The sequence below is a fragment of the Budorcas taxicolor genome, chromosome 2, assembly GCF_023091745.1.
Source record: "Budorcas taxicolor isolate Tak-1 chromosome 2, Takin1.1, whole genome shotgun sequence".
Taxonomy (NCBI): Eukaryota; Metazoa; Chordata; class Mammalia; order Artiodactyla; family Bovidae; genus Budorcas; species Budorcas taxicolor.
The window spans coordinates 148,473,402-148,545,490 of NC_068911.1; the positions used below are offsets into that span (position 1 = coordinate 148,473,402).

General features: G+C 42.1%; 1 protein-coding gene and 1 pseudogene across 1 annotated transcript in view; both read right to left on the reverse strand.

Annotated features, from left to right (window-relative positions):
- Positions 1-25,188: 25,188 nt before the first annotated feature.
- Positions 25,189-25,543, reverse strand: LOC128043595 (40S ribosomal protein S20-like; annotated as a pseudogene).
- Positions 25,544-70,233: 44,690 nt separating this feature from the next.
- The window catches only part of MREG (melanoregulin), a 67,884-nt gene continuing 66,028 nt past the window's right edge, over positions 70,234-72,089 (reverse strand). The window contains exons 4-5 of the mRNA XM_052636003.1: positions 71,722-71,885; positions 70,234-70,472 (exon numbers count right to left, since the gene is read on the reverse strand). Coding sequence (XP_052491963.1) covers positions 70,338-70,472; positions 71,722-71,885 — 299 coding nt within the window. The 3' untranslated portion in view covers positions 70,234-70,337. The remainder of the gene's footprint in view (positions 70,473-71,721; positions 71,886-72,089) is intronic.

A 72,089-nucleotide genomic window follows, 5' to 3' on the forward strand; every position in this document is an offset into this window, starting at 1 on the left:
ACTCACCTCAGGCCTCCCACATCCCTTCTCCCCACATATGTGATGGCAGACAACCTCCAGGATGGTTCCAACTGAAGCTTCAGAGGGCGACAGAGTCAGTCAGTCACCAACTGCCTGGCAGGCCACATAGCAAAATGGAGCAAGGATTCAAGGACCCAGCTATGATCCCCCATCCTGGAACTCCCAGAAAGTCTTAGAGAAGAGAAGCCCGTGAACATAGAAAGAAAAAGAGCCCTTTGAATGGGGCACTGAGCTGAAGGTGGTTGCATTTTTCCTCAGACTGCCAAGACCTGGAACACCTGGCTCCACAACATGTGGAATTACAAAACAGCAGAGGGTCTGTAATTGGGATGGGACCCAAACAACCAGGAAACAGAATAAATAAATGAGGTAAGGAAAACAGGGGGGTGGGGACTCAGGGAAGAAGTAGTGAGGCTTAAACTAAGGCAAGAAAAGTATGTAAGAATAGTTCATGAGGTTGACCAGGGCAAGCAGATTCCAGGAAGAGAAAACAGCTTCTGCAAAGGCCCAGAAGAACATGACCATGGTTGGGTTTGAAGGAGGGAAGGTGAGCAAGTATAGCTGAAGCAGTGAAGGCAGAACAGCTGGCTGGTTGAGGGCGGGGGATGCTGAAGTCATTTAATAAAACCTGGGGTTTTCTGTGAGACACAGGGAGGCGTGACTAGGTTTAGGTAGCAACTCAGCCTCTCGAGATTTGCATTTGGGAAAGACTGCAGTGGCAGCTTGGTGGAGGAAAGACTGCAAGAGGACGAGGTTGGAGTCAGGGAGACTGCTCAACCATCCAGGGCAGAGAGGAAGGTGATCTTTGCCAAGGTAGTGACTGCAGGGTTGGGAAAGGGGGCTGTTGAAAACTTTCTCCAAGAAAGAGGAACCAGAATGACATCTTACCTTGGTATCATCCTTGTTGGTTTCTGAACTCACACCCAGCTCATTAATCCTCACATAAACACACTCAGGTAAGAATCAGCAATAGAGTTTTACTTCTCTAAAAAGAAATGAAACCCTCCTACACTATGGGTGGGAATGTAAATTGGTAAAACCACTGTGGAAAACTGTATAAAGGTTCCTTGAAAAACTAAAATTATCATATGACCCAGCAATCCCACTCCTAGGCATGCATGCCTGCATATTCAGTTGCTTCAGTCATGTCCAACTCTTTGCAACCCTGTGGACTGTAGCCTGCCAGGCTCCTCCGTCCATGGGATTCTCCAGGCAAGAATACTGGAGTGGGTTGTTATGCCCTCCTCCAAGGGATCTTGCTGACCCAGAAATTGAACCTGCATCTCTTACGTTTCCTGCATTGGCAGGCAGGTTCTTTACCACCTCCTAGGCATATACCCTGTGAAAATCGTAAATTGAAAATATACCCGCACCCCAATCTTCATTGCAGCACTATTTACAATAGCCAGGATTTGGAAGCAACCTTAATGTCCATCAACAGAGGAATGGATAAAGAAGATGTGGTACATATATACAACAGAATATTGCTCAGTCATAAAAAAAGAACAAAATAATGCCATCTGCAACAACATGGATAGACCTAGAGATTGTATACTGAATGAAGTCAGAAAGACAAGCATAGTATGATATCACTTACATGTAGAATCTAAAAGATAGGATGCAGATGAACTTATTTATAAAACAAATAGAATCATGGTTATAAAAAACAACTTATGGTTAACAGGGGATAAAGTGGAGGAGGGACAAACTGAGAGGCTGGGGTTGACATATACACACTACTATATGTAACATAGGTAACTAACAAGAACCTGCTGTAAATCACAGGGAACTCTGCTCAATACTCTATAATGGTCTTTATGGGGAATCTAAAAATGATTGGATATATATAAAGCTGATTCACTTTGCTGTACCCCTGAAACTAATACAACATTGTAAATCAACTATACTGAAATCAATTTTTAATAAAAAAATAAAATATAATCAAAAGAAATGGACCCCAGTTGATTGTTTCAGGTAGGAAGTCACCTCCCAGGAAGATGGCACGTGATCAGGCCAGGCCTCTCTCCTCTGTATGACAACGCCTGCAACTAATGAGTTTATGTTTTTGAAGCTGCCAACCGTACTTGGAGAAAATGTATGTGATTTGAGAGAAAGCCCACTGGCAAGGAGACCAAGTTAAGGAAGAGAAATTCTCAAGGAAAAAAACAGTTCTTTCTCTTGTTCAGAAAGCATGACCGCTCTGAGAAACATTTTTAGAAAAATTAAGCAACTAAAGAATTGTATGAGAAGTATTTATCTTGAGAATTTTCCTCAACTTTTTAAAACATTACTTTATTTTTTCTTTTCTACATTTCAATAGCTAGGGCTTATTTTTACCTAAATATTTGATCTGAAGAATTATATGTATATCTTTTTGCCCCAAGAACATCTGCTAAATGTATGAAAGGTGAATTATTCTCTTAGACTCTGTAAGGGGAAAATCTCCATAACTATATCTCTTTGGAACTAGCAATATTAAAATAGCTGAATAAATAAATGGTGTATCTACCTCAACTGTGCATGCTTTGTAATGAAATAGTTCTGTTTCACCAGTTAAATGACTGTCTTACTCAGAAAACATCCAGAGACAATGTGCCGAAGAGGAGTAAACAATATAGATTTTTATCCCAAACAAATGATCTTTAAGAACAAAAACCCTACGCCCTTGGCAGTGACCAAAAAGGAAAAATGTAGGGGTATTTCCTTCAAAGGAGACCTTCAGGTGACTGCTCAAATATAGTTAGCATGGCTCGTTTAATCCTTAAGTGTTATCCAGCTAGAATGTTTCCTTATCTGTAGTTTGATATCCTCAAACATAAAACTTATTAGCAGAAGAAAAGCAGAGGACCTAGATAATGGTTGATAAATGGTATCTGTAAGCAGCTGGTTGCTGTCAAAACTAGAACTGAATATAAGACAAGTTATTTCCCAAGAAATGACCACGTTCTTTCATCTTGCCACTGTGAAACTGACAATCACAATATACCAAACAATTCTTAATACCCCAGGAAAATCTGTTCTTCCTCTAGTCTTTCCCACTTTCATAAAAGTCAATTTGAGCAGCCTGCTGCTCATTTCTGCAAGCATTCCTTCATCTTCCTATTTCATCTATTACCAGATCTCCAAGCCAATCTCAAACCACTTGAATTACCCTAGTTCATTGCACCATGTCATTGTACCAACTGCAGAGCTGCAAGAACCTCCCTGCTGGTACCCTACCTCTTCTCTCCCCTTCTCTATCTTTCCCCAGCAGAGCAGCTAAAAAGATCTTTACATGCAAATCAGAAATGACAAGTCCCTCTGAACTTCCCTTTGCTTCTGAAATGAAACCTGGTAGCACGTCCTAGGCTAAGGCATGCATGGAATCTGGCCTCAGCTCTTCTCCAGCTTCACCTCACACCTTTCTCCACTTTATGAATTACTCTCCAGAGACACCATCTTTGATTCCAGAAAGTTAGCTTGTGATGTTCCCTTTGTCTGAAATGTTCTGGTGCCTGGTCTTCATCTGGCTAACTCCGACTTCTTACAGATCTCAACTAAAATATCCAGTTTTTCCCGACCCATCAACCTAAATTATTTTCAATTATGGTATTCTTTCTCAATGCACTTACATACTTAGCACAGCAATCTGAACCTACCATCTTCATTGTGTGTTTACTTCACTGTGCGTGTTTGATGTCAATGTCTTCCATTACACCATAAGCTCCATGAAGGTATGTCTCTCTAGTTCACCTCTGTTTCCCTACCACAGAGCCTAATACATAACAGGTGTCCAAAAGCTATTTGTTAAACATTGGATGAATAAATGAGCAGAAACCAAGGCTTAGTGATATTTTTGCTCTTCAGAGAGTTTTCACTTAAAAGGTATTCCTATTTATTTCCTTTTTAAATTTTTTATTTTGATTTCATTGAAGTATAGTCGATTTGCAAACGTTAGTTCCAGATGTATAGCAAAGTGATTCAGCTATGCATATTCATTTCATTCTTTTAAGATTAGCAGAATATACAGAAATATATAGTTGAGTTAAACAGGCTTGTGTTCAAATACTGCTCATACCAATTAACTGCTGTATAACTTGGGGAAGTTTCTTCCCTCTCTGCATCTTGGATTTTTAAACTGTATAACCGGGATAATATATCCCATGTAACAGTGAAATAGAGCAGGACCATATGGTCCTGGACCCCCGTGTCCTCTGCCTGCCTTTTGTTTGTGGAAAACTTTAGACAAATAAGTTTAATCAGGGAAGCGAGAAAATGCAGAAACAAAGAAAACAATCAAAAGAGACCAAATAATAATAATATAGTCGTTAAGAATGGTCAAAGACCTTTAGTTCCTCCTCAAAAACTATCATACCCTGTGAGCTCTTTTGCAGAAAATGAAACCCCCACCAGGTGGGAAAAGTTAACTACACGATGACCAGACTTAAGCTGCCACCGAGAACTGGCCTCAAGAAAGGGAAGCAAACTGATCTTGGAGCTGAAGATTGTGCTGTAATTAGTCACTCAAGCCTGTCCGACTCTTTGTGACACATGGACTGTAGCCCACCAGGCACCTTGTCCATGGGGATTCTCGAGGCAGGAATACTGGAGTGGGTTGCCATGCTCTCTTCCAGGGGATCTTCCCAACCCAGGGGTCAAAACCAGGTCTCCTGCATTACAGGTGGATTCTTTATCATCTGAGCCACCAAGAAAGCCAGGAACTGAAGATTAACTGTATTTAAATCAATCAGGATGACATAGGTCAGACCACTGATAACCAATTTCAAAATGACTATCAGAGCCACCTGTGCTATTTCTACATGTAGCCTATCCGTCTCACCTCCTGGGTGCCGGCATCCAAAATAAAGCAAACTTTCCTTTCCACCAACCTGGCCTCTTTGTTAGCTTTTGAGTGGCAAGGATCCAGACCCCACTTTCAGTTACAATAGTAGGTTGAAGATGCTTTCTATTTTTTCTTGCAATTTTATTGTATGTTTCAATTTTTTTAATCAGAAAAGAACAATAAGTATTATTGTAGAAAATGGCTGTTTTCACAAAGTTATTGTGAAAATTACTGTTTCCTACTAACTTATGAATCAGTTAGTATATTAATTATCTAGTGCTAAGTAACAACCCAGCAATCTCAAAAATGACAGAAAGATCTCTGTTCCTTTCCAAGGCAAACCATTCAATATCACAGTAATCCAAGTCTATGCCCCAAGCAGTAACACTGAAGAAGCTGAAGTTGAATGGTTCTATGAAGACCTACAAGACCTTTTAGAACTAATATCAAAAAAAAGGTGTCATTTTCATTACAGGGGACTGGAATGCAAAAGTAGGAAGTCAAGAAACACCTGGAGTAACAGGCAAATTTGGCCTTGGAATGTGGAATGAAGCAGGGCAAAGACTAATAGAATATTGCCAAGAAAATGCACTGGTCATAGCAAACACCCTCTTCCAACAACACAGGAGAAGACTCTACACATGGACATCACCAGATGGTCAACACCGAAATCAGATTGATTCTATTCTTTGCAGCCAAAGATGGAGAAGCTCTATACAGTCAACAAAAACAAGACCAGGAGCTGACTGTGGCTCAGATCATGAACTCCTTATGACCAAATTCAGACTTAAATTGAAGAAAGTAGGGAAAACCACTAGACCATTCAGGTATGACCTAAATCAAATCCCTTATGATTATACAGTGGAAGTGAGAAATAGATTGAAGGGCCTAGATCTGATAGATAGAGTGCCTGATGGACTATGGAATGAGGTCTGTGACATTGTACAGGAGACAGGGACCAAGACCATCCCCATGGAAAAGAAATGCAAAAAAGCAAAATGGCTGTCTGAGGAGGCCTTACAAATAGCTGTGAAAAGAAGAGAAGCGAAAAGCCAAGGAGAAAAGGAAAGATATAAGCATCTGAATGCAGAGTTCCAAAGAATAGCAAGAAGAGATAAGAAAGCCTTCCTTAGCGATCAATGCAAAGAAATAAAGGAAAACAACAGAATGGGAAAGACTAGAGATCTCTTCAAGAAAATTAGAGATACCAAGGGAACATTTCATGCAAAGATGGGCTCGATAAAGGACAGAAATAGTATGGATCTAACAGAAGTAGAAGATATTAAGAAGAGGTGGCAAGAATACACAGAAGAACTGTACAAAAAAGATCTTCATGACCCAGATAATCAAGATGGTGTGATCACTCACCTAGAGCCAGACATCCTGGAATGTGAGGTCAAGTGGGCCTCAGAAAGCATCACTACAAACAAAGCTAGTGGAGGTGATGGAATTCCAGTGGAGCTATTTCAAATCCTGAAAGATGATGCTGTGAAAGTGCTGCACTCAATATGCCAGCAAATTTGGAAAACTCACCAGTGGACACAGGTCTGGAAAAGGTCAGTTTTCATTCCAATCCCAAAGAAAGGCAATGCCAAAGAATGCTCAAACTACCACACAATTGCACTCATCTCACACGCTAGTAAAGTAATGCTCAAAATTCTCCAAGCCAGGCTTCAGCAGTACATGAATCGTGAAGTTCCAGATGTTCAAGCTGGTTTCAGAAAAGGCAGAGGAACCAGAGATCAAATTGCCAACATCCACTGGATCATGGCAAAAGCAAGAGAGTTCCAGAAAAACATCTATTTCTGCTTTATTGACTATGCCAAAGCCTTTGACTGTGTGGATCACAATAAACTGCGGAAAATTCTGAGAGAGATGGGAATACCAGACCACATGACCTGCCTCTTGAGAAACCTATATGCAGGTCAGGAAGCAACAGTTAGAACTGGACATGGAACAACAGACTGGTTCCAAATAGGAAAAGGAGTACGTCAGGCTGTATATTGTCACTTGCTTATTTAACTTATATGCAGAGTACATCATGAGAAACGCTGAGCTGGAAGAAGCACAAGCTGGGATCAAGATTGCCGGGAGAAATATCAATAACCTCAGATATGTAGATGACACCACCCTTATGGCAGAAAGTGAAGAGGAACTAAAAAGCCTCTTGATGAAAGTGAAAATGGAGAGTGGAAAAGTTGGCTGAAAGCTCAACATTCAGAAAACGAAGATCATGGCATCTGGTCCCATCACTTCACAGGAAATAGATGGGAAACCAGTGGAAACTGTCAGATTTTATTTTGGGGGGCTCCAAAATCACTGCAGACAGTGACTGCAGCCATGAAATTAAAAGACCCTTACTCCTTGGAGGAAAAGTTATGACCAACCTAGATGGCATATTGAAAAGCAGAGACATTACTTTGCCAACAAAGGTCCGTCTAGTCAAGGCTATGGTTTTTCCTGTGGTCATGGATGGATGTGAGAGTTGGACTGTGAAGAAGGCTGAGTGCAGAAGAATTGGTGCTTTTGAGCTGTGGTGTTGGAGAAGACTCTTGAGAGTCCCTTGGACTGCAAGGAGATCCAACCAGTCCATTCTGAAGGAGATCAACCCTGGGATTTCTTTGGAAGGAATGATGCTAAAGCTGAAACTCCAGTACTTTGGCCACCTCATGTGAAGAGCTGACTCATTGGAAAAGATTCTGATGCTGGGAGGGATTGGGGGCAGGAGGAGAAGGGGATGACAGAGGATGAGATGGCTGGATTGCATCACTGACTCGATGGACGTGAGTCTGACTGAACTCCAGCAGTTGGTGATGGACAGGGAGGCCTGGCGTGCTGCGGTTCATGGGGTCACAAAGAGTCGGACACGACTGAGCAACTGAACTGAACTGAATTGATTGGAATACATTCTTAAATAAATGTTGTTATGTTATACATCGTATTAATATGCATTTCTCACTTTATTTATTTTTTGACTTACTATTTGCTATCTATTTTTTATTTATTTTAAACTAGAGAAATGATGTTAGACAAAAAGCAAATTCAAGCAATTTTTATACCCGAGTTCAAAATAGATCATAAAGTAGGGGAGACAACTCGCCAACATCAGCAATGATTTAGCCCAGGAACTGCTAACAAATGCACAGTGCTTCAAGAAGTTTTGCAAAACAGATGAGAGCCTTGAAGATGAGGAGCTCAGTGCCCGGCCTTTGGAAGTCGTCAACGACCAATTGATAGGATCATCGAAGCTGATCCTCTTACATCTACACGAGAAGTTGCGAAGAACTCAATGTCAACCATTTTAAGGTCATTCAGCATTTGAAGCAAATTGGAAAGGTGAAAAAGCTCAGTAAGTGGGTGCCTCACGAGCAGACCAAATCTGTTATTCTATGCAACAACAAACCATTTTGCAGTTGGATTGTGATGTGCAACGAAAAATGGATTTTATATGACAATTAGTGAAGACCAGTTCAGTGGCTGGACCAAGGAGAAGCGTCAAAGCACTTCCCAAAGCCAAACTTGCACCAAAAAAGGTCGTAGTCAGTGGTAATCTGCTGTCTATCCAATCCACTACAGCTTTCTGATTCCTGGCAAAATCATTATACCTGAGAAGTATGCTCAGCAAATCGATGACATGCACAGAAAATTGCAATGCCTGCAGCCAGCATCAGTCAACAGAAAGGGCCCAATTCTTCTCCACAACAAATCCCAACCACACATCACACAGCCAACACTTTAAAATTTGAATGAATTGGGCTACAGATGCCATATTCATGCGAGTGCCTACTTCATGCACCCAGATACTTCTCCAAGCATCTCGACAACTTTTTGCAGGGAAAATGCTTCCACAAGTGGCAGGAGGCAGAATATGCTTTCCAAAATTTGTCAAATCCTGAAACATGTATTTTTATGCTACAAAAAGAAACAAACTTATTTCTCATTGGCAAAAATGTGTTAATTGTAATGGTTTATATTTTGATTAATAAAGATATAGTTGAGCCTAGTTATAATGATTTTAAAATCACAGTCTGAAACCACAATTACTTTTTCACCAACCTAAATATTTAATTATGACAGATTCATGTTGCTGTACAGCAGAAACCAACACAACATTGTAAAGCAATTTTCCTCCAATTGTAATTTTTTTTTTTAATTATTGGAAGGAACTCAACTGTTCATCAATAAGAAACTAGTTAAACAAGCCAGAGTCCATTCAGAAAATAATGTTTATTTAGTTCGAAAGGAACAAAGTATATCTTTGTATATAGCTATGAAATGACCTCCAGGATATTTTATTAAGTGAAAACATCAAGATATAGAAAAGTGTGCTTAGATGAAAGCATCTATATATAGATAGATGAAACTATAAAAATATATAATTATATATAATAATATTTAAATCTATTAAGAAGGTGAGTATACATTTATACATATAAATATCTGTGATAATATTTTTAAATAATCAGTTATCTATGGGGGAGGGAAGACTTGGGGTGAAGGTGGTAGGAATGGAAGCTAGATTTATTTGAACATTTGTAGATTTGACTTTGAAACCACAAATGTTTTGCTTAATTATAAAACAAAATTTAAATTTAGAAAGCAATCCCTGAAACTTTTTAACACGAAATGGGAAAATGAGCCTGACTCTGTGTCCAGTAGGTGGCACGTCACAGTGAGGAGCCCTTTTGAGTGTCATCAGGCAGAGGAATCCCCTGAGGGTGCGTGGGAGCCAGCCAGCCCGGTTCTCACAAGCTGCGCACATCTCTCCCCAGATCTGCATTCAGTGGCATCAAACAGCCACCATGGATGTATTTGCACCACATGCTACGCTGTACTTAGTCACTCAGTCATGTCCAACTGTGTGCCCCACGGACTGTACCCACCAGTCTCCTCTGTCCATGGAATTTTCCAGGAAACAATGCTGGAGTGGGTTGCCATTTCCTACTCCAGGGAATATCCCCAACCCAGGGACTGAACCCGCATCTCTTGAGCCTTCGACGTTGGCAGGCAGATTCTTTATCACTGCTGCCACCTGGGAAGCTCTCTTTGCACATGGAAGTCAGCAAATGCTATAAATCAGGCTTTTGCTTATTTTGATTTTGTTGTCTTGTTTCTTTGTCTTCAGAATATGGTTACTGAACATTTACCAGCATATCACTGAATTCAACTGTACCTACAAAAACAATTACAAAATAAACTCACCACAGATTAGTTTCACTAATCATAGTGTTTGTAGTAGTGTTGGTATTTTATTCTGAGATTGTCCTGTGTGTAGTACAGGATAAACAAATAAGTGATTATGTTGCTATTGTTAAGAACTGGGATTTTGGAGAGTGAGAGAAAGAAGACACAAATATAAGAGATTAAGTGAAAAACCATTAGTACTGAATTTCAGTTGAAATATCAGTGTGGACACATAATGAATTTTATTTTTATCTAACATCATCATTGGAGTGGAATCAGCAAAATCCAAACTGTGGAAACTCTAGGACAAACCACAATTTCTTCAACAAAAATGATAAGATAACAACAAAATCACAAGAACAATAAAAAGAAATGGAGGAGGGTATCTGTTGATTAAAAGAGATATTTAGCCAATCTCATGGTAGGAACTTTTTTAGATCCTGATTCATTACAAAAAAAAGAAAGAAAGAAAGAAAGAAAAGAGAATGCATTCCTAGGATATTAATTAAGGAAACATAAATATTGACTGAATACAGATGTTATTAAGGAATTTATCTTCTGTGTGATTACTGTGCATTATTTTGTGTGTTATGATTATGTTTTAAGAGCATAGTCTTCGTCTTTTAGAAATACATTCTAAAGTATTTACATATGAAGTTGCATTACTGCATGCCTAGGATTTGCTTCAGAATAATCAGGGGTAGGAATAACGAGAAGAGTTATAGAAAAGCAAGGTTGATCATAAACTGACACTTGCTGAGTTTAGTAACAGATAACAGAACGTTAACATATTAATTGTCTGATTTTGTATTTGTTGGAAATATTGCTTCAAGTGCTTTCAGAAATACTAAGTTCCTATACTCCTAGGTCTCCTAGACTTTGTCTTTCCCCAGTTTCTTTAAAAATATAAGCATACTTTTATTGAGATAAGTTTCTGTGGGTGTGTTTTTACTGTCATCATCTACTAAAAATTCTTTACTAAGTGCCTCATATGTGGGTCTCAATTTAACAAAATTCACATATCACCAAACATAGATGTAAAACCATGTTGAATTTGGAAAAACAATTCAACTCAACAGAGTCCATTTATAGACCAAAAGACCTTGACAGCTGTTAATGAAATGCTTAATTAGGAACCACAAACACTTTCCAAACAATAAGCAATCAGAACTTCTTACAAAGTCACACACTTTTAAGGGTTATTGCTGCTGTATAACATTACATAGGCCCACAGAGAAAGATTCTTAAAAACATCTGGAATCCAAGAACATCTGCTACAGGTGAGCAAACAGAGGCTCCATAAAGCCACAGAACAGACAAAACAAGCTGATTGACCTGAGGGGCACTTTTATGAATAGCCCTTTAGTAAGAGGCATAGACAACACTTGTACCCACGGTGCACTTCTCAAGAAAATGAAACCACACAGAAGTACAAAGAGGCATCAGCCAAAACCATCTCCATTTGCTTTTGGTATGAAATAACCTTTCCCAGTTCAGACAGACAGCAAATATTTAACAAGGAAAGAAGAGGAGCAGGTGCAGAATTTGGGCCATCACTAAGGATTCCTTGCACCATTTTAGTCATTTAGTGGGACATTTAGGTCAATGACCTTCACACACAGATAGTGCTTTTGATGATTATAAAAAGTAGAAGGTATTTGGAGAAGAGATCCATCCCCGGCCCCTGGCCCCAGAGTTCCATCCAAATACAAAATCCACTCTCCATGGTAAGTCAGTGGTGAGAAACCTCGGCCATCAGCCAAGATAAGTAATTCAAGTAAACCTTCAAAGTGACCTGAGGCAGACTTAGGTGAGAATCCACAAGGTATTGACTTTTGGAACTCCTGACTGGTGTTCTGCAAGCTTCAAGTCACGAAAGGAGCAGTTTTCTGGGTGGCTTCAAGCCAGTGTCCCTGCAGATATGTTTAGTGGGCATCAGAACCACCTTGAGGTGATGCTGAATACAGACCCTGTAAATCAGAATGGCAAGCATGGCTAAGGAACCTCCATTTTAACAAGCCCTCTGAGTGGCTTTTCATGACCATTAAAATTTGAGAACCATTATATTAGACCAGGTTTGATCAGTGAATGTTATTCCAGAGAGCAAAATGCCCAAGAGCAGAAGCAAAGTTTCATCACTTTTTCTTTATGAAAGTGATTTTTAATCACATATCTCAGAGCCATAAAATTTGGAGGGAGGGTGGGAGTAAGGTTTGGGGGTTATTCAGGGACAGAGATTCTCCCTGATTCTCTGTCCTGTAGATAGACTTCTTGTCATTCTGCTCTTTGAGTCATCCAGGTTAAGAGTTCATTTTCATTGCAGGACATTCTGACCAACCATTTGTATTAATTTTCTATGGTAGAGAGTATATTCAAACAAGTATTCAAATATCCAAGAGGGCTTTCATGTTGTTTAGTATGGACAGACTTGAACCCTAGCTCAGATTAGTGAGAACTAGCAAGAATCTAGAGCAGGACACGAGTTCCACTCCTCAGCTGTGTGGCTTTAGATGGGTCACCTAACCTTTCTGAGTACGTTCTTTATGTTTAAATTGAGAACAAGGGAAATGTTTACCAAGATGTTATGAGGATTAAGTGAGCACTGTGTGGAAAGCCTTTTGAAATTTACTGAACATCAATTGGGATTTCCCAGGTAGCGCTGGTGATAAATAACCTGCCTTCCAATGCAGGAAGCATAAAAGACACAAATTCAATCCCTAGGTTGGGAAGATCCCCTGCAGGAGGGCATGGCAACCCCCTCCAGTATACTTTCCTGGAGAATCCCTTGGACAGAGGAGCCTGATGGCCTACAATTCATAGGGTTGCACAGAGTCAGACACAACTGAAGCAACTTAACATGCACACACAAATATCAATTGAGCATAAACTGTTATAATTATCCATTCATCTGACAGGATTCAGCCATGTAACTAATACAAATCATCTCCTACCTGCAGACTCTGCTGGTAGATACTGGGCTATTGTCATTCAAATAAATCAATTGTAGTACCTACATGACTGTGATAGGCAGGGAGGGATCCTCCCTCCAAAGGGGGATTTTGGAAAGGAAAATAGAAAGAATTATTGAGCTGGGAGAGGGACAAATTGAATGTTACATTTGCTCAGTACATCCCATGGGAAGGACAGTCAATACAGAATAATCAGCCCCCCAAAATTACTTATCCTCTGGATGCAGAATCCTGTGGAAAACTCTGGGTCAAGATCTCTACTTGTAGAGACCGTAGGGATCCAACTTTTAACTCAGCAAGTGACCAGAAGAAGAGAGGGTATTTTTCTCCTTAGCTCAGGGATTTAAAAGAAGGCACTCTCTCCTCGTCAGTTCTCAATCAGCAGGCTTTTCTTGACTTTTCAAAAACTGCCTTGTACAGTTGACCCTTAAACAGTGCAGGAGTTGCTGCTCCTTCTCAAAGTCAAAAGTCTGAACTTACAGTCATCTCTACACTTGCTTCCTCCATATCTCCTGTCTGCATCAGTGGCTTCAAACAACCTGAGAATTGTACATACTGTGGCACATATTTGTGGGGGAAAATCCATGTATAAGTGGACCCAAGCAATCCAAACCCTTGTTCTTCAAATGTCAACTCTATTTCAATCAGGAACCCATCTGTGTCGCTGATGCGACTTTCCTCCAGGTCTCCATTGGAAAGTGGATATCACTGAGCAGGGTAGACTCAGACAGGTCTCCTTGGTTCACTACAGTGCCTGGACCTCCCGTTTCCCCAAATCCTTTCCCACCTCTCCTTCTCCCACTTCTCAAAGTCCTATATTCTGAGTTTCTGTGTGCAAAGAGCAAAAACTGATAAATCGCTAATATGATTTTGATTTCGTTTACTGTGTTACTCCTCTTAGCTCTGTGTATGATTTAAAAGGGGAAATCAAAATAATGTATAGATCTTCCTTGACTTACAATGGGTTCATGTCAGATAAATCCTTCATAAGTGGAAAAGATCGTAAATTGAAAGCACCTTCAATACACCTAACCTACCAAACCTCCTAGCTTAGCCTAGCCTAGCTTAAACATGCTCAGAACAATTACACTTGCCTACAGTTGGACAGAATCATTGAACAAAAAGCCAACTTTATAATAAGGTGCTGAATATCTCATGTAATTTATTGAATACTGTACTTAAAGTAAAAACCAGAATGCCTGAATGGATGCAGGATGGTTGTAAGTGTATTGGTTGCTTACCCTGATGATCACGGGGCTGACTGGGAGCTGAGTGGTAGCTGCAGCAGGTACCCTGCTCAGCATCACAAGGTGGTACCACATTGGTGGTACCACATAGCCAAGGTAGCTAACCCTGGAAAATGTCAAAATTCAAAATTTGAAGTCTGGTCTCTACCGAATGAGTCATGCTTTTACACCACTATAAAATAGAAAACGTCAAACTATCATAAGTCAAGGACCATCTGTATTCCCCATAATGGGATTTAAGGAGGGGATGTCCAGGGATGGGGGAAGGTGAGAGATGGTCCCCAATCACATGAGTTAGTATTCTCAGACCCAGAACTCGGAGGCATGCTGTTCCGGTCTCACTCCATGGCCGTGCATGGCGCTCAGTATCCCTGCCATTCTATCCAGCCAGGCACGGCTCTGTCACAGTTGACCTCTGGTCATTTCTTCTTTCAGAAAGAGCCCACTCTCACCATCTACTCTGGAGCCTTCCCATCTCTGCCCCGTCCCCTAACTGTTTTCTGATGAAGAATTCACTTTTGGCTTCCTAAAATTACTAACAGTGACATAAATACTTTTGGCTTGGTGCAGGGAAGGGAAGCACTGAAAACATAAGTCCTTACTCAGGGACTATGGCCAAATTTTCCTACTCCCTAAGAATTTCTCTAATTCCCATATCTTTTTTAAGACTTGACTCAAATCTCATCTTCTCATGGGGTCTACCCAGAGCAATCTTACTGAAAACCACACCTGTTCCTCACGCCTTGCCCACACTCCCAATTTCTCTTTCCTTTCTGCCATAACATTTACCAATATTCAAAACACAGCAAAATCTACTTGCACATTTTGTATATTGTTCACCTCTTTCTTTTCCCAATGGCTGTAAGCTTTATGTGGTTTAGTCACTAAGTTGTGTTCAATTCTTGTAGACCCAATGGCAAGTAGCCTACCAGGCCCACGGGATTTCCCGGGAAAGAATACTGGAGTGGGTTGCCATTTCCTGCTTCAGGGGATCTTCCCAACCCAGGGATCGAACCCAGGTCTCCTACATTGCAGGCAGTCTCCTGCATTTCAGGTGGATTCTTTCCTGACTGAGCCACCAGGGAAGCCCATAGCTTTATGAAAGCAGGAATACTTCTTTTGTTCATCAGTGTATGCCAAGTATGCCTGACACACAGGAGTCCCTCAATAAATGCTTGCAATTAATACTAATAATCTAATAATACACATGTGTGCTCAGTTGTGTCCAACTCTTTGCAACCCCATGGACTATAGCCAACCAGGCTCTCTGCTGATAGGATTTTTCAGGCAAGAATGCTGGGGTGGGTTGCCATTTCCTCTTCCAGGGAATCTTCCAAACTCAGGGATCAAACCCATATCTCCAGCGTCTCCTGCATCATCAGGACGATTCTTTATCACTGAATTACAGTTGACCTGTGAAAAGCACAGGTTTGAACTGTGCGGGTTTACATATACACAGATTTTATTTAATAGTAAATACTATAGTACTACACCATCTATGGTGTATGGATGTGAGAGTTGGACTATAAAGAAAGCTGAGTGCCAAAGAATTGATGCTTTTGAACTGTGGTGTTGGAGAAGACTCTTGAGAGTCCCTTGGACTGCAAGGAGACCCAACCAGACCACCCTAAAGCAGATCAGTCCTGGGTGTTCTTTGGAAGGAGTGATGTTGAGCTGAAACTCCAATACTTTGGCCACCTGATGCGAAGAGCTGATTCATTGGAAAAGACCCTGATCCTGGGAAAGATTGAGGGCAGGAGGAGAGGGGGACGACAGAGGATGAGATGGTTGGATGGCATCACCAACTCAATGGACATGGGTTTGGGTAGACTTCGGGAGTTGTTGATGGACAGGGAGGCCCGGCGTGCTGCAGTTCATGGGATCACAAAGAGTGAGACATGACTGAGGAACTGAACTGAACTGAACGCCATCTATGGCTGGATGAATCTATAGATATGAAACCTTGGATATGGAGTGGTGACTACAGATTATACACGGATCTTTGACTGTGTGTAGTGTTGATGACCCAACCTTGGTGTTGTTTAAGTGTCAACTGTAATGATAAAATTTAGGTTGCTAATAATAATAACGGTTTTATGTTATTGATGGGGCTTCCTTGGTAGCTCAGACTGTAAAGAATCTGCCTGCAATGCAGGAGTCCTGGGTTTGATCCTTGAGTTGGGAAGATCCTCTGAAGAATGGATTGGCTTCCCACTACACTATTCTTGCCTGGAGAATTCCATGGAGAGAGAAGCCTAGCACAGTCCATGGGGTCCCAGTGGATAATAAGTAATCTTAAAAGCACAGCTATAAACTGGAGAGCTGAAGGGGCAGGGAGGACCACCCTGTGCTGGGCACTGCACAGATTTTCTTGTTATTGTTTAGTCTGACTAAAGTTGTGTCTGACTCTTTGCGGCTTCCTTGTCTTTCATTGTCTTCGGGAGTTTGCTCAAACTCATGTCCATTCAGTCAGTGATGCCATCCAAGCATCTCATCCTTAGTCACCCCTTTCACCTCCTGCCTTCAGTCTTTCCCAGCCTCAGGGTCTTTTCCAATGAGTTGGTTCTTCCATCATGTGGCCAAAGTATTGGAGCTTTAGCTTCAGCATCAGTGTTTTCAATAAACATTGAGGGTTGATTTCTTTTAGGACTGCATGGATATCCATGTTTACTAATACAGAGCTCCCCATCCCCACAGAATTTCTAAAACAAAGACCTTTAACTGACAAGACATAACCTAACATCAGTCTTTTTTTTTTTTTTTTTTTTAACAGTCAGTCTTAAAGTTTGGTCTGAGTGGTAGCAAACTAACATACCTCCTCCCTAACCCCCTGGAAATCTCTACAGGAATAAAGACATACTTCCCCAGTATGCTCCCCTCCACCACTGCACTCTCAGTTCATTAAGAAAACCTTCAAGGTGTTCAGAAACTCAAGCAGTTCTTGGTCAGGAAGCCCTGGGGAGCTGCTGTCTGCTCACCGAGGGCCCTGCAGCAGTCCTGGATGCCACTGGCAAGTCCATCACCACCTGCCATAACGTAAATAAATCCACTGTGGTCTGGACGATTAAAACTGCATTAAAAACAATATATATGGGCAAATGGAGCCCATGAGACTAGAGCAGGGTTGCTGGAAAATTCATTGGCTCAGAACAAGGGACTGGGTTTGGCCGTTACATCTTACCAGGCCTTCGTCAGCCCCAATCATTCAAATCCTACTTGTCTCCTAAAATCTAAAACGGCAACCTCAGCACTTAGGATCGTCCCTCCTTCTGAGATAGAAGGCAGCCTCTCCTGAAAAAAACTCTGGAAGAGCACACACTCAATCGTCAACAACAGTCGCCCCTGAGACAAGAGCTCCCAGGAGAAGCTTAGGGGCTGACTTTTTTATTTTTAACTTTTTATTTTGTACTGGGGAAGGGATAGGCTTCCCACTCCAGTATTCTGACCTTGAGAATTCCAGGGACTGTATAGTCCATGGGGACGCAACGAGTTGGACATGGCTGAGCACCTTTCCCTTTCACTTTCTTTTCATAGCCGATTAACAAACAATGTTGTAATAGTTTCAAGTGAACAGCTAAGACACTCAGCCATTCATATACATGGATCCATTGTCCCCCAAAACCCATTCCCATCCAGGCTGCCACATAACACTGAACAGAGTTCTCTGTGCTGTAGAGTAGGTCCATGTTGGTTATCCATTTTCAATACAGCAGTGTGTACCTGTCTATTCCAAACCCCCTAACTAGCCCTTCCCCCTCCCCCAACCATAAGCTTGTTCTCAAGTCTGTGAGTCTATTTCTGTTTTGTAAGTTCATTTGTATCATTTCTTTTTAGGTTCCATGTATAAGGGATGTCATATAATATTCCACAGAAGGATCGCTTTTAAACTCATGTATTTCTGAATTTTACAAAGGTGTCAAAATAAGTAAATATTAGGGTGGAGGCAGCAGCAGTGAGTATGAGGATTAATGGAGCAAGTCTGTATTACTTCTGTAATTTAAAAAAAATCAATCGCAAGTCTCTTTTTTTAGGAGTTCTATATGGGAGGATAAAAGTGGACAGAGGTGCCATGACTGTATGGAAATTCTCAGTGAGAGGCGGCTCCAGCCTGCTCCGGTGGGTAGCATGGAAAATACAAATCTCATCCACTGGGGGACCCTGGGGCCGTGTCATCCCAGGAACCAGCGTCTCACCTCTCAGATGGAGCTGCACACCTGGGATTCTCCTGTGTGTCTTTAGCCTCAACGAACCCTGTCCCCATCCACTCTTCAAACAATTCTACCCCAGAAGGCAGCCTGCTGTGTCCTCTGCCAGTCGGCCTGCCCAGGAGCGGGGCGACTCCCAGTCTATCTCAAATGATCCTTTGTTTGCAGGACACCCAGATCTGCTGAACACACTGGTTTAAGTCCTCAAGTCTTGTTCCAACGGGATATAGCAAAGCAATTTATGAGAAGTCGCGTCTGGAGGCAACAGGAAAATGTGGGTCATAGAAGCAGGCTCCTCCAGGGGCTGGCTGTGGCATGGAACTAGACGTCTGCCCTGGGGGCAGGCGGGGGACAGGGCCGGGCTACCTGGGCTCCACAGAACCACAGCAGCCCCATTCACAAAGCCACACCCCACGGCCCAGACCCTCCGTGCTGAGGGCACCTTTTCCAAAGTGTGGCAACTCAGACATGTAACCAGAAGGAGTCTGCATTTCCCTGTGGTCAGTGTCTGTGACTGAGAAGGAGGCGAGGCTGGCATTGCACAATGACTTCCAGAACTGGCGGCGACTATGAAGTGGAGTCAACGGGGGATTTCAAACTGGGCTCCACAGAGGCCCAGGGGTCAGAGCAGATATCTCAGGGGACAAGGGTGAAGCCGAGGGGTGCTCTGGGCTGCCTGGTTTGGCTTCATCAAGAGCCGATCACTATTTTACCTGTTTTCTATCTGACTGCTCCCCTGTAAATGCCAGCCTGCCTTGTGGTCCAGCCTCAGCATGGAGTCATGTTCAGAGAAACAACTGTCCATCAAAATATATATATAATCCAAAGCAATCCAAAATCTCTACTCAGCCTCTAAAGAAAAGGCCAAAGGGGCAAATACATTCTTAACGAACACCAAGATGCGTTTAAAATCCATTATTCCTTATCTCTGCCATATTCAATATCCTCACCATCCTCAACATAGATACCAGCTGCTTTCTGAAATCTTACTGTCTTTCCTAGTCCTAAAGGCAGGCCGAAACCTTTCCACGACACGCAGCCTGCGTGGTTCACCCACGTCTCCCCTCGCTCGTGCAGCTCAGTTCACCACTCCGCATCTCAGCTTAGCCTCCAGCTCCACTGGCTGGCACTTGGGGTTTTTCCCCTCTTGCCCTATACAGGAAAGCCCAGACACTAGTGCAATAAGTATGAATCCTTCTTCCTTAAAAGGCAGGGGAAATGGAGACAGACTATGAATTACAATACAGTGTGTTTTTTTGTTGGTTTTTTTTTTTTTTTCCTTTTTTGTTTCTAGGCCCCACAGAAAAATTCATTTTTAAAAGGATGCCACTGATCTTGTCCATTCTACATGGAGCCTCTGGGACAAAACTCTAACAGGTAAGCACTCTCCTGTATACATTCAGTGACAAGGAGCTTATTACTTCACAAAGCAATATGCATAATTTGGGGCGAGTTTTTATTTATGGAAGGCCTTCCTTAGCCAGATTTTTGGCAGGGTTTGAGGTCTGGCCAAAGGTCTTTCTGCTTCAAAATATTTCTCCCCGTCAACCAGCAGAAATGTCACCAGTCTAAAGTTCCCGCACTGACTTCCCAAAGACTGGGTAAATATAAATATATTCCCTAAAACAGGTAAAACCTTCAGTCGCTGACACCAACCTCATTCTCTGAACTCAGCTCTCAATTTAGCTAACCAGGCAAGCAGCCATGCCCTGAGGCATTATGTGAAGCGTGAAGAAGGAAAAGATTCCAAAGTGTGAGGTGGCCAGGAGGCTAAGCCCAGAGAGAACACACAGCACAGTGGAGGAGGGCCTGGAGCAGTGAGAAAGGATTGATCAGAGATAGGCCATGTGGGAGACCCCAGCCCGAGCCCCAGCCCCCAGAGCAAAGGCCTGACCCAACAGAGACGACCACCCAAGAAGCCTTGAGCTCTCATTATCAGGAGACACTACAGATCCAGGTGTACTTTTTTATTCTTTAATTTTTTATACAATTTTGAGAGGTTATTTTCTAGCTATAGCTATTATATTGTGTATATTCCTCACGTTGTACAATATATCTCTGAGCCTATTTTACATGCCATAGTTTGTACCTGCCCTTCCCCAAACCCTTTATTGCCCCCCACCACCACCACTGGTAACTACCAGTTGGTTCTCCATATCTGAGTCTACTTCATTTTGTTATATTCACTAGTTTGTTGTATTTTCTTAGACTCCGTATGTAAATGGTATCATATCGTATGTGCCTTTCTCTGTCTGACTTATTTCACTAAGGTTAATACCCTCCATTGTGCTGCAAGAGGCAATGTTTCATTTCTTTTTAGGACTGTGCAGTATTCCATTGTGTAATACGTACCACATCTTCCTTATTCACTCATGTGTTGACTGATACTTAGGGTGCTCCCATATCTCGGTAATTGTAAATCACACTGCTGTGAACACTGGGGTGTGTGGATCTTTCGGAATTGATGTTTTGGGTGGTTTTTTTTTTTTTTTGGCTGGAGTATATACCCAGGAGTGGAATTACTGGGTCATGTGGTAGCTCTGGACTTCCCAGGTGGCACTAGTGGTAAAGAACCCACTTGCTAACGCAGGAGATGTAGAGGTCCAGGCTCGATCCCTGGGTCGGGAAGGTCCCCTGGAGGAGGGCATGGCAGTCCACTCCAGTGTACTAACCTGGATAATCCCACGGACAGAGGAGCCTGGCGGGCCACAGTGCACGGGGTCACGAAGAGCTGGACACGGCTGGAGCGACTTAGCGCACACACATGCATGATAGTTTTAGCGTCACTTTTTCGAGAAACCTCCGTCATGGGTTCCACAATGGCTGCACCAGGTGCACTTTCGAGTGAAGGACTTCCTGAGGGCACGTCCTCAGCAAATGCTTCAGCTAACGCACCAACTCTTCTCTCTTCTCCTCTAACAACCCCACCTGCCGCCTCCTCACCTGCTTCCAAACACCGCCCCATCCTGTCATCCCTGGTCTGTCTCCCGCCCCCACCTGCTGCACCTCCTGGTGGGCTCCAGGGCCTTGTCCTGACCCAGGCAGACTACGTCCATGCCCAGCACTCTGGCTCTCCTGACGCTTTCCCCTCGACCAGCCTTCATCCCCTCCCACCGGTCTCTAATTGTCCCTCATCACTAGACCTCTTGTCCCCAGCCTCCGACAAACTTTAGCTCCTGAGTAGCTTGCCCACGGATACCTTCTCTGCCGAACATCACTAAACCCCACTGCTGCGTCCTTTCATCCCAGGGTTCCCTAAATGTGTTCACTGAGTGAGTAAGTGAATTATGAATAAAAGAGAAAAAATATGAGAATAAATGAGTGCATGAATAAATGAATGAATCGTTGAGTGCTTTACAAAATCGCGCAGGGGATGCTGTAAAAACTACCAAATAGAGGTTCCCTTGAGTGACACGTGTTCAACAGTGGCAACAGCAACAACAGAAAATGTCTAATGAGGTTAATGCCCATTATGTAGCCATCCCTGGAGCCTTGTCTGACTCAGGAACTATAGACATTCACTATTTTTGTCCAGTTGGCATCCATTCTCTTTCTTCTGATTTTCCTCGGGGATGGACAGTCAAGGCAAGGGCTTCTCTGTGGCACCATGACCAAGAGATGAGCTGATGGTCCAGTTTGACTGTCCAGGTTCTCCCCACTTGCACTGAGTGACCCAAGATTGGAAATATTTGGAGCAAATTCCTGTAGAAGTCTGTACCCTGTAGAGACTGGCCAGTTGTTTAAAAGACCAGGTGGCATCACGTGCCCTGGAACAAACAAGGATCTACCACTTATTATCCATGTGTCTTTGGTTTAGAGTTACTTAACTCCTCACCGCCTCAGTTTCCTCTTCTGTATAAAAGCAATATGCAATGCCCATAGAGGTCTACTTAGGTGAAAATATAGATTCAAACTCACAAGACAGCCATAGGCTCTATACTTAGCATCGGTTTACTCAGAACCATGTCAGATGTTTTTCTTCAGCCCAGAAGCCCTGACAATAATCCACATAGAGAGTTTCAAGTACAAGGAGCCAATAGCTACTCCAGGCAGGAATTTCGCTGGCTTAAAAATATTATGACCTCCCCTTTGGAAGCTAGTATTTCCTGTAACAATTCCTTAGGCATAGCTTACAAGTCTCCACAGAGAGACATGCCAGTTGTGAGAATTCAGAGAAACTCAAAACGAGAGCTTCCTAACAGGTACACACAGTTCTCCCAGTCTGGGGGCCATTTACCAATCAGGGGTCATTTTTACCTGAAGTGATGCTGCCTGGCATTAGGTTTGACACAAATCATTGTATCTGGTCTTCAGAGTGGCAGTTAAGCAAAGGTCAGATTGTCACATTGTGCGGGAATTTGGTTTTCTGAAAACTTTAACCCAAACAATAATAACAGTACCCACCTTACAGCATTGTGGGGAGGGTCAGATGAATTAGTACATGTCTGGGGCTTAATAAGGGCTGGAACATAATAAGCTCTCAAAAAAAAAAATGCTTCTATTACTGTAGATTTGGGTACCTGCTTGAGATTCTCTCTTTTCCAAAACATGATTATTCCATTTTTTTTCTTCTTTTAGACAGCAGTAATCCTTCCAGTAAGCTAACATTTTGCCTCAGTTGATCAGCGTAACTTTCTACTGTGATCAACTCTGGTTACCCCAGAGGAACCAGACGAAAATGAGCCTGTCTAAACCAGGTGGTCTAATATGATCTGACTCTCAGGCCCTCTCCTGAGTGCCAGATTTCTAAAATGACCACATGAGGGACTTCCCTGGTCATCCCGTAGCTACAACTCCACGCTCCCAATGCAGGGGGGCCAATTTCTATTCCTGGTCAGGGAAGTAGATCCCGCATCCCGCAACTAAGAGTTTACACGGCGCAGCTAAAGATCCTGCATGTGACAACAAAGATCGAAGATCCTGCATGTCACAACCAAGAGCCAGTGCAGCCGTGTGTGTGTGTGTGTGTGTGTGTGTGTGTGTGTGTATGCAGTTTGAAAAAATAAAAAAGACCACATGAGAGCCTGAAGCATCCAATGTCCTGCTGGTCCAAAGAGACACAGAACCAGAGCATAAGGTGCCTTTGTCATCAAGGATGAGAAAGGTAGAAGCGCCTTACTGGGCTTCCCTCCCTCTGAGGTTTCAGGACACTGTGTTTCTTAGTGACTTGGAGGCAGGATGTTATCAGAGAGCACAAGTCTCAAGAGAGGGTCCCTCTGGGCGGGTGAGTTGTTGGAGCAGCTCACTAAGGAGCAGGAAGTGAAAACTTGGGTAAGGGAGCCCAAGATGCTCCCCCTGGTGTCCTTTGGGCAAAGCAAAAACCTCAGTCCAGGGAGAAGTCCGTCACAGTAAACCTGTCCCTAGAGGAGACACAACACAAACACCAGGTCCATTTCTTTCTCCAGCCACTCAGAGGACAGGAATGGACGAGTCAACAGACCTGTGACCCCTGTATTCACTAAGTAACCGAAGCAGCGTGACTCACTTGAAGGCATTCCTTCGGTCTCCTTTTTGCAGTCACAGTGTCTGGGTTTGGAACTGATAATTCCTCCCCTGGCCCCAGCATCCCCACGTCCCTTGCCTTTGACACCCGGTGTCAGGCCTGGCTTCCATCTTCCTGCCTCTGACCCTCTGACTCAATCAAACAGGGCGAGAAACCACTGTAGCTTTCCTGCGCTGGTCAGGTTGGTGACAGTAAATGTATTTCTCATTGAAGCAAGTTTTCATGCCTGCTCCCTGAGTCTAAGGAACATTGCCTGAGAAGATGACCTATTTAGAAAAGGTGAGAGGACAAAACGATGTAGAAAACTAGCCTGTGTCTTAATACAGGCTGAGTCTCCATCACCATCTTTCCCTTCAGAAAGTCAACCAGAGGCAGCCCACCTGTGCAGCCCACCTGTTGGGCTCAAACTTCTTTATTGTCACACTGTCCTTCCTGGTAGAGACTGGTGCTTCACAAGGGCCACACGTTTTCGTCACACAGTTGTCTTTCAGTGTCCACAGAGGATTGGTTTCTAGACTCCTGGGCATGTACCAAAATCCATGGATGCTCAAGTTTCGTATATAAAATGGCATAGTGTTCGCATATAATCTCCACTACACTTTAAATCAGCTCTAGATTACTTATAATACCTAACACAATATAAATGTTATTTAAATAGTTCTAGAAAATACAATGTAAATGCTATGTAAACAGTTGCAAATACACAGCAAATTCAAGTTTTGCTTTTGGCAACTTTCTGGAATTTTTTCCCAGGTATTTATATATATGGGTCACTTTGGCCTAGATGGTAAAGAATTTGCCTGCAGCACTGGAGACCCAGGCTCCATCCCTGGGTCAAGAAAATCCCCTGGAAAAGGGAATGGCAACCAACTCCAGTATCTGAAGAATCCAACGGACAGAGGAGCCTGATGGGCTACAGTCAGTCCACGGGGTCAAAAAGAGTCAGACATGACTGAGTGACTAGCACTTTGACTTTCACATTTAGTAAACACAATGTATTTACTGTATTTGTATTTATTTAACATGTAATAAACACAATGCAAATGCTAAGTAAACAGTTGCAAGTACACAACAAATTTGAGTTTTACTTTGGGGAACTTTCTGGAATGTTTTCCAAGTTCCCCAAAGTAAAACTCAAATTTGTTGTGTGCTTACAACTGTTTACTTAGCATTTGCATTGTATATATATATTTTTTTTATTTTAACGGCTGATTCTCAACTTATTAAAAAGGTTGATTTAGGCATCAGCAATTGTGACTTCCACCTCCTCTTGGCTCAGTACTGATGGAAGTGATCTGCTTGACAATCTCAGCAGGACTGTGCAGGCCCATGAGACACTTGTGGATCCTCACCTGGAATCGATCCCAAGTCTTAGAACCTTCACCACACGGAGTTTTCCCTGTAGTTATTCTCAGTCTTGGTAGGCATGGGAACAGGTCCTTTCACTTGGAGATTCCTTTCCTTTGCGCCTCTGATCAGGTCAGCACATACCTTCTCCAGAGATCTCACATTGCAGCTGGTGATGGTGATCTAATCTGGTGAATGGCCACCTCTGGCTTCACGGGAGTCTTGCTCTTGTCTTTAAAGGCCATGAATGCTGTGGTTTCCTGACCAACTTGTTCCTCCACAAGAGCGAACAGCGGTGAGTCAGGAGCAGGGGCGGGTGGCCCAGCATTCCGCTGCAGCGGAAACCATGTTTTCCTCAAAGAGCTCCCAGATACTTTTGATCTGATTTGGTTGAATCTGTGGATACAGAACCCCCAGATACAGATTGCTATCTGTTCTGTTCAGTTCAGTTCAGTTCAGTTGCTCAGTCGTGTCCGACTCTTTGTGACCCCATGAATCTGTTCTATTATTTACCCATTAATATTGTATTCCAAAATTATCATCTACCCTTTTAAAACATAAATTCTTCCTTACCTTCTCCAAATTAAAAGATTCATGCAGTCATGAGTTTAATGTACTATTTTTATTATTTCCCTAACTAACACTTGAAGAATTCTCACTGTATATCAGGTCCCTCTCTAAATACTTTATCAATATTAGCTTATTGAATCTTCACAACAACCCTATGAGTTAGAAGCTACTATTATTCCCATTTTACAGATGAGGAATTTGAGGCTTAGACTGATGAGCAGGAAATCACAGGAGTTAGTAGAATTGGGATTGGAGTCCAGGTAGAAGGGCTCTAGAACTTGAGTTTCACCTGAGTTTAAGTTAACTCCTATGCAATTCTGCTATATTCTTTTTTAACACAAAAATTTTAACCTATTAAAAAGTTTCCATTTTAATTCATATACTGTCTCAAATCATCTCATAGACCACTCAGTTTTACATCGACACTTGGAGAAATACCAGCTGAGTGTAAAAGAATTCTGGATTCAGAGATGACTTGATTTCAATTCCCTTTCCGCTCCTTACTTGCTTTGTGGCCCTGAGCAAACTTTCTGACCAGTGTAAGCCTCAGTATGCCCCCATGGGGACCTTAGATAGGAATTCCTACTTATCTCACTGGTGGTTGTAGAGACTGGAGAAATCATGCCACTGCAAACGCTTTGGGAAACACTATGGCCGCAAGTCAACATCATCCCCTCTAATGACGAAGGAATGTTTAAAATTAAGGAAATGGTGCCCCTACTTTTTCACTACAAGCAGCCCCTGCCGGTTGAAAAATCTTTCGAATAAAAAAGTAGATCCTTACGTTTCCTTTGTGCGGCAGAGCCTATTGCTGCTGCTGCCAATCCAAAATAAATTACTTCATGAAGTAAGGTCTGTTTATATTATTCCACTACCTGATGACTTCCTGTGTATAACATTCAAATACGAGCATCTCAGCCAAAGGTCCATAAAGCCACTTCCCCCACACTTTACACTTCACCATGCTAAACATCTGCTTTTCTTGGCCACCTGAGTTGATGAGTTTCACTCTGCACCATGGTGAGGTCCAGGTGTCAGGCGAGGACCCAGACATTTTCTTCCCTCATTGCCTCAAGCGGGGTCTGGTTTATAGTCCCATTTCCCCCACAAGAGCTGGTGATGAGGGAGACACTGCAGCTGGGCGTCATTACCCTCAATCAACGGCCGTGACATTTTTTTGAAGGTAGCAGGCAGGGCTGAAGAAGGTTGCATTCTCACATTTTCAGCCAGGTTGGAGCTGTGGCCATCTGGAAAGACGGATATGAGCATAAACTTCGGTGAGGGAACTTCAGTTTTTCCTTCTTTGGGAGTTCCTACAACTTAAAAATTCCTGGTATCCTCATCCTGGGCGGAATGTGTTTCCTAGATGCAACCTGCAAGAGTAGACAGGGGTCTCATCTCTGTTCCTTCTGCTCCTTCTCATGATCCATACGAAGTGAGATAAGGAAGGTGATGCTCATGGGGTGTTATGATATCTTGGCAGGAACGGTTATATGCGATGAATCAATGAAACCTGACATTACGGATGCCTTTGGGGGGTCCAGGGGGGTCTCCTACCTGATTACAACAACCCTTCAGTATCAAAGGATTTGAGTCCTGTGTCCATTCTCACTATGGGGAGCATGTCTCTGTATAACAGAGAGCTTCACCTGATAACTGATCACCGTGAATGAGAGGCAAGATACACACAGAGGAAACATCTCCTAAATTCCACCTGGCTTGTCCCTGTGCCTCCATCTGCCAAACCGGAGCCTCCCAACATGCAAAAGCAGCAATTCTCTTACTGAAACAATCTGGCTTGTACCAGAGCTTATTTAAAAAATGATTCAAAATATGTTGCAGCTTTACCAACACACTGATATCCCAGGCACAGCCCTTCACAGCATTTTATTTAATAACACAGGGACCTTCATGGTTTGATAACATCTCAAAGGATGGTGGTACAAATGGAAAATGGACCAAGAGTGCAAGCTTACATTCTCTCCTAAAAGAGATTCGTGTACAGGATTTGAGTCCTGTGTCCATTCTCACTACGGGGAGCACGTCTCTGTGTAACAGAGAGCTTCACCTGATGACTGATCACTGCCTGTCTGATGCAGCTCTGTCCTGCATACAGTCAGGTCCTGCAGAGAATTGTCCTCAACCTCCTCCATTGCCAGGAGAACAGATCATTTTTTTTAATGGTCCTGGTTGACTATTAATAACTCTTCATTTAGCTGCATGGGATTTCTTCTTCAATTGTTCCTTTATTGCTGAGATAAATTAAAACTGGATTTTTGAAATTGGCTTCAAAAATGTGACCTGTCCAGGAAGTTCCCCAGTGGTGTCCAGTGGCTAAAACCCCATGATCCCAGTACAGGGGTCCCAGATTCAATCCCTGGTTAGCAAACTAGATCCCACATGCTACAACTAAGATCTGGCACAGCCAAATAAATTTTTTTAAAAAACAAGTCTGTCTTTATATAGATACAGTGGAATACTACTCAGCCATTAAAAAGAATGAAATAATGCAGCAACATGGATGCAGCTAGAGATTGTCATACTAAGTGAAGCAAACCAGAAAGAGAAAGACAAATACCTTATGACATAGCACTTACATGAATCTAAAACATGACACAGGTTAACCTAGTATCTATGAAACAAAAACAGACCCACAGACATAGAGAATAGGCTTGTGGTTACTAAGAGGGAGGGAAGAGGGGAAGTGGGAGAGGGATGGGCGGGGAGTTTGGGGCCAGGAAATGCAAACTATTTTTTGCATACAGAATGGATATACAACAAGGTCCTACTGTATAGCACAGGGAACTATATCCAATCTCCTGCGATAAATCATAATGGAAAAGAATATTTTACAGAAGAATGTGTATAACTGAGTCACTTTGCTGCAGAGCAGAAATTAACTTTGCAAATCAACTATACTTCAATTAAAAAATCTTTTTAAAATGTAAACTATCCTTCATATCACCCAATATCACTCATTTTTTCACTCCCCCCACACACCCCCTTTTGGCTACTGTGGTTTATATTCCTAGAGAGCATCCTGTCCCTAAAACCTTCAGGCTTTAGATTCAATCCACCTTTATTTACAAGGGATTCTGCTTCAGGTGCTGTGTTGGATGTCTCCCTCATTTGATCCCCAAAGTTTTAAGATAAGCAGAATGTCCCCATTGCACAAGCAGGAGAACCCAGGCAGGCGGGGGAAACGGACCTTGCAGTGGTTGAGCCAGGACATACTTCCAGCTCTTCTCCAAGTCCCACACTCTGTGTTAAATAGAGAACTTCAGCTCCTCTTCCCTCTGCTCTGAGCTACTTCAACCAGCATCACGAGGTACTTACTCTCTTCTCTGTAGGAAGGGTTCTCTCTCTTTTCCATCCATGCTTAGAAGTTCAACCTCGCCGGGCTCCTCCAGGACCTGTCTTCCCTGTAGCTCATGTTTCCTCCTTTCCACTGACTCCTTCATCTCCTTTTCTATTGCAGTCAGATTCCTAAAAAAACCACATTGTTCGATTCTTACCTGCTGCTCACTCCCTGAAAATTGCCCACCAGAAAGACAGTTTCACTTCACTGCTGGTCTTTTCCTTTATTTTTACCATGTTCTGATTCCTTCCAGATTTCAGCCAGACAAGCATATGCTGATCTGTGTGCCAAGAGGCGATATATCCAGATATACACTCTTATCCACAAATTATTTAAAGCAGCTTACTAAATATTTTTTCAGGTCTTTTGTTTCCCTTTTAATTGTTAAACTATTCAAGCTACCTCGAAGTAAGAATTAGGTCCTCTTGCTTCCAGTAGTGAGCACAGGACATGCAGGCAATCAAATCAGAATTAAATAAGAACTAGATTTCAAACCACTTTTACAAAACAAAATCAAATACACTTGTTCTCCAAATACCAAAGTTCCCATAACATCAGAAAACAGAAGAAGAGTGACATTATTTAGGAAACAAAAAATTTTTTGCAAGTTGGCTAAGATTACACATGAAAGTGAAAGAGTTAGTTGCTCAGCCACATCCGACTCTGCGACCCTATGGACTGTAGCCCACCAGGCTCCTCTGTCCATGGAATTCTCCAGGCAAGAATACTGGAGTGGGTAGTCATTTCCTCCTCCAGGGGATCTTTCCAACCCAGGGATTGAAGCTGGGTCTTCTGTATTGCAGGCAGATTGTTTACTGCCCGAGCCATAGAAGCCCCACTTTCCACAGATGGAGGAGAGATGAAAAGAAGAAATTGTTAGTTCTGTTAAAAACTTGAGGTAACTGTGTTAGCAGGAATATAGAGGGCAAAACACCCCGGTGCCTTGCTGGTGTGAGTGTAAATTACTAACAAGTTTTCAAGGGGAAAAAATGTATTAATATATATGTTAAAATAAAAATGCATATATTCTTTGACCTAGCAGTTCTACTCGTTTAAAACTAATTCCACAGGTTTACTCATATCTTTTCACAAAGAAAGGTGTGCTGTAATATTGCAGCATTTAAAAAATGAGGCAGCTTAATATCATGTGAAATGATCTCCAAGATAAGATGTGCAAAAAAAGAATATGCAGAACAACGTGTATAAGGTGCTAATGATTGTGAAGGTAGGACCCACACACACACACACAGAGCTGCATTTGAAAAAACTGTAAACCCATGAACACACACGCACACATTTGGACTTGAAAAGACTGTCTCTGGAGCTTATACCAGAATATTCTCTCAGTGCTTGTCCTTGGAGAGAGGAATCAGGAACTGGAGACCTGGGATGGGAAGGAAACTTTTTCCTTCTACATCTTTATGTGATGACCTAAAATATTTCTTTGTGCCGGCATTAAAGTTGTTGTTTTTTTTTAAGCGAAAAGCATTGTTTTAAAAAAAATTTTTAAAGCTTGAGTTAACATGACTTTTTTTAATCTTCAATTTGGTGTTAAGAATGGCTGTCATTTAAACATTTGCAGTTAAGTGTGAAGAGTTGCTGTAAAATTTGAAAGGCATGCTTGGGCCAACTCTGAATTGAGGTGTGCCGGCCACAAATCTAAGATGAAAGAGAATTTCCTGTTGCCTCTCATTGGTTTTGAGCTCCACTGTTTTCAATGAAGTGTTATTATAAGAAGGCAAAATTTACTTAATCCAGAGACAAAAGCCAGTCTTACTAGTTCACATTTATGTCACTTTGGTCATAACAATGATCATCAGCTATACTTGAGAGACGTTTCTAGAGACAATCTCACTGTTCCATGAAACACATTTCTGTCTGACAGGTTCTAGCTCTCAGGATGTGAGCAATAACATCCACCAGCCACAGGCCAGCCTGTCTTTATAGCAGATAGAAGAAGGCATCTTAAGGTCAATAAGACTCAAGTCAGTATCACTCCATCATTTCAGCTATCTTCAAGCTCTCTATTCCCAACACTCAACTGCAAGTTTATGGCACCAGGACAAGTCCAGACCTTCCGTTTCTGGCTCAGAATAACTTTGCTATCCTCCCTCAGGGTCCCCCTAACACAACATCTTCTCGGAAATCAACCTCACACCCCAGGAAAGAAGGGGGAATTCCGGAGACCAGGACCCCCTGAGCCACCCAGGAGGCACCAGAAGACAGCCATCAGCAGACATCCTAGGACCTCGGGTAGCTCTGTTCCTCGTCACGGGGGTGACTGGAGAGGCAAGTTTACAGCAGCCACTGTTGTCAAGTGGAAATAAATTTTTAATAATAAGAATAGTAGCAGTGGATTGATACTTTGGCTCTTCCAGAACAGCCGTCCAGGGATATTCCTGCCTTAAAGTGTTATCCGTTAAAGCCAGAATTGATATTTCCACCCCACCGGGGAACAGTTCAGCCCTTAATCTCTTGCAAGGAGCAATTGACTTGAGAACCAACAGCAGCTGAGGGCCTGGTCAAGGCCAGGTAACCTGTGAGTGAGCGACCACTGAGGAACTGAGAGGTTTCTCAGTGTCTCTGTCTTTCTCACTAGTCTTTCTTTCCAATTTCCCTGTAGGTATGGTAAATCCAAATGCATAAGTCTCAGAAACGGTAACACGTTTTATCCGGGCACCAAGCAATCTAAGCATGCTAAGATGCTTTTAACCACCCACTGTTGCTTCTTCACCAGCGCTTCTGGCATTGATCAAGAAAAGGAGACCACCTCATATGCCCCCCTCAATCTTGTTATGCGCCATCCAAACGCACCTATGGGAGGAGAAACACTCACGGCACATGAAGTGAATTATGTCTTTACACACCTGGTCTACTGACTATTCCTGAGCCCTCATGCAGTATGAAAGAGAACATGATGCAAATCAAACCTGAATTGATTTTAGCCAGATATTTCCAGGAACAGGGGCTTATAAATCACTATATGTGTCAAACTCTGCCCTTTTCCCCTGATTTGGTAATCACTCTCTGAGTAACTTGGGAGGTCTAAACTAGACATGTGTAGCTACCATGGGCTTGACTGGGTTATTTATTTAATTCAGCTGAGAATTGGTGATGTTGGGTCCTATTAATTCACTGACAAACTATTTTGAAGTTAATGCTTCAGGGCCAACTTCTTTTTGAGATGTGCAGTAAGAAGTAGTGCTCCATTTCTGGTTTCACTTTGTTGTTGTCCTAACTATTCACGTAAGAAAACAAACCCCCCCCAAATGCTCTCAAGTTTCACAGACATATTTTTCTTCATATGTTTACTCAGAAAAGAATCCAAGCCTACAGTTTCATTTTCATATTTTAAATTAACAGCCAGAGGAAGATTCCAAGCCAACCCAAAAATCCTAGTTATTCTGAATTGAAGCTACAATAATGAAAACTTGTTATAGCCATAAATTATGTCTGGCTTTTAAACTATCTCCATTGCACAGATAGAATTTAGCCACACTTTGTGTTAAAAGAGTTTAAATGATTTTTAATAGAGGGTTTGTGTCTTTTTTTTCCTTTTATTCCAACTGACTTGTCCAAGTTCTGTCGTTCTGCAACCTGGAGTTAAGTGAAATATTGATACTATATTATTCATAATGGACTTTGAAAAATTCAAGTGCAAGAAGAGAATAAAAGCTCTCCACTGTTTGCCTTTTGAAGAAAGAGGAGAAACGAGTAAGCAGTCAGAGCTTTGTGATTCAAAACAATGGCCTGTGCTAAATTCCTTATAAACAGGTAAATTCTCAACGATCACCTTTTAACCCCACTAGAGGTGCGTGATCCCATGACTCAGAAATACCAGCCTGCTTCAGTCACATTGCTTTCCCTCATCCATATCTACATCTCCATCTTTTAAAAAGCATATATTTCTTTCCTATTTTTACCACTCAACTTCAGATGGCCTCTTTTGGTCTGAGCTACAAGATCAACAAAAACTGGTCAGAACAGACTTTTCAGATGTTTTAATTTTTTTTTCTTCTTATCTTTGTGAGGATGCTCTGATAAAAAGGAAAAATACATGGCCTCTGAAAACCATTACTTCAAGAATTTTACTGTCCTCCTCCCAGAATGCTCCTTTTACCTTAGATGGTGCTTCCTCCACATGTCCAAGTACTTCCCACCCTCAAAATTACATTAAGAATGGTTCTAATGACATTTCTTCCTCTTCTGTGTGTGCTCAGCCACAGTCATGTCTGACTCTTTGTGACCCAATGGACTGTAGCCTGCCAGGCTCCTCTGTCCATGGAATTGTCCAGGCAAGGATACTGGAGTGGGTTGCGATTTCCTACTCCAAGGGATCTTCCCCAACCAGGGATCAAACCTGCATCTCTTGCGTCTCCTGCATTGGCAAGCAGATTCTTTACCACTGTGCCACCTGGGAAGCCCCCTTTCATCCCCTCAGTTCAGTTCAGTTCAGTCACTCAGTCGTGTCTGACTCTTTGTGACCCCATGAATCGCAGCACCCCAGGCCTCCCTGTCCATCACCAACTCCCGGAGTTCACTCAGACTCGCATCCGTCGAGTCAGTGATGCCATCCTCCAGCCATCTCATCCTGGATCGTCCCTTTCTCCTCCTGCCCCCAATCCCTCCCAGCATCAAAGTCTTTTCCAATGAGTCAACTCTTCGCATCAGGTGGCCAAAGTACTGGAGTTTCAGCTTTAGCATCATTCCTTCCAAAGAAATCCCAGGGTTGATCTCCTTCAGAATGGACTGGTTGGATCTCCTTGCAGTCCAAGGGACTCTCAAGAGTCTTCTCCAACACCACAGTTCAAAAGTATCAATTCTTGGGCGCTCAGCCTTCTTCACAGTCCAACTCTCACATCCATACATGACCACAGGAAAAACCATAGCCTTGACTAGACGGACCTTAGTCAGCAAAGTAATGTCTCTGCTTTTCAACTATACCACAATTTAAAAAGTGGAGAAGAAAAGTATGTTGCTAATTTGTCTTCCCATTAATGAAGAAGGTTTCTGTGGCTTCACTCTATGCTTTCATTCTGTTTCTTTCATGGATGTTAACCAGTTCTGTGAAACACTGAGTGTGTGCTAGATGGCAGGATTGTCCTATCTGCTAGAAGTTCACAGATCTCAAAGGGGTCCCAATTTTGAGAGAATCACCTCCACATGAACTAAGAGTCTTAACACAATAGAGACAGGCAGCCACTAAGAAACCTGCACATTTTTAGGGTCTCTATCTTAAAGAAAATGTCCAGCCTGTGGCAAAATCACTCAACCAAAGGCTCAGCAGAGCATTCAAGCCTAAGGTTCTTGACTTCTTTGACATAGATTTGAATAAACCCAACAATTTCAGGCTTCCCTTGTGGCTCAGACTGGTAAAGAATCTGCCCACAATGCAAGAGACCTGGGTTCAATCACTAGGACAGGAAGATCCCCTGGAGAAGGGAACAGCAACCCACTCCAGTATTCTTGCCTAGAAAGGCTGCTGAGTTACAGCTCATAGAGTTACAAAGAGTCAAACACGACTGAGTGACTAACATGAGAAGACAGACAATCTCAGACCAGAACCAATCTGAACACAGGACAGTAGAGATCAGGTACTTCTGATGGCTAATTATCAAGTTACTACTAACAGTCCTTTTATTGTGCCCATCTGTGTATGAAATGTTCCCTTGGTATCTCTAATTTTCTTGAGGAGATCTCTAGTCTTTCCCATTCTTTTGTTTTCCTCTATTTCTTTGCATTGATCACTGAGGAAGTCTTTCTTATCTCTCCTCGCTATTCTTTGGAACTCTGCATTCAAATGGGTATAGCTTTACTTTTCTCCTTTGCCTTTTGCTTCTCTTCTCAGCTATTTGTAAGGACTCCTCGGACAACCATTTTGTCTTTTTGCATTTGTTTTTCCTGGGGATGGTCTTGGTCACTACCTCCTGTACAATGTCACGAACTTCCATCCATAGTTCTTCAGGCACTCTGTCTATCAGATCTAACCCCTTGAATCTATTTGTCACTTCCACTGTAAAATTGTAAGGGATTTGATTTAGGTCATACCTGAATGGTCTAGTGGTTTTCCCCACTTTCTTCAATTTAAGTCCATTGGCAATAAGGAGTTCATGATCTGAGCCACAGTCAGCTCCTGGTCTTGTTTTTGCTGACAAAAGAGCTTCTCCATCTTTGGCTGCAAAGAATATAATCAATCCAATTTCGGTATTGACTATCTGGTGATGTCCATGTGTAGAGTCTTCTCTAGTATTGTTGGAAGAGGGTTTTTGCTATGATCAGTGCATTTTCTTGTCAAAACTCTGTTAGCCTTTGACCTTTGAAGCATCACTACGAACAAAGGTAGGGGAGGTGATGGAATTCCAGTTGAGCTATTTCAAATCCTAAAAGATGATGTTTTTAAAGTATTGCACTCAAAATGCCAGCAAATTTGGAAAACTCAGCAGTGGCCACAGGACTGGAAAAGGTCAGTTTTCATTGCAATCTCAAAGAAAGGCAATGCCAAAGAATGTTCAAACTACCACACAATTGCACTCTTCTCACAATGCTCAAAATCCTCCAAGCCAGGCTTCAGCAGTATGTGGACTGTGAACTTCCAGATGTTCAAGCTGGATTTAGAAAAAACGTAGGAAGCAGAGATCAAATTGCCAACATCCTTTGGATCATTGAAAGAGCAAGAGAGTTCCAGAAAAATATCTACTTCTACTTTATTGACTACTTCTGCTTTACTGACTACTATTGACTGCGTGGATCACAACAAACTGTGGAAAATTCTTAAAGAGATGGAATACCAGACCACCTGACTAGCCTCCTGTGAGATCTATATGCAGGTCAAGAAGCAACAGTTAGAACTGAACATGGAACATCAGACTGGTTCCAAATTGGGAAAGGAGTACATCAGTGCTGTATATTGTCACCCTACTTATTTAACTTATATGCAGAGTAAATCATGTGAAATGCCATGCTGGATGAAGCACAAGCTGGAATCAAGATTGCTGACAGAAATATCAATAACCTCAGATATGCAGATGACCCCACACTTATGGCAGAGATCAAAGAAGAACTAAAGAGCCTCTTGATGAAAGTGAAAAAGGAGAGTGAAAAAGTTGGTTTAAAACTCAACATTCAGAAAACTAAGATCATGGCATCTGGTCCCATCACTTCATGGCAAATAGATGGGGAAACAGTGAAAACAGTGACAGACTATTTTTTGGGGCTCCAAAATCACTGCAGATGGTGACTGCAGCCATGAAATTAAAAGATGCTTGCTTCTTGGGAGAAAAACTATGACCAACCTAGATAGCATATTCAAAAGCAGAGACATTACTTTGTCAACAAAGATCCATCTAGTCAAAGCTATGATTTTACCAGTAGTCATGTATGGATGTGAAAGTTGGACTGTAAAGAAAGCTGAGCTCCAAAGAATTGATGCTTTTCAACTGTGGTATTGGAGAAAACTCTTGAGAGTTCCTTGGACGGCAAGCAGATCCAACCAGTCCATCCTAAAGAACATCAGTCCTGAATATTCATTGGAAGGACTGATGCTGAAGCTGAAACTCCAATACTTTGGCCATCCGATATGAAGAACTGACTCATTGGAAAGGACTCTGATGCTGGGAAAGATTGAAGGCAGAAGGAGAAGGGGACGACAGAGAATGAGACGGTTGAATGACATCACCAACTCAATGGCCATGAGTTTCAACAAACACCAGGAGTTGGTGATGAACAGTGAAGCCTGGCATGCTGCAATCCATGGGGTCGTAAAGAGTCGGACACGATTGAGTAACTGAAGTGACTAACAATCCAAAAAATGTCACTGCTTAGCTTGCCTTTCAGGATGACAGTTTGTGAAAAACAGGGTTAAGAAAGCTATCTCACAGGGCCTGTGAGTGACCGGGACACTCTGCATTGAAACTCCGCATTTGGTTGGTGGGGGCCAGTTCTGGTTGGGGATCCCCTCCTAAAGTAAGCGGGCAATATATTCCACTGACCTCCAAGAGGCTTCCAGAGTTTGTCATGTTTTATGAGTCAGTTTTAGAGTACATCCTAGACCTCCCTCCCTTTCCAAGGTCTCAGGCTTCACAGGACTTTTAAACTTTCTATTTCGTTACAGTACAAATAACACTACTAGCCTGCCTCCTGCTTCTCCCCTCAGGCTATACGGAATTATTCATACCCAAGGTCTAAAGTGGAAAGGGATCATGAAGGGAAAACAGACCAGGGAGTGAAAACAAATTAGCAATCCAAACAGCCCTCTCCCTGCCTGTCACAGAGAAGGCCTTTGGTGTCTCCTCCCAGGGTCAAGGGGTTTTCTGAGTCGAAGATTAAAGGGTACATTTTCAGGATTCTGAGGACAGATTCTGAAATGTATATCCACCCAAAGCGACCAGGACAAATCGCACATCTACAGAACCAGGGTGTGCCTTCAGCTCTGCAGGAGTCTCCACGCCGGATTAGCCTGGTGTGAAAGTTTAGTATTCTGCACCCACCAGCAAAAAGCCAAAAAGCACAGTTCATAGCTTCCTTCATGTTTAGATAGGAAGAAATGAAATGAAAGGAAAAACCAGAAAAAAGAAGAAAGACAAGCCATTAAGCTCTCTTTGGGTGAGTTGTAAAACCTGATCTTTTAAGATAAGTAATTCTCAATGAGGGTAATCTTGCCTCCCCAAAAGAAACACTTGGCAATGTCTCAAGATATTTTGGATTGTCAAAACAGGGGGACAGGAGGTGCTTCTGGCATTTAGAGGATAGACAACAAAGAGGATGCAGCTAAACACCCTTTAAGGTCCAGGGCGGCCCCCACAATCAAGAATGATCCAGTCCACACGTCAATAGTGATGAGGTTTAGAATTCTGCCTTAAAAAGACTAAGCAGTGGAAATAGAATTTTTAAAAACTTCTCCCCCACTTCCTCTCTCTCTCTCTCACACACACACACACACATACTTCACCCATGTGAAGATGCACAGGCCCGCACACTCAGAAGAGCCACTATACTTGTTCGAATCCAATGCTGCTGCCACGGCCTCCCAGGTGGCACTAGAGGTAAAGAACCCACCTGCCAACACAGGAGACATAAGTGATGTGGGGTCGATCCCTGGGTCAGGAAAAACCCCTGGAGCAGGAAATGGCAAACCACTCCAAAATTCTTGCCTGGAAAATCCCACAGACAAATGGGCCTGATGGGCTGCAGTCCATGGGGTGGCAAAGAATCAGACACAGCTAAAGCTCAACTGAACACACATGCACCCTGCTGCCATCTTGAATTTCTTAATAATTTTGAGTAAGTTCCACATTTTTATTTTACCCTGAGCACTGCTTTACTGCAGCAGAACCATGTGTTCTCCAAGGCACCCCTTTTGCACCCCCAACATTCTACCTCACATTGCAGTGTATGTTATTGTTCTGCTTTTAAGACCTCTTTTTGGCTTACGGTGGAGCTGAAGCTGGAAAATATCCCTGTGCCATGGATTTTAAAACGCCTGCAGACGCCCCTCTCTCTCATCAAACTGTCTAGGAAATCCACACAAGGCATCCAGGGACAGGCAGCAAATTGTGTGACATAAACAGACATTTTCTCAAGGAAGAGAAGCTGTAGGGACTAGAGAGGGTGTTCTTTCCTGCAAGAGCCGGAGGGCTCTGCTCCAATAACCCTTGTAGAGATGACAAAAACCATCCATCCTGGGCAAGAATCTCAATACCTGTAATCAAAATCAGCTTTCACATCTATCCTCTTGTGAGTCACGTGTGTATGTATATACGTGTGCGTTAGTTGCTTCAGTCGTGTCCAACTCTTTGCAACCCCACGGGCTGTAGCCCACCAGGCTTCTCTGTCCATGGAATTCTCCAGGCAGGAATACTGGAGTGGGTTGCCATTCCCTTCTTCAAGGGATCTGCCCAACCCAGGGATCAAACCCAGGTCCCCTGGGAGATTCATTACCATCTGAGCTATCTGGGAAACCCTGTGAGTCACAGAACATATAATGGTCTCCATTGTTAATAAACCTTTGAATGTGCTTAAAAGTGAAAAACCCCAGTGAGATAAGAAACATCTCTTTGTTTCTCGTTAATCACGTTTAGCCTACTCCCATAGGTCCACCAGCAACAATTTACAGAGCAGCTATGAAGGGAGCGGAAGATCCTGTCCACAAGTAATCTTGTTCACTTTTCCAAATGGATCCTTTACAAGGTCCTGTTTGTGGGATTATCTGTGATGCTTACATGGGGGAAAAAAAAGGACAACAAGAGCAACAAGAAATTCAGTTTTTGTTTCGGGGCAGGCTAAGAACCCTGCCTAAGAGGTCCGGATCCCTTTGGAGGGACCTGCAGTGTGTCTCTGCTGCCATCGTCTGGTGACACTCCAGTGTCCATTAGCAACTGCCACTCAGGGAATCCACCTGAGCACTTAAGAGCTGCAGTTACAGAGCAAATGGGCTTTGAAAAAATATTAGAGCACTAATCACAGTCACTGCCACATTAGTAAACAGTTGAGAACATCAATAACAATTTCCAGATTCACAGGCGATCTGGAAAACCTCACAAACAGAGCAGAGCTCAACCCTGTTGTCTGTGAGCAGGCAGCCTGGACTCCAGAGGACCCATACCAGGACAGTGGGGAAAGCCCAGGGAGAGGCCACAGGCTCTGATCATAGCAGCTCGAGGTCTTCAGAGGTTTTTGTTTGCTCCTGTGAAGCAGAAAAGATGAAAAGCCACGAGCCCACTTTTCCAGGTAAAGTAGAAATATGGTCCATTGCCTGAGACATACCTCACTCTCCTTTCCCTTTGTACACAGCAACCCAGACCAGATTTGCAGTAATAGTAATAGTGATGATGATGTAGAGTCCACATGGATATGGACTTGATTCCACCCACTGCTGTATTTCCAGGACTAGAACAACAGTTCATAGAGGGTGCTTAAAACATGTATCTACAAGTTTACAAAAAAAAAAAGGTCATTTATTGAAAGCCATATTTTATGCCCAGTCCTTTACCATTCTTATTTCATCTTTATAATAACCTATGAGATATGTATTACTATCCTTTCATTATTGATCGGGAAAGTGATATTAAGCAGATTTGGTAATAGCCAGACAGAACAGAGGAAAAATTCATATTATATTACCAGTAGTCCACAAAGAGGTGACTGCATAAGAATAATAAAATTATAGCACTATCTACAATAGCCAGGACATGGAAGCAACCTATATGCTCATCAATAGATGAATGGGTTAAGAAGATGTTGTACATATAAACAAAGAAATATTACCTAGCGATTAAAAAGGAACAAAACTGGGTCATTCGTAGAGATGCAAATGGACCTGTAGTCTGTCATAGAGAGTGAAGTAAAGCCACAAAGAAAAACAAATGTCGTATATTAATGCATGTATATGGAAACTAGAGAGATGGTACGCACCCCACTCCAGTACTCTTGCCTGGAGAATCCCAGGGATGGGGGAGCCTGGTGGGCTACCGTCTATGGGGTCGCACAGAGTCGGACACAACTGAAGCAACGCAGCAGCAGCAGCAGAGAGATGGTACAGATGAAGGCATTTGCAGGGCAGGAATAGAGACACAGATGTAGAAAACGGATGTGTGGGCACACGAGGAGGGAAGAGGCGGGTGCGATGAATTAGGAGATTGAGATCAATATATCCATGCTTCCATGTGTAAAATCATCATGGGAACCTGCTGTGTCACACAGAAAGCTCACCTCGGTGCTCTGTGGTGACCCAGAAGGGTGGGGTGGAGGGTAGGGTGGGATGGGATGGGGTGGGAGGGAGGCCCAAGAGGAAGGAGATACATGTATGCTGTTGTTGCTGTTTAGTCGCCAAGTCATGTCTGACTCTTCGAGACCCTGTGAACTGTAGCCTGCCAGTCTCCTCTGTCCAGGGGATTTTCCAGGCAAGCACATTGGAGTGGGATACCATTTCCTTCTCCAGCAGATCTTCCCAACTCAGGGATCAAACCCTAATCTCCTGAATTGGCAGGCACATTCTTTCCCACTGAGCCACCTGGGAAGCCCTGGATATATGCATACGTATAGCTGATACACTTTGCTGTACAGCAGAAACTAACACAACATTGTAAAGCAACTATACTTCAATAAAAATGTAATAATAATAAAATCAGTTATTGAGTAGTTCCTCTGTGCCAGGATGGTGCTCAGCATTAATCTTATTTACTCCTAAGAACCGCTCAGTGAGCTAAATATATCTGGATGGTGCCATTTAGAGAAGAGGATCAGAAAGTTGAGCACTTTGCTGGGACTCGACCCAGGACTGCCTCACTGACTTATCCTGACTCTCAGGATACTCATCGGGCTGCACACCTTCCTCCAGGATGTCACCCGTGAAAGTAACAAAAACATGAGCCATCTCCTACATGGAACGCTCACCAGCTGACTCACTGTAAGATACTACTTCCCCCCAACTTTAGAAGCCAGGATAAAGAATAGAAAGAGTCCTGAGAGGTGGCGGTTGTGAAGAATCAGGTTGGTTGGTTTACTGGGGAATGGAGTCTCCTTAGTACAGTGATGAAGGTCAAAAGGCTAGAGGAAGAAAGCACAGACCATGGCAGCAACTGGACTTCTCTGCAGTCTGGGAACACTGCAGATTTCATAAATTTAAACAAAACTCAGGGATACCCACGCAAAACTTGTATGCAAATATTTATAGCAGAATTACTCATAGTCATCAAAAAGTAGAAATGATCCAAGTGCCCAACAGTTGATGAGTGGTTAAATACAATATAGTATATTGATACAGTAGAATCTTAGTCAACAATAAAAAGGAGTGAAATACTGGTACACTTTACAACATGAATGAACCTTGAAAACATTATCCTAAGTGAAAAAAGTCAGACACAAAGGCTACATATTAAATTACTCTACTTACACCAAATGTCCCAGATGCATATAATCTATAGAGACAGAAACTACATTAGTGGTTGCCAAGTTGGTAAAGAATCAGTGGTAAAGATTCTGTCTGCCATTGCAGGAGACACAGGAGATGTGGGTTTGATCCCTGTGTTGGGAAGATCGTCTAAAGGAGGAAATGGCAACCCACTCCAGTATCCTTACCTGGAGAATCCTATGCACAGAGGAGCCTGCCAGGCTAGAGTCCATGGTGTCGCAAAGAGTCGAACATGACTAAGCATGCATGCACAGTGTTTGGGGTGGGAGAGGAGGTTCTGATGTGAAGAACTAGGAGGGAGTGACTGCTACAGGGAACAGGTTTTCCTACGGAGGAAAGAGAATATCCTAAAATGATTGTGGTGTAGTTGCACAAGTCTGTGGATGTATTGTTAAGAAAAACCATTGAATTATATACTTTCAAGGGGTGGATTGCATGGTATGTGAATTATGCCTCAATAAAGCTATCCAAAAAACAATATTCTATATGCACTTCAAAATAAAATGAGCTATTTAATTATTAAGGGGAAAAAACTTCTGGTGCTCCATGAGAACTGAGCTAGCGCCTTCCTCCAGTCTTCCTTATCTCAGAAATGGCAGCACACTCATGCATAGCCAAAAAGCTATGAGTAATCCTGGACATCTCCTTTTTCCTGTACCATTTCCAAAATCCAAATCCATCATGAATCATTGTTCATTATATAATCTCTAAATTATATCTTAAATTTGGCCCATTTATCCCCATCCTTACAACCTCCACTCTATCCAAACCATCAGTCTCCTTGCTTTCAACTGATCTTGCTTCCATTCTTGCCATCCTCCAATCCATCCCCTACAAATTGCCAGAGTGATTGTCTTAGAGTGGAAATCAGATTGTGGCTGTCCCTCCTGCAGACTCCTTCAGCAATTTCCCTGTTGCTGGGACACAACATCCACCTGCACCGTGGTCTCAGCATTCCACCCCTTAGGATGCTCTGGGCATACCTCCTCATAAGCAGTGAGATGCTGAGGCCACAATGCAGGTGGCTCTTGTGCCCCTCTTAACAACAACATTGTGTCCTTAACACAACACTGTGAGTCAACTGTATTTCAATTTTAAAAATTAAGTCAAGACTAAATTTCAAGAATCCTCCTATGCAGGATTGCACAACTTACAGAGAAAAGAGAATCTTCCTCTTTAATTGGGTGGTACTTGTTGGATATATTTCTGTGTGTCCTTGAGAAAAGATTGCGGCCAGTATGTATTCTACAATGGCTTGTACCAATGGGATATAGCACTGTTTTGGTAACGATTCAAGTATTGGTTAGTCATCACTGCTCTCTCAGAAACATGAAATTTTAATATTTAAAACTTTCATTACTGAAAAGGTGAGCATATAAAACTGCTTAAATTATCTCCTTTGATTTTATATAAAATCTATGTATCTCTCTCTATATATATATCCTCATAGATACACAGATTCTTGTCCAAATAAAAGGTTTTAAGTTCAGTATTCAAAAAACAATGCAACCATAACAAAAAGTGCATTATTTTTCTAGCTTGTCTTCCCCTCTGTCCCTCAATTACACCAAACCCTTTATTAACTTCAGGACTCTACACTTGCTGTTTCCTCTGGCGGGACCAGTTGTCCTTCAGATCTTTGCGTGGCTGGCTGCCACTCATCCTTCAGGTCTCAGTTGTTCTTGCTCGGAGATGTTGCTGATTCACTTACAGAGAACAGTCTCACCTGCTTCCATGTTACCTTACCTGTGTTCAATTTCACAGCCTTATTGTCATTTGTCTACTCTTCTCTTCCCTGCTAGAGTCTAAGTTTAATGTTTTCTTTATAGTATATTTATAATTAATTGAACATTTGTTCGTAAGGAAGGAGTGACTGAAAGCCCATAGAAATCCCTACATTTTGAGGTTTATTAGTGAGGGATCCAGCAAAGGAGACTGAGAAAGAGCTATATTCCTGAAAACATCACCAGCAAAATAAAAATTTAATGGGAAAATCAGGATTATTGGATGCCTGTGAAACTAAAAAATCTTACAATGATTTTTTAAAATATTTACTGAACTAAAACAATAACAATAGCATACAAAACAAAAAGATTATCAGTAACGTTTTGCAGAATTGAAATTCATAATATTGGGTATCATATTGGCACAATTAATTTCCCCATGTACTATCCTAATTTGGATTCAACATTTTGGGATTTCCCTCACATAATTCTAAAGAGAATCTAATACATTTGTTCTGTTTGGTGCTAATATAATATGGGTTAAAGAAGCACTTTTCTTCTGGGTGTGGTTCTCCATGCAAAGGTTGGATGGTGTTCTAATATTGAATATCTCAAAGTCAATGAGTCTCAGTTCCCAAGTTATGACTCAAAGAGGCTAGCAACTCATGCATATTCTTCCAAAGTTCTTACTTTTGCAGAAAATGGATAGAGTTTTGTAGCAGCATCAATTGTTTAAGGATGAGAAAGGGTGTCCATACTTCAATTAAATGAGAGGCAAGGAGCCAACGATGGATGACCGGAAGTGGTTGGGCAGATGTCCTGGAAGATTCAGATCCATGACTGCCCACATCCCTGTTTTTTATCCCTCCACCATGCCAAACCATGCAGAACCATACTGTCTCACACTGTCTCAAGATTCTGACTCGAGAGGTATGCAGGGAGCTTTAGAGAGCTCTACATTCGTAACTCTGAAGACATTCTGATATGGAGTCAAGGTTGGAAAACACCGTTGTGAGCCAGGCCCTGTGAAAAACTTGGGTCACAGAAGCACAAAAATGACCAGATGCTATCCTAGAGGAATTCTCTTCTGGGAGCAAGTTATTATGCAAACAAGTATTTCAATGCAATATGATAAATGTTCTGAGCACATTGTTCTGAAAGTACAGAGCGGGAGCTGACTCTACGTCATATTTGTGCTGAAGAATGAGGGAATTTTGAGCATTAATATGAAGCAAGCGCTCTCCAATATTATGCGCAATGTTCTATGTTTCCAAATAACTTTTAGTGATCTGCCTTTGAAAGAGACACCTCTTTACCATCCATCAACAGATCACAGAGAGTTCAAAACTGGTCTTAAAAGGCCCGTGTACCTTTAGTGCTCAGTTTGCTAAAATTATAGTGATAATGAAAGGAAGCTGTAAGAACTTCATAAGTTTTGCTAAATGGCATCCCAGACTATACACTCTGTGAAGAAAAGCCAACTTGCCAGGGTTGGCATGTGAGTGTGGCCTGGGATTGCTACAGGAGGGGTCAGAGACTTTATGAAAAGTAGGGAGTGATGAGTAGTTCTGAAGATGGATGATGACGAATGATAGACAATAAGAGTTAGCATAGATTTTATTTTAAAATATTTGGGCTCTGTGAATATAGTGAGATGTATAAGGAAATTCGTATAGGAGTATTTTCAAGTTGGAAATGCAAGCTGGAAAGGACCTTGTACAGTCCTTGGCAAGGGCAACCTACAATTGTATGCCCAAGGGATCACAGGTATATCTTGATAGTTTTGAATTTTTTATAGAATAAAATGCCTAAAAATATATACACATTTACAAAACATACAGCTATTGTAAATCTATCTTTGAATTTAATGGTAAATTTTTCTTTCTTTAGATGATTCCTGAAAATACATTTCAAAAGTTTTTGAAAATGTATACGCTGGGGTGGTCTTCAAAAGAGATATGCAAGCCGAGCTGGCAGAAATCGAATTGAAGAGTCCCATCCTAAAAATACTTTTTGGAAAGAGAACTGGGTTTGAACGGGACTGGACTATGAATTAGCTGCATCAATTTGGGCAGTTCCCTAGCCTCTCTGATCCTCAATTTCACTATCTATAAAATGTACCTGGGGACTCCCCTGGTGGTACAGTACTTAAGAATCCACCTTCCATTGCAGAGGATACAAGTTGGGAATTAAGATACCACAGGCTACAGGGCAGCTAAGCCCATGAACCACAACAAAGACCCAATGCAGCCAAAATAGAAATTAATTAATTAATTAATTAAAACTGTAAAAGGCAAGGAGTCACAACGTTTGCCAAAAAAACAGTAGAATTGTAAAACCTACCTAAGAGGAAGATGAAGTAGATAATTATGTAAAATTTGGTGGTTTTCAAAGTGATGAGATAGTTGGTGGGGTTTGCTCTACTAGTCTTTCTACTTTTGTGATAAAACTTTTTTAAAGTGAAAAGTTTGGAGGGTTACAGTGAAAAACCAGTAATGGAGACAGTAAAAGGATAAGTGGTTGCCAGGGCTTAGGCAGAAGGGAAGAATGAATCCTCGGAAGAAGGAGGATTTTTAGGGCAGTGAAAATGTTCTGTATGACACGGTAATAGTAAATGCATGTCATTATGCATTTGTCCAAACCCATAAACTGCACAACACCAGCAGTGAATCCTCATGTAAACTACAGACTTTGAGTGGTAATGACATGTCAGAGCAGGTTCAACAGTGGTAGCAAAGGTACTGCTCTGGTGAGAGCTGTTGACAATGTGGGAGGCTATGTGTGGTGGGGAGGAAAGAGCATATGGGAAGCCTCTGCATCTTCTGCTCTGTTTTTCTGATGAACCTAAAACTGCTCTAAAACCTAAAACCTATTTTTAAAAAAGTCCATAATGCCACCAAAAACCTGGCCTGCTGAGTAATAAATGCAACCATTAAGCAGATATTCTATTATAATATTCAAATAAATTTCAAAGGTGGAAACAATCTAGTACATCAGAGAACTAGATAAAGAAACAAGGAAGATTGGGGCTTCCCTGGTGGCTGAGTCGTAAAGAATCTTCCTGCCAATGCAGGAGACTCAGGTTTGATCCCTGATCCAGGAAGATCCCACGTAACGTGGAACAGCTAAGCCTACGTGCCACAACTATTGAGTCTGTTCTCTAGAGCCTGGGAGCCGCGACTATTGAAGCCCTGGTATCTTGGAACCTGTGCTCTGCAACAAGAGAAGCCAGTGTAATGAGAAACCCTCATACTGCAACTAGAGGAAAGCCCGTGCAGCAACAAAGACCCAGCACAGCTGAAAAAAAACTAAATAAATTAATATTAAAGAAAAAAAGAAACAAGTAGACTTGAGGGGAAGTGGAGTGTTTTCTTCATCAGAAACCGTTAGATACACCCAGGAGAAGGAAATGGCAACCCACTCCAGTATTCTTGCCTGGAAAATCCTACGAACAGAGGAGCTTATAAGCCTATGGCGTGAAAAGAGTGAGATGCAACCGAGCACACATGCATGTATCTCAACACGATTTTAAAAACTGTGTTTAAAAAGCCTATAGCAAACATCATATTCAGCTGTGAATATCTGAAAACTTTTCTCCTAAGATCAGGAACAGAGCAAAGATGCCTACTCTCACCATTACTATTCGACATATTATTCCCATACCCCATATATTATGCGATTCCTAGTCAGATCAATCAGGCAGGAAAAAATTATACAGGCATTCAAACTGGAAATAAAGACGTAAAATTAACTCTTAAAAAAAGGAAACTGATACAAAAATGATCCTATTTACAAACCCTAAGTGTAAGCTAATTGACATTTATGCGTCTACGTCTCTCCATTTTCTGCCAATTGCCAAATGTTCTGTAGAAAAAGACCACCTCTGGAATTTATTAAGAGAAAAAAACCCCTCTAAATCAGTCATTAAAAGAGAGGAAAATTAACAGAACTTTGCATATTTACTCAGGCTTTTTTTTTCTTTAATTGCATCTCCTGGCAGAGACCAGAGTAAAACTTGACAACAGACAACAAAGTGAGTCAACAGCGGCATCTAGTGTTCAACCAGATTCTCCCAGCAAAGCCTTCGAGTGGCGACTGGAGGAGCCACATGTTATTGTAAGATGCAAATTTGTTACTTTTAACCAACCAACCAAACAACCGAGACCATCCAGAGGCACTCACCTGAGTATTTACGGTGCTGTTTCTACAGATGTTCACAGGGAAAGCATGCAGGTTGTCCTAATTCCAGAGACACCCAGCACCTGGAAGCCTTGGACACCTGGAGCTAAGGAGTTGGTTCATCCCTTCTGCCTCAGCCTTCTCTGTATTCAAAGACAGGATGATAAGAGAGTCCCAGGGGTAAGAGCCCAGGGCCATTGCTTAACAGACTTGTCTTGGGGTAAATGGAATAGATCTTGTTTAACTTTGGGAAATAATCTTGGTTTTCCATTAACTTTTTCTTGACATCTTGAACTTCTCAATGAATAGCAAATTCTGAGGGGACCCATTTAACCTATTGCATTCTATAAATTAGGGGTTATTTTTTATCTATGCATGCAGTGGTTTTCCTCTTTCCACGTTTTTTGAAATATAATTGACATCCAGCACTGCATAAGTTTAAGGTTACAACATAATGATTGACTTACATACATTATGAAATGATTACCACCATAGGTTTAGTGCGCATCTCACATAGATACAACATTAAAGAAATAGAAAAAATATTTTTCCTTGTGACAAGGCCAGTGATTTTCAATATTTTTTTAACTAACAGTGGAACCATTTCTGAGAAAAATGAAATATTTGGAATGGCAATTTACAAAGAATAGATAAATTAGGTAAAATAACCCTTAACCCTTAAAATAATCTTAACCCTTAAGATGCGGTTGTCCCTTTGACCACCTAGGGTAGCACCAATCTTTGTGGTGAAACTACAGCTCCCTCCCACCCCTTCTGCCTCTGCAAAGCCACAGCCAACACGCTAAGACTATGACCATTGCTGTAGAAGGCACGGACATTGCACGCAGAGCTCATGCTTATGAGCCGTCGATGCCTCTGGTGCCAACACTGCAGACATCTCCCAGTGTCCCATGGGGGACACAGAAAATAGCTTGTGTAGCTTTTTCTCTATTTTTTGCATCTTCTCACTTTAAAATTCAGAGATCAGGCCAGAGTGAGAAAGGAGAAGGCAAATGTCAGTGGCAAACCCAACGAGGCTCAGAGTGCCTGTCCTCCATCATTAACCCTTTGTTCTTGAAGCAAACTCTGCCTCTCAACTATCTCATCCCTCAGAATGCAAGCTTCCCTCCTTCATTCTCTCCACTAATATTAACTTAATATCTTCCACATGCCAGCCATCCTACTAGGCACAAGGAATAGATCAATGAACAAAGATAGATGTGGTGCCCACCAGCGTTGTGGAGCTAGCATTTTATGGAGTAATAAATTAATAATCACATAGCCAAATTCAAGATGATGACTGAGCTAAGAACCAGGAAGGAAAAGTGCATGTTGTCCTAAGAGGACATGTTTTACAGTGGGGTCTAAGTTAATCTCGAGGGTCAGGGAAGGCTGTTAGGAGCAGTAACAAGCTGAGAGGGAGATGCCTGCAGGGAGCTGGAGAGTGTGCCAAATAAAGAACACTAGACGCTCAGGCTAAGAGGGAAGAAAGAGCAAAGGAGTCTATGCCATTAGAAGGAGGCCACTGGAGCCAGCTTGCAGAGTGAAGCTGAAAAGCAAGCAAGGTCCAAAACTGCAGAACTTCAAGGACACATTTAGGAGTTTGAATTTTTCCAAAGGATGTTGCTTTAAGGAGGAGAGGACATGAACCTCTTTGCATTTTTCAGAAAATCAGTTTGCTATGGAAGAATGGAAAGAAAGGATGAAGAAAGGGTATGAACTATTTGCAGAATATAAATATATTGTTGGTGGCAGCTCTGGGAAGCAGGTACTGCTGATTGCCCACCTATCAGCCACACTCCCCTTCTTGCTCACTCACAGGATTATAGTTTTTTTCAAGGTGCCCAGTTAAAATTACTCACCTTCTCAGATTCCCCTGTTTTCATGGCTGGCCCAGTGACCCAGTTCTGCACAATCCTATTTTATAAGCAGAACTCTTTTAGAGTAACAGGTACAGATAACTTGCCCTTTGTTCCTTTGCTCTTGTACCTTCTGCTTCCCTGGATGTAGACACTAACTCTTGAGGTAGCAGCCCTCTTGGAGCCATGAGGATTAAAGTCATAGTTAAGGAAGAAGAGCTGGAAGCAAGCTATAGACGACTCAGTTGATCCATGGACTGCCCCACCCCAGCCTTTCTTGTTGCATAATACAAATAAGACTTTCTGTGTAGGGGTCTCTGTAACTCATAATTGGGGAATTAGGGTAAAAAAGGGGGGGAAATATGAATGAAGTATGGACTTTAGTAGGTAATAATATATCAGTATTAGTTCACTGGATGTGATAAATATACCATATGTCAGATGTTAATAAAATAGCAAAACTGGGAGTTGGGTATATGAAAACTTTCTGTACTATCTTTACAATTTTCCTATAAATCTAAAATTATTCTAGGGCTTCCCTGGTGGCTCAGTGGTAAAGAATCTGCCTGTCAATGTAAGAGACACAGGTTCGAGCCCCGATCCGGGAAGATTCCACAAGCTACGAAGCACCTAATCTCGTCCACCACATCTACTGAGCCTGTTAAAGAGCCTGTGTGCCACAACCACTGAGGCCCACATGCCCTGGCGCCTATGCTCCACAAGAGAAGCTGCTGCAATGAGAAATCCGCGTACTGCAGCTAGAGAGTAGCCCCACTCGGTGCAACTAGAGAAAAGCCCCTGTGGCAATGAGCACCCAACACAGTCAAAAATAAATTAATATTAAAAATAAATAAAACTATTTTAAAGTGAAAAGTATATTAAATTAATATTCCCAGTCTCCATGCTACTCCTACAGAATCACACTATCATGAGTGGAATTCAACCTTTGTACTTAAGACCCTCAAGTTTGAAAAGTACTACTTGAGGCCTAATCTGAGATCCCTGCTACATTTGAGAGGCAAGACACTATAGGCCACCTCCTTGGTTGCCACAAAGAAAGTTGCAGACCCTTCCACACACAGGGATATTCTGGATACCCAAAGTAAACGTTCAGTTTCTAGAACAACACTGGCAATTCCTTTTTTGTGTGTATTTATTTTATTAACATCAAATGCCTTTGGATAGAAATCACGAGTTCAGTGTTTTGCCCCCAGATTGAGTCTGAACCTCTGCCATAATGATCCTAATAGAGTTACCCCTAATAAAATATCTAGGCTGCAGTTTTGTGCTTCTATGATTAGTAAAGCAAGCATTTGGAGATTTAATTTTTCTTACCTCTTGGCTCGTACTCTTACCACCATAATCTCTTGGAATAAAAGAGTAATAAAACCAATATTTATAAAGGTTTTCCATGACTCTGTGAAAATTTTTCAACAGGCTTGAAAGAGCGAAATAATTACTTTCTGTAATAGATTGCTGACGTGAGCATACAGAAAGGCAGTCATTCATTGGCTGAATTCAGATATATCAGGATCAAATTATCTTGCAAACTGTAGCAACACATGCGACAATAGAAGAGGAAGGTGGCAGGGTGAAATGGAGAGGAGATTAAACCAGGGGTCAGAGGCCTAAGTAGTAGACGGCGGTGCTGTGCTGGCTAGTTGTGTGGTTTTGGAGGAGCAGTCTAGACTCAATTTCACATCAACAAAATGAGCAGTTTGGAATGGACAACTTTTAAGACCCTTCTGAACTCTGAAATTTTGAGTATGGACTCTCAAAACCAAGAGTTAGTCTAACGCCTAATAACACAGTATTAAAACTTGTATTTATAAACTCAAAACAATTCATAACTAATAATTCAGAAATCAATCACGAAATATAGGTGTCAAACTTCAGCAGTCTTAATCCTTGAGAATTATATCCCACACAATAAAGAGACACAGCCAATAACAAAGCCTATTTAAAGATGCCTTTCAATTCATTTTGCCACTGTTAGGGATGCTGCCATGTGAGACACTGAAAACGCCCAGAATGAAAGCTGACAGCAAGCAGAGAAAAGAAAAGCCCCATAAAACAGATGTTTTAAACATGAACCAGGTGTTGATGTTTATTTATACCTTGCTTTATAGCTTGACATTGTTACAATTTCAAAATAGGAGTTCACCCTGTAGACAAAGGGCAACAGAAACAAATAGACCAACCACAAAAGAAAGAAAAGTGGTAAAGGAGCATATGGAATAATGCTCACTTTAATAAACAGACATGCAAATTAAACCAACAAGGAGGTACCGTTATTTTTCTTTGCCATTTTTTTCTTGGTATATCGCTGAATGATGACAACAATATGCTGAAACTATATTCTCATACATCATTGCTGGAAAAAGCATGAATTGGTACAAACTTTTTGGATAATATTTAATGATGTATATAAAATAGGATTTAGACATTCCTGTTCTGATTCTGTAATTCCATTAAGAACACAGGAGAAAGCAATGCATATGAAGATGTTTATTGTAGAGAAAAATTGAAAAAAAACCACTACATATCCAAAAATAGATGAAAGATTATAAAATTGCTTTAGTCAGTGTTCGACTCTTTGCGACCCTATGAACCACAGCATGCCAGGCCTCTATGTCCATCACCAACTCCCGGAGTTCACCCAAACTCATGTTCATTGAGTCGGTGATGCCATCCAACCATCTCATCCTCTGTCATCCCCTCTCCTCGTGCCCTCAATCTTTCCCAGCATCAGGGTCTTTTCCAGTGAGTCAGCCCTTTGCATCAGGTGGCCAAAGTATTGGAGTTTCAGCTTCAACATCAATCCTTCCAATGAACACCCAGGACTGATCTCCTTTAGGATGGACTGGTTGGATCTCCTTGCAGTCCAAGGGACTCTCAAGAGTCTTCTCCAACACCACAGTTCAAAAGCATCAATTCTTTGGAGCTCAGCTTTCTTTATAGTCCAACTCTCACATCCATACATGACCACAGGAAAAACCATAGCCTTGACTAGATGGACCTTTCTTGACAAAGTAATGTCTCTGTTTTTTAATATGCTATCTAGGTTGGTTATGACCAACCTAGAAGTTGTGACTTTCCTTCCAAGGAGCAAGTGTCTTTTAATTTCATGGCTGCAGTCACCATCTGCAGTGATTTTGGAGCCCAAAAAAATAAAGTCAGCAACTGTTTCCACTGTTTCCCCATCTATTTGTCATGAAGAGATGGGACCGGATGCCATGATCTTAGTTTTCTGAATGTTGAGCTTTAAGCCAACTTTTTCACTCTCCTTTTTTACTTTCATCAAGAGGCTTTTTAGTTCTTCCCTTTCTGCCATAAGGGTGGTGTCATCTGCATATCTGAGGTTATTGATATTTCTCCCAGCAATCTTGATTCCAGCTGGTGCTTCTTCCAGCCCAGCGTTTTGCATGATGTACTCTGCATAGAAGTTAAATAAGCAGGGTGACAATATGCAGCCTTGACGCTCTTCTTTTCCTATTTGGAACCAGTCTGCTGTTCCATGTCCAGTTCTAACTGTTGCTTCCTGACCTGCATATAGGTTTCTCAAGAAGTAGGTCAGGTGGTCTGGTATCCCTATCTGTTTGAGAATTTTCCACAGTTTATTGTGATCCACACAGTCAAAGGCTTTGGCATAGTCAATAAAGCAGAAATAGATGATTTTCTGGAACACTCTTGCTTTTTTGATGATCAAGCAGATGTTGGCAATTTGATCTCTGGTTCCTCTGCTTTTTCTAAAATCATCTTGAACATCTGGAAGTTCATGGTTCACGTATTCCTGAAGCCTGACTTGAAGAATCAGGAGCAGCGACTGCACTTTGCTGGAGCAGCCATGAAGAGATAGCCCACGTCCAAGGTAAGAGAAACCCAAGTAAGATGGTAGGCGCTGAGAGAGGGTATCAGAGGGCAGACAGACTGAAACAACAATCACAGACAACTAGCCAATCTGATCACATGGACCACAGCCTTGTCTAACTCAAACTTGTCAAACTAAGCCACGACATGTGGGGCCACCCAAGATGGACAGGTCATGGTGGAGAGAGAGGACTGACAGAATGTGGTCCACTGGAGAAGGGAATAGCAAACCACTTCAGTATTCTTGCCTTGAGAACCCCATGAACAGTAAAATTGCTTACATCTACTCACTATGCAGCTTTGTAAAAATGATGCTTTCAGAGGGTACTTAGTAACAGAAAATATTTATGATCAGTGAAATATGGTAAGCTGTCCATTCTTTGGCCATTCTTTGGCTTCAGTTCAGTTTATTCAGTCACTCAGTCGTGTACGACTCTTTGCGACCCCATGAATCGCAGCACGCCAGGCCTCCCTGTCCATCACCAACTCCGGAGTTTACTCAGACTCATGCCCATTGAGTCAGTGATGCCATCCAGCCATCTCATCCTCTGTCGACCCCTTCTCCTTCTGCCCCCAATCCCTCCCAGCATCAAAGTCTTTTCCAATGAGTCAACTCTTTGCATGAGGTGGCCAAAGGACTGGAGCCTCAGCTTTAGCATCATTCCTTCCAAAGAAATCCCAGGGCTGATCTCCTTCAGAATGGACTGGTTGGATCTCCTTGCAGTCCAAGGGACTCTCAAGAGTCTTCTCCAACACCACAGTTCAAACGCATCAATTCTTCGGTGCTCAGCCTTCTTCACAGTCCAACTCTCACGTGCATACATGACCACTGGCAAAACCATAGCCTTGACTAGACGGACCTTAGTCGGCAAAGTAATGTCTCTGCTTTTGAATATACTGTCTAGGATGGTCATAACTTTTCTTCCAAGGAGTAAGCATCTTTTAATTTCATGGCTGCAATCACCTTCTACAGTGATTTCAGAGCCCAAAAAAATAAAGCCTGACACTGTTTCCACTGTTTCCCCATCAATTCTCCATGAAGTGATGGGACCGGATGCCATGATCTTCGTTTTCTGAAAGTTGAGCTTTAAGCCAACTTTTTCACTCTCCACTTTCACTTTCATCAAGAGGCTTTTGAGTTCCTCTTCACTTTCTGCCATAAGGGTGGTGTCATCTGCATAGCTGAGGTTATTGATATTTCTCCCGGCAATCTTGATTCCACCTTGTGTTTCTTCCAGTCCAGCGTTTCTCATCAGGTACTCTGCATATAAGTTAAAGAAGCAGGGTGACAATATACAGCCTTGACGGACTCCTTTTCCTGTTTGGAACCAGTCTGTGGTTCCATGTCCAGTTCTAACTGTTGCTTCCTGACCTGCATACAGATTTCTCAGGAGGCAGGTTAGGTGGTCTGGTATTCCCATCTCTTTCAGAATTTTCCACAGTTTATTGTGATCCACACAGTCAAAGGCTTTGGCATAGTCAATAAAGAAGAAATAGATGTTTTTCTGGAACTCTTTTGCTTTTGCTATGATCCAGTGGATGTTGGCAATTCGATCTCTGGTTCCTCTGCCTTCTCTAAAACCAACTTGAACATCAGGAAGTTCACGGTTCATGTATTGCTGAAGCCTGGCTTGGAGAATTTTGAGCATTACTTTACTAGCATGTGAGATGAGTGCAATTGTGCGGTCGTTTGAGCATTCTTTGGCATTGCCTTTCTTTGGAACTGGAATGAAAACTGACCTTTTCCAGTCCTGTGGTCACTGCTGAGCTTTCCAAATGTGCTGGCATATTGAGTGCAGCACTTTCACAGCATCATCTTTCAGAATTTGAAACAGCTCAACTGGAATTCCATCACCTCCACTAGCTTTGTTCATAGTGATGCTTTCTAAGGCCCACTTGACTTCACATTCCAGGATGTCTGGCTCTAGCTTAGTGATCACACCACCATGATTATCTGGGTTGTGAAGATCTTTTTTGTACAGTTCTTGTGTATATTCTTGCCACCTCTTCTTAATATCTTCTGCTTCTGTTAGGTCCATACTATTTCTGTCCTTTATCGAGCCCATCTTTGCATGAAATGTTCCCTTGGTATCTCTAATTTTTTTGAAGAGATCTCTAGTCTTTCCCATTCTGTTCTTTTCCTCTATTTTTTGGCATTGATCGCTGAAGAAGGCTTCTTATCTCTTCTTGCTATTCTTTGGAACTCTGCATTCAGATACTTATATCTTTCCTTTTCTCCTTGGCTTTTCACTTCTCTTCTTTTCACAGCTATTTGTAAGGCCTCCCCAGACAGCCATTTTGCTTTTTTGCATTTCTTTTCCATGGGGATGGTCTTGGTCCCTGTCTCCTGTACAATGTCACAGACCTCAGTCCATAGTTCATCAGGCACTCTATCTATCAGATCTAGGCCCTTCAATCTATTTCTCACTTCCACTGTATAATCATAAGGGATTTGATTTAGGTCATACCTGAATGGTCTAGTGGTTTTCCCTACTTTCTTCAATTTAAGTCTGAATTTGGTCATAAGGAGTTCATGATCTGAGCCACAGTCAGCTCCTGGTCTTGTTTTTGTTGACTGTATAGAGCTTCTCCATCTTTGGCTGCAAAGAATAGAATCAACCTGATTTTGGTGTTGACCATCTGGTGATGTCCATGTGTAGAGTCTTCTCTTGTGTTGTTGGAAGAGGGTGTTTGCTATGACCAGTGCATTTTCTTGGCAAAACTCTATTAGTCTTGGCCCTGCTTCATTCCACATTCCAAGGCCAAATTTGCCTGTTACTCCAGGTGTTTCTTGACTTCCTACTTTTGCATTCCAGTCCCCTATAATGAAAAGGACATCTTTTTTGGGTGTTAGTTCTAAAAGGTCTTGTAGGTCTTCATAAAACCATTCAACTTCAGCTTCTTCAGCATTACTGGTTGGGGCATAGACTTGGATTACTGTGATATTGAATGGTTTGCCTTGGACATGAACAGAGCTCATTCTGTCGTTTTTGAGATTGCATCCAAGTACTGCATTTTGGACTCTTTTGTTGACCATGATGGCTACTCCATTTCTTCTGAGGGATTCCTGCCTGCAGTAGTAGATATAATGGTCATCATCTGAGTTAAATTCACCCATTCCAGTCCATTTTAGTTCGCTGATTCCTAGAATGCCAACGTTCACTCTTGCCATCTCTTGTTTGACCACTTCCAATTTGCCTTGATTCATGGACCTGACATTCCAGGTTCCTATGCAATATTGCTCTTTACAGCATCAGACCTTGCTTCTATCACCAGTCACATCCACAGCTGGCTATTATTTTTGCTTTGGCTCCATCCCTTCATTCTTTCTGGAGTTATTTCTCCACTGATCTCCAGTAGCATATGGGGCACCTACTTGACCTGGGGAGTTCCTCTTTCAGTATCCTATCATTTTGCCTTTTCATACTGTTCATGGGGTTCTCAAGGCAAGAATACTGAAGTGGTTTGCCATTCCCTTCTCCAGTGGACCACATTCTGTCAGACATCTCCACCATGACCTGCCCCTCTTGGGTTGCCCCGCTGGCATGGCTTAGTTTCATTGAGTTAGACAAGGCTGTGGTCCTAGTGTGATTAGATTGACTGGTTTTCTGTGAGTATGGTTTCAGTGTGTCTGCCCTCTGATGCCCTCCTGCAACACCTACAATCTTACTTGGGTTACTCTTACCTTGGGCGTGGGGTATCTCTTCACGGCTGCTCCAGCAAAGTGCAGCTGCTGCTCCTTACCTTGGAGGAGGGGTATCTCTTTACCGCCACCCTTCCTGAAGTTCAACGTGGGATAGCTCCTCTAGGCCCTCCTGCACCCAGGTAGCCACCGCTTTTTGGGTTGCTCCTCCCAGCTGCCATCCCTGGCCTCCAGGGCAGGGTGGCTCCTCCTGGCTGCCACCCCTGCCTCAGGCGCGGGGTGGCTCCTCAGGGCCACCGCCCCTGGCCTCAGGCGCAAGGTGGCTTGTCCTGGCCACCCCTGACCTCGGACTTGGGTAGCTCCTCTCCGCCGTTCTTGCGCCGTTGCAGCCTGGCACTCTCGGCCACTGCCCCTGACCTCGGACGTGGGGTAACTCCTCTCGGCAGCGCTTAGTGCGCCGGGTCACATGATGTTTTTAAATTTTAAGCTTAGTAACCATATTTTAAGATGGATAAAATTTACATAAAAATCGTGCTTGTTTGGATCTTGCCAAAAAATTAGAATAAGAAACAGAACTGAGCCCTTATTCAATGACAACAATCATTTGAAGCTAAGTAATAGCTGTTCCTTTTTCTTCTTTTAGGTAAGAAGTGAAATTATTTAGAGAGAAACGCTCTACAGAGTGTATGTGGGCTGTCTTAGGAGACTAGAGGCTGTAAGTATTTCCTTTAGAGTAAAGTGAAAAGTGAAAATCACTTAATTGTGTGTGACCCCATGGACTGTAGCCCACCAGGCTCCTCTGTTCATGGAATTCTTCAGGCAAGAATACTGGAGTGGATTGCCATTCCCTGACCCAGGGATGAACCCAGGTCTCCTGCATTGCAGGCAGATTCTTCAGTGTCTGAGCCACCAGGGAAGCACTGCTTTAGAGTTAGGAACACATAACTCACCTTGATCCACAGTTCCTACACAGTTACCCTTGGAAGCATTTGCGCTCATTACCCCTGACCTAAATTTAATAATCAGGACAGAAAATAAGTACATACAAATTTCAAATATGCCCATAAAAAATGAACCAGGGCTTCCCTGGTGGTCCAGTGGTTAGGAATCTGCCTTGCAATGCAAGGGACACTGGTTTGATCCTTAGTCCAGGAAAATCCCACACATCTCAGAGCAGCTAAGCCCTAGCCCCATAACTACTGAGCCCATGTGCAGCAACCATTGAAACCCAAGAACCTAAGAGACTGCTCCGTAGCAAGAGAAGCCACCACAACGAGAAGCCTGCACACCACAATGAAGAGTGACCCCAGCTTGCAGCAACTACAGAAAACCCACATGAAGCAACAAAGACCCACCACAGTCAAAAAGTAAAATAAATAAATCTTTTTTTTTAAGTAAACCTTCCCAAATGGTTTTGGTTTTTACTATTTACCTTTATATTTTTTATATAAGAAGTATTTTACTATTACTTTTATATTTTTAAAAGACAGTAGAAGTTGAGTTAAATTACTGTAACCTTTCAGCTGATGTCCAGTCTTTGAGTAAATATCAATGATCTCCAGCAATTACAAGAAAATGAAGGCTGTAGGTCTTGTCTCCCATAACTTGCAACTGAGTGAAAGCAGATCTTAGCCCAAATTCTTCTAAAGATACAACACTCATTAACCAGGAATTATGATCAGGTTCCTATAATCCCAAAGAAGTCTCCCTTTTTTCTTTTCTTAGCACCCACAATATTGAAATAAACATTTGAAAGACACTTGAGTGAAAGTTTCATTCTTAGGCAGCACAACAATATTCCAGTAACAAAGTGGAACAACTTGGTGTGAAGATTTTGAAGAAGACAGACAAAGGACAAAAAGGTGCTCTCCTCCTCAGCACTGCTGGTTATAATGGATTCTTTTTTCATTATTATTAATTAATTTTAATTGCAGTATAGTTGCTTTACAATGTCATGTTAGCTTCTACCACACAACAAAAAGAATCAGTCATGTGTATACGTACATCCCCTCCCTTTCGGATTTTCCTCCCATTTAATAGGACACCACATTACGTAGGGTTCCCTGTGTTGTACGTCTGTTCTCATCAGCTGTCTATTTTATACACAGTATCAGTAGTGTATGTGTGTATATATGTCTTCATCCTGCAAAGAGGATAGTCAGTCAGTCTTTCTAGCTAACCACTTGAGTGGTTTCATAATTCATAAGTGGAAAATCATTTTTTAAATGGAAAATCATGCCTAACACTCTTTATGCAACTTGATGAACTTTCTGGTATAAATTTTGATAAAGATGATTAAAATGAGTAAACAACCCTATTGGAAAGTAGTTTCCTGATTAGGATACTTCAAATGCTAAATATATGTCTCTAGGATATATGATAAAAAGTTTACTTACACATTTCACACTATTAAGGTGGAAGTTTTTAAAGTAAATTGCTACCTAAAAACTATTGCTGTTGGTTTTTGAAAGAGTACTGATCTATATGTCTGTGCTTTATTTAGCTCTTATAAATCTCACAATTTTGTTTTTGTTCTTTTTATAATATTAATATAGAAATATATTAATATGTACACATACGTATGTACAAAAGACTGCTCTTTCTAAATTTAACATCACTAAATACTTAGAGATGAGTAGCAAAATTAGATAAATCTTATTTAATTACTAAATGATTAAACAATGCGAATCAGGTTAAGACTACAGAAAACGATACAGGGTTCTAAACACATCTGATAAGGAAATTGAAAATTGAATCCCGTATGTCCAGTTGTAGAGTCAAAGAAAAATAGAGAATAATACTCTGCAAGCTAATAATAACAGTCTTTGAAACATTGTAAAAGAGAGTTCAAAGTGGCTGGCCATTTTCACTCTATACACAGCAATGATATAGAAATTATGAGTGTGCTCCTTTCAATGCAATTTAAACAGATTTTCTGTGTAAGAAATCACACAAACTAGTTTCTGAGGCTGTCAGTGCAGTCCTTTCCCAGAAGTTACTGAGTTTAATGTCTTAGGTAAAGAAAAGTTAACTTTGATGATGGTCTTTAAAAAGGATTCCACCGGGCTTCCATGGTGGTCCAGTGGTTCAGAATCCATCCGCCTTGCAGTGCAGGACACACTGGTTACATCCCTAGTCTGGCAAGTTCCCACATGCAGCTAAGCCCATGCAACACTACTGAGCCCCTGCTCTAGAGCCTGAAAGCTGCAACTACTGAGTCCACGCACCTAGAGCCGGTGCTCGACAAGAGAAGCCACTGCAACGAGAAGGCCTCACAGTACAACTAAAGAAAATCCCAGGCGCAGCAACAAAGACTCGGCACAGCCAAAATAAATAAATAATTTAACCATTTATGTTAAATAAATTTACAAATAACTACCTAATTAACCTTTTAAAAAACAATGCCTTAATACCAAGGATAGATACCTGTTTAATACATTTTAATGACTCATAATGAAATAGTATATATTTCAATAGATAAATGCTCCAGTATAGTTCCAGTAAAATTAACATAGAATCACTATGAATGTGTTAGCTACAATTGCAGACTTGCATATTGTATTGTTGACTCAAAACAAATAACTGTCAGGATGTGTTTTCCTGAGAAAAAGATTCTGAAATGGAGATTGGCCTGCAAGAAGTTTGCAAGCAAATATGTACAGCAGGGTTGGGAAAATTGTTACTGAGATGTTGTCGCAACAAAAGGCTCCGTCAATCTAGTGGGGAGCTCCAGAGCTAGGATAACCCTTCCCACCCCTGCACCATATAACTCATCCGTAGAGGCAGGTGGCCCGAATGGGGGGATGACCTTGGACAAGGCAACTCTCACTGGTTGATGGCAATTCCTACAGAGAGACCTGGCTGAGATCTTAGACTCCAATATCTCAGACACTGCCAGCAGCAGAGAGGATGGATATTTCCATCCCAAAGCGGGCAGACTACAGCATCTCCATGCTGCCTTAACTGCTTGCTTTTCACAGCACGTCCTGGCAAAGGCTCCTCCTGGAATCTGATGTATTTCTTTTCCTGAAGAAAGGCTAATTGGATGATTTACAGCCCCATTGCCACAGTTGGTCTCAAAACCACACCAATACTTATCATCTCTCCCCTCCTAGATTTCTGAACAGCACTCCTTACAACCGTCAAGGTCGCCAAAAGCAAGGAAGGTCTGAGAAACTATCACAGGCTTCCCTGGTGGCTCAGACGGTAAAGAATCTGCCTGCTGTGCAGATCAGGGTTCAATCCCTGTTTTGGGAATATTCCCTTGAAAAGGAAATGGTTATCCACTGCAGTATTCTTGCCCTGGAAATCCCATGGACAGAGGAAACTGGCTTGCTAAGTCCATGCGATCTCAAAGAGTTGGACACGACTGAGTGACTAACATTTTCATTTTCTTTCAAATGCAATACCATGTCCTGGATGGGATCCTGCAAGAGAAAGACACTAGGTAAAAACTAAGGTATCTGAGTAAACTTGGACTTCAGTTAGTAATAATGCACTGATAATGGTTCATCAGTTCAGTTCAGTTCAGTTCATTTCAGTCGCTCAGTCGTGTCTGACTCTTTGCAACCCCATGAATCACAGCATGCCAGGCCTCCCTGTCCATCACCAACTCCCGGATTTCACTCAGACTCACGGCCATCGAGTCGGTGATGCAATCCAGCCATCTCATCCTCTGTCATCCCCTTCTCCTCCTGCCCCCAATCCCTCCCAGCATCAGAGTCTTTACCAGTGAGTCAACTCTTTGCATGAGGTGGCCAAAGTACTGGAGTTTCAGCTTTAGCATCATTCTTTCAAAAGAAATCCCAGGGCTGATCTCCTTCAGAGTGGATTGGTTGGATCTCCTTGCAGTCCAAGGGACTCTCAAGAGTCTTTGCCAACACCACAGTTCAAAAGCATCAATTCTTCAGTGCTCAGAAGGTACTATTGTTACTGTTAGTTGATAATTCATGTCTGACTCTTTGAAACCCTATGGACTGTAGCTTGCCAGGCTCCTCTGTCCATTGGATTCTCCAGGCAAGAATACTGGAGTGGGTTGCCATTCCCTACTCCAGATCTTCCTGACCCAGTGATCAAACCGCGTCTTTTGTGTTTTCTGCATTGCAGGTGGATTCTTTACCGTCTGAGTCATCACGGAAGCCCCACGTACTATACTATGTTAATAATAGAAACTTGACATGAGGCATATGGGAATGCTCTGTACTACCTTTGCAACTTTTCTGTAAATCTAAAACTATTCTAAAATTGAATAGCTTATATTGAAAAATAACAGAAAAAATAGATTGATGTTAAATTTGACCTTACACTTTCATGGGTCTGACAAAAATCCAATTCGTGATGAGCAGTTTTTCAAGTAATGTGTAATCATCCCCTGAAAATGCCATGGCCTTACTCCAGGACTCTTGGAGTCTGTATTGTCATTTTCCTATTGAGCTGTCCACAAATTCCACATGGCATCATTTTTTTTTATCACCAACTTTCAATACCAATGGGTCTGTAGGGTCCTAAGCTACAAGTGTCAGGCCACTTGGCCACAGCCTTGGACCTGCTTGGGAGCCCTTTCTTGCCCTGGACCTCATTCAGAGCTGGCAGCTTTTCACATCATCCAGTTAAATGGGATGAGTGGTAGTTCCAGGTGGCAACATAGAGAGGCCTACCTAGCATTCTGGTGGCTCCTTAGAGTTGTACAATGAAGTAACTCAACGTTCCTTTTGAGGGGATGTTTCAGCACACCGCAATTTGATCTCTGCTTCCTATGCCTTTTCTAAAACCAGCTTGAACATCAGGAAGTTCACGGTTCATGTATTGCTGAAGCCTGGCTTGGAGAATTTTGAGCATTACTTTACTAGCATGTGAGATGAGTGCAATTGTGCGGCAGTTTGAGAATTCTTTGGCATTGCCTTTCTTTGGGATTGGAATGAAAACTGACCTTTTCCAGTCCTGTGGCTACCGCTGAGTTTTCCAAATGTGCTAGCATATTGAGTGCAGCACTTTCACAGCATCATCTTTCAGAATTTGAAACAGCTCAACTGGAATTCCATCACCTCCACTAGCTTTGTTCGTAGTGATGCTTTCTAAGGCCCACTTGACTTCACATTCCAGTATATCTGCCTCTAGGTGAGTGATCACACCATCGTGACTATCTGGGTCGTGAAGCTCTTTTTTATACAGTTCTTCTGTGTATTCTTGCCACCTCTTCTTAATATCTCCTGCTTCTGTTAGGTCCATACTATTTCTGTCCTTTATCGAGCCCATCTTTGCATGAAATATTCCCTTGGTATCTCTAATTTTCCTGAAGAGATCTCTAGTCTCTCCCATTCTGTTGTTTTCCTTTATTTCTTTGCATTGATCGCTAAGGAAGGCTTTCTTATCTCTTCTTGCTATTCTTTGGAATTCTGCATTTCAGATGCTTATATCTTTCCTTTTCTCCTTTGCTTTTCGCTTCTCTTCTTTTCACAGCTATTTGTAAGGCCTCCCCAGACAGCCATTTTGCTTTTTTGCATTTCTTTTCCATGGGGATGGTCTTGATCCCTGTCTCCTGTACAATGTCACGAACCTCATTCCATAGTTCATCAGGCACTGTATCTATCAGACCTAGGCCCTTCAATCTATTTCTCACTTCCACTGTATAATCATAAGGGATTTGATTTAGGTCATACCTGAATGGTCTAGCGGTTATCCCTACTTTCTTCAATTTAAGTCTGAATTTGGTAATAAGGAGTTCATGATCTGAGCCACAGTCAGCTCCTGGTCTTGTTTTTGTTGACTGTATAGAGCTTCTCCATCTTTGGCTGCAAAGAATAGAATCAACCTGATTTCGGTGTTGACCATCTGGTGATGTCCATGTGTAGAGTCTTCTCTTGTGTTGTTGGAAGAGGGTGTTTGCTATGACCAGTGCATTTTCTTGGCAAAACTCTATTAGTCTTGGCCCAACTCTGTTAGTCTTGGCCCTGCTTCATTCCACATTCCAAGGCCAAATTTGCCTGTTACTCCAGGTGTTTCTAGAATTCCTACTTTTGCATTCCAGTCCCCTATAATGAAAAGGGCACCTTTTTTGGGTGTTAGTTCTAAAAGGTCTTGTAGGTCTTCATAGAACCATTCAACTTCAGCTTCTTTAGCGTTACTGGTTGGGGCATAGACTTGGATTACTGTGATATTGAATGGTTTACCTTGGAAACGAACAGAGATCATTCTGTCATTTTTGAGATTGCATCCAAGTACTGCATTTCAGACTCTTTTGTTGACCATGATGGCTATTCCATTTCTTCTGAGGGATTCCTGCCCGCAGTAGTAGATATAATGGTCATCTGAGTTAAATTCACCCATTCCAGTCCATTTTAGTTCGCTGATTCCTAGAATGTTGACGTTCACTCTTGCCATCTCTTATTTGACCACTTCCAATTTGCCTTGATTCGTGGACCTGACATTCCAGGTTCCTATGCAATATTGCTCTTTACAGCATCAGACCTTGCTTCTATCACCAGTCACATCCACAGCTGGCTATTGTTTTTGCTTTGGCTCCATCCCTTCATTCTTTCTGGAGTTATTTCTCCACCAATCTCCAGTAGCATATTGGGCACCTACTGACCTGGGGAGTCCCTCTTTCAGTATCCTGTCATTTTGCCAACATCCGCTAGATCATGGAAAAAGCAAGAGTTCCAGAAAAACATCTATTTCTGCTTTATTGACTATGCCAAAGCCTTTGACTGTGTGGATCACAATAAACTGTGGAAAACTCTGAGAGAGATGGGAATACCAGACCACCTGACCTGCCTCTTCAGAAATCTGTATGCAGGTCAGGAAGCAACAGTTAGAACTGGACATGGAACAACAGACTGGTTCCAAATAGGAGAAGGATTATGTCAAGGCTGTATACTGTCACCCTGCTTCTTTAACTTATATGCAGAGTACCTGATGAGAAACGCTGGACTGGAAGAAACACAAGCTGGAATCAAGATTGCCGGGAGAAATCTCAATAACCTCAGATATGCAGATGACACCTCCCTTATGGCAGAAAGTGAAGAGGAGCTAAAAAGCCTCTTGATGAAAGTGAAAGAGGAGAGAGAAAAAGTTGGCTTAAAGCTCAACATTCAGAAAACGAAGATCATGGCATCTGGTCCCATCACTTCATGGAAAATAGATGGGGAAATAGTGGAAACAGTGTCAGACTTTATTTTTGGGGGGTTCCACAATCACTGCAGATGGTGACTGCAGCCATGAAATTAAAAGACACTTACTCCTTGGAAGAAAAGTTATGACCAACCTAGATAGTATATTCAAAAGCAGAGACACTACTTTGCCGACTAAGGACCATCTAGTCAAGGCTATGGTTTTTCCAGTAGTCATGTATGGATGTGAGAGTTGGACTGTGAAGAAGGCTGAGTGCCGAAGAACTGATGCTTTTGAACTGTGGTGTTGGCAAAGACTCTTGAGAGTCCCTTGGACTGCAAGGAGATCCAACCAGTCCACTCTGAAGGAGATCAGCCCTGGGATTTCTTTGGAAAGAATGATGCTAAAGCTGAAACTCCAGTACTTTGGCCACCTCATCGAAGAGTTGAGTCATTGGAAAAGACTTTGATGCTGGGAGGGATTGGGGGCAGGAGAAGGGGACGACAGAGGATGAGATGGCTGGATGGCATCACTGACTCAATGGACATGAATCTGAGTTAACTCCGGGAGTCAGTGATGGACAGGGAGGCCTGGTGTGCTGTTGATTCGTGGGGTCACAAAGAGTCGGACACGACTGAGCAACTGAACTGAACTGAACTTCAGCACACCGCTGGACCCCTAAGAACTGCAATGAATTGACGGGCTCCTGAGACTTTGTAGAATTTTTCTCTCATCCTCTGAATTGTCTTTCTTCAAGGCCTCCGGTGCATTTTCCACTTTGCATTTATCAGAACTAATGTTACCAATTTATCTAATTTTACCATTTATCTAATGTTACCATATAATAACCAAAGTGATACTGTGAAGAATCCAGAGGGTCCGGATCCTTTTTATTATAACAAAGGGTAGGAGAGTCTTAGCTCTGGAGCAATACCATGAATGTATAGTGTTGGCCGTTTCAAGTGAATGCAGTTTCTGACCTTCCTTTCTGATGGGTATGGAGAGAATGCATTTGCCCGATCAATACCCACATTGTAGCTGAGACTTGTTAATTTACTCTCACCAAGATCCCACATCTAGCTCAGCAGCTGCAATTAAGGCTTCCAATTAGTTGAATTTTCAATAATTCACTTTCATTCTCCAATATCCATCTAGTTTCAGGGTCAGAGTGGTGAATTGAACAGAATAATAATTAGGACCGACACTCCTGCATCCTCCAAGTCTTTAAGGGTGCTAATCTCTGTTGTCTTTCTGGAATCCAATGTTAATTTGGGTTTACTATCTTGCCCAGGGAGTGACGCAGTTTCAGAGTCTTCTACTTAGCTTTCTCAGTAGGTTAGTTTTTAACCCATAGGCCAAAAAACAAATGTTGGTTCTGCCAAGTCCCTAGTTATGTTCCGTCCAGGAATTTAATCTGGACTGGAGAGATGACCACTAGGTAGATCCATGAACTCACCTGACTGTGAGTTACACGTGGGGTAGGACTCCATTTATTATCTGCATTCCATGTGCCCCACTCTAGATGGCACACTGTAATGATCCTCTTGTCCCTGGGTATCTATGTCCACTTGGACCTTCTGTCCCCTGTCTGGAGTGTGTCTGTGTAGACTCCTTTCCCTAGTGTAGTTATCCCAGTAAATAACCACAGGTCCTTTTGAGGGAGGAATAGAGGAAGCATTGCCACGTCCCCTTGCTGTGGTGTTTCAAAGTTTTCCTTCTTTAGGGATCCAGTCTTTCCTTCAGTCTGTAGTTTCTGGGTCTGGAAAATATCAAGGTCTGGAAAGCTAGCAAGAGATCGTAATTTTTATTAAACTGGCTGTGTCTGTGCCCTACTTCTTTCTTGATCATCCATCTTTGAGGTTTTTTTTTTTTAATCTTTTTCTTCATATTCGTACATTTTTGGCTGTGCTGGGTCTTCGTTGCTATGCAAGGGCTTTATCTAGTCGCGGGGAGTGGAGGCTACCCCCTAGCTGGCAGCACGAGGATTCTCACTGCAGTGGCTTCTCTTGTTGCGGAGCCTGGGCTCCAGAATGCATGAGCTTCAGTAGTTACGGCTGTCAGGCTCAGCTGTCCCATGGCATGTGGGGATCTTCCGGGACTGGGGATCAAACGGGAGGCCTCTGCACTGCAAGCTGGATTCTTGACCACATGATCACCAGGGAAGCCTTGTCCTTGAGATCTTTTGATGGTAAAGTGTGAGGAGTATTCTCATTGGCTGCCCATCTATTTTGCCCCTAGAGAGGCCATGTTTCATCAACCATCTCCAAATCTCTCTACAGGTACTCTTCAGATCTGGTCACTCACTCAAATTGTGCCCACTTGGCTTCTGACGGTGAAGCCTTGCCACTGAGCCCCTCTTCTTCCATCCCCATTGCTACCAGTGAGTGCATTTCTGGAACAGCCCCTGCCCTACAGGGATACACCAAACTTTCAGTGATGTTAGGGCCTCCTCACCAAAGCATTCTTTATCCCTTTGGTCAGTGTGTCCACTCTACCTTCCTTGGGACCCCTTTAAGGAAACATAAATACTTTTTATTGTTGGTTGTAATTATATTCATGGAATAGGAGATCTCGTGTTCTATCTGCTAAATTACAGCGCCCCCACCCACCTTGCTGCTGCTGCTGCTTAGTCACTTCAGTCGTGTCCAACTCTGCAACCATATGGAGTGGAGCCTATCAGGCTCTTCTGTCCATGGGATTCTCCAGGCAAGAGTACTAGAGTGGGTTGCCATGCCCTCCTCCAGGGGATCTTCCCGACCCAGGGATTGAACCCAGGTCTCCTGCATTGAAGGCAGATTCTTTATCACTGAGCCACCAGGGAAGTCCCCACCCCCTTGCTTCCTTGGTGCATGTTAAAATAAATAACAATTACTATAAAATTTTCCATCCATCATCTGAAACTGCCCTGCATACACACATGAACCCCTGGATCCTGTTCCTGAAGAGCACCTTGTGACGCCTGAAGTGGTCACTTCTGTCACCCTCAAGCCCCTCACGTACTTCTCAATGGACTTGAGCTCAGACTGGCCCCTTGACTGGCTTTAGAACGACCAGAGGTCCTTAAGCCCATCTCTCTCAGCCTCTTTACCTCTAATTTAAAGGGATTAAGGAAAGAATATCTGTTTCCTCTTTATTCTCGGAAATATAACACACATTCAACTGAAAAGTAAATATAGAAACCTTTTAATTCTTTGCAATGGAAGTTTAACCTTACTTATTCATTACCAAAAATAAAGACTATCATTACAATTTATTCTCTATAGATGCAAACAATCTCCTCTATTTTGACATCAAAAAAGTCAGAAAGACAAAACACAAATTCCATGGACAAAAATGAAAACAGTATGATCTTCAAATGTATTTTGTTAATTTATTGTTTCTTTTTGGTTTTATTTGTTTGTCTCACTGTATGTTTATCTTGCAAGAGCCTACAGAGGTGAGAGAAAATATCTGCAGGCTAATTTTAAACAACTTGAAAGAGGTATTAAGAACTAAACAAAACAAAAAAAAATGTATTATTTATTTTAAAAAATAAAACTTTTTGTTTACTTATTCAACTATGAAAAATTTTCCTGAAACATGTCAGTTAATTGGTCTGCAATGCACTCGTAAATGGATAACATGGATCTCCTCTATATTTTAAACAAAGTATTCACTACCAAGAGAGCTAGCTGGGGTAGGGAAATCTTCAAGTAACAATCCCCTGCACAGACTACATACAAGTTACTTTTAAACTTGAAGTCAGAAAAGCAAAATCTGTAAAAGTAATAATATTGCTATTATTTTCAGCAATCTACTGATAAACCTGAAAAGCTCTTTTCAATACAATGAACCCTGATTTCATGACAAGCTCCTTGCTTAAGGGGCTATTAACTTTTGAAGCTGAGCTGCTCAACCTGTGGCAAACTTATTGATAGAAATGCTCCATTCTGAAAATCATCTTCAGGATGGAAGAAAGTCCAGCAATGACTTTCTTCAATACAACATGGCCTACAGAGTTGCAAATATGCACGAGAGGACTTTGGGCAGGTGTAACTCTCAGTCAATAAGCTGGAAATAGGCTAAAGAGAAGAGAAGACAGTGAAGGTCAAATATCCCCGATAAAATATCAGGCAGGGGCTTGTGGCCCAGAACTGGACACTATGCAAAAATGAGGTAACCAGATCTCAATAACGTTAAGAATTTGAGATGCCTGTACCACAACGGAAGACAGAGGTTTTTACATGGAGTTCTGCTTGGGATCATTCTACTTAGGGCTCCCTCCTGAGCAGCACTCCTAGACATTTCTATTATTTTGTACACCTAAACTTCTGGATATTCTCCAACTGATGCTCTAAACACCTCCAAGGATATGTAGGTGCTCCAAAATCAAGGAAGGTCGCATCATGCCTGGTAGTGTTTTGGTGTTAGCCTATATTATATAACAGTTATTTAAAAATTGGTAATCCATATTTAGGCTCAATGATGGCTCCAATAATCTTATTAACTGGAATACCCCATTCTCCCAATAGGATCAGTGGTCAAAGCTCATTATACAACCAAAACCAAAATGGGGGCAATAGAATCTAATCACCCATGATAAAACAGCCAACTGACCAACTCTCTGATGAAAATCACCAGGATGTTTCAATGCAACCTCAACATTTATATAGTTTCATGATGACCAGCTATCCAAACTCTTAGGTTTTAGTAGGATTCAAAATCCTTTTTCTCTTAGCTAGCTCTCTTCTTGCTCATTCTTGTTTGCACGTATTTGCCCAACTTTGGTTGGCTGTTGAGGTCCAGTGGAAGAATTCCCATTCTGCCTCGTGGCTTCTCCTTTAGGGACTTGGAAAAGGAAAGTAGCGCAGTTCTTTCTGGCCATCTGCCAGACATGGGACCCCAGCCTTCTTGGGGTAAGTTCGGCTGGCAATTTTAAAGAACTCTTCCGCAGCATCAAGTGCAATGAGACGGTCCTGCCAAAAAATTAAAAACAAAAGTGCTATCAAAATGGAAACAAAGCCATGTCTGTGGCAAAAATTCACCTAAAAATCACATCCATCTAGAAATAACAATGAGTGAATAGAACATCTATTAAATTTTTCTCAACAAATTTAGAGACACTCCTTAATCACTTACATTCTCCAGGAAACATTCCCCTGCTCTTAGAGTCCTTTCAAATCATTTCTCAATCTTAGGCTATATACCCACTATTTCTCACATCTCTTTGGCCCCAAAATAGCTCAAAAAGCTGACTGCCCAACAAAACTGGCTGAAAAATACAGATTCTTGAACAACAACCCAAGTCTCAACTGGTCTAAGTATATTCCAGAAATGTGAATTTTTAAAGCCCTCCAAGTGATTATGATGTGCTGGCTACTGAACACCAAGGCATAAGATGCCAGCACCATCTCCCACACCTCATACCACGGTGAAGTTCATGGGGTTAGAATGATGAGTAAGTTTATGGACTAATAGAGAAGCAAAAAATTAAAGCAAAATCAGGAACCTAAATGTCCATCAACAGAGGAATGGATAAAGGAGGTGCAGTACATCTATACGATGGAAGATTACTCAGCCATAAAAGGGACAAAACTGGATCATTTGCAGAGATGTGGATGGACCTAGAGACTGTCACTCAGAGGGAAGTAAGTCAGAAAGAGAGAAATAAATATTACATATGAATGCATATGTGTGGAATCTAAAAAATGGTACAGATGGTCTTATTTGCAAAACAGAAATAGAGACAAAGATATAGAAAGCAAGTGTATAGACACCAACAAGAGGGAAAGGGGAGTGAGTGGGATGAATTGGCAAGCTGAGATTGACATATATACACTATTGATACTATTCATAAAATAGGTTAACTAATAAGAACCTACTGTATAGCTCAGGAAACTCTACTCAGTGTTCTACCAACACAACATTTTAAAGCAACTATGTGAGAGAAGTTGCTTCAGTCGTGTCTGACTCTGTGCAACCCTATGGACTATAGCCTGCCAAGCTCCTCCGCCCATGGGATTCTCCAGGCAAGAATACTGGAGTGGGTTGCCATTCCCTTCTCCAGGGGATCTTCCCAAACCCAAGGATAGAATCTGGTCTCTGAAATCTTCTGGATTGCAGGCGGATTCTTTACCATCTGAGACACCCTCCAAAAGGACAAAAGCAACTATAATAAAAATTAATTTTAAAAAATTACCAAAAAATAAGCAGATGGACACTTACCATAACAAAGAGATATCTCTCCGAGAGCTCCCAACTGGTTGGGAAAATACTGGTCTCTTCAGCCAGTCTCAACAGTATTTCCCGAGCCTTCCTTATGTTTTTAGAATCACTGATGGTGCTCAGTTTTGTCACTGACAACAAAGAGTCTGCTTCTCTTTGAAAACCTGTGTAAAGAAATTAAACCCTCATGTGAAGCAGTCACAACAGACCTGCAAGGGGTGAGGGGACCCGTCGATGGCTTTGGAGCAAATACGAGAAAGCTGAAGCCCAAGGCACCACTCCCTTTGCTACCCTGCAGCTCAGTGAGGTTGGCCGGGTCTTTAATTAAAATGCTTTTGCAGTTTCTTCATATCAAATTTTCTTTGTTA